General features: G+C 43.3%; 1 protein-coding gene across 1 annotated transcript; it reads right to left on the minus strand.

Annotated features, from left to right (window-relative positions):
- Positions 1-10,790: 10,790 nt before the first annotated feature.
- On the minus strand, positions 10,791-36,804 carry MCUR1 (mitochondrial calcium uniporter regulator 1). Its single transcript, XM_081087536.1, has 9 exons — positions 36,266-36,804; positions 26,484-26,603; positions 20,939-21,042; positions 19,742-19,843; positions 18,848-18,889; positions 17,969-18,040; positions 14,616-14,669; positions 12,882-12,996; positions 10,791-12,063 (listed from the first exon to the last, which is right to left on the minus strand). Exons 1-9 carry the CDS (start codon positions 36,684-36,686, stop codon positions 12,008-12,010), a joined length of 1,086 nt encoding a protein of 361 aa, XP_080943662.1. The 5' UTR covers positions 36,687-36,804; the 3' UTR covers positions 10,791-12,007.
- Positions 36,805-72,089: the final 35,285 nt, after the last annotated feature.

The raw sequence follows: 72,089 nt of genomic DNA on the forward strand, positions 1-72,089 counted from the left end.
TGTTTCTCTCTCTCTCTCCCTCTCCCTTCCTCTCTAAAATCAATAAAAATATATTTAAAAACGAAGAAAAAGAAATGTCACTCTTCTGAGACCACACCAGCCATCCCACACCAGGTTCCAGACATGCGAGTGAGGAAGCCATATTGGACGTCCAGCTCAATGTAGCTTTTGGGTGATTCCACCCTAACCAACCTCTTACCACAACTGCATAGGAGGCCCTAAGTGAAAATTGTCCAGCTGAGCCTAGTCAACCCACAGAACCATTAGAAATAGCAAAGAATTGCTGTTTTAAGCCACTAAGTCATGAAGTGTCCTGTTGCACAGCAATGACTACTGAAACAATCCCACATGGACTCTGCAAGGTTTTGAAGATAGCTGTTAACTCTCCAATATCCATTACACTTGCAATTTAGGGAACTGACCTTAGTCCAGAGGCACCCCCGATTAGTCTATGCCAGCAGTTTTCAAAGTGTGGTCCAGCAGCAGCAGTCTCCTCTCAGAACTTGTTAGGAAGGCAAATTCTCAGGCTCTTCCCTGGACTCAGAGGAACAGAAACTCTGGGGCTGAGGCCCAAGCATCTGTGGATTAATAAGTCCGTCAGGTCATTCTGATGCATGCCAACGTTTGAGAACCAAACTGTTCTATGTACCAATCACGTCCTCCTGTCCCTTCTTTGCTAGTAATTGGTTTAGGAACCCAGGCCTAGGCCAATCAGCACACAGCATCTCCTGATGTGTTATTAGTTTGTGGTGGAGGGAGTGGCTCTCTCTGTCCTGCTGGCAGCCACTCTGACTTTGGAAGGAGCCTGAAGATGCAGCTGACACTGAGGATGGGAGGCAGAGTTGCAGGAAGAGCCTGTGTTCCTGACACCAGGGTTCAATCAGTCTGTCCCACCTTTGAACTTCTGATCACGTGGGTCAATAAGTTTCCTTAATGGTTAAACCCCTTGCGTTGGCTTTTCGGTTACTTGCAGCTGACAGCACATTACCAGGTGGGGTTAGCGTTACTACCTGTATTTGACATAGGAGATGGGTGGTGATGCATAGTGGTTCAGAAAACTTGGCAGCAGCAGAGCTAGGATTGGAACCCAGGTCTCTGTTATCAAAGCCCGCCTTCAAAATACAGCCATAAAAGGGCGAGGTGCACCCCTGTCCTGAGAGCGGAGGGTTTTGTATGTATTTTTGGTGGGTTAGGGTACTGAGACTACAGGAAGGCAGTGGGCATTGGACAGAGGAGGTATACCATGGAATGAGGAAAAGGTTCAGAGAGAGGAGGGAGGATGCGTACAAGACAGATAATTCCTGCTGAATTCTATTCAGGGCTGGTCTATGCTCTGGTATTTCTCATGTCCTTAAATTCAATGATGTCCTTTCTCCTCTCTTTTCCCCCAGATGGACATATGATGTTGTTTTGCAAGAACAACACTGGACGAGTGTAAAGCTAGTGTTCCTTTGAGGAGCAGGATTCTTAGTCCAAGTAGTTCTATAAACAGCATCCACCCACACCAACTCCAAAGACACTCTGTAATTACAAAAGGAGTAGTCTGGAAGATTCCACTTGTCAAGCGCTAAAATGCAGCAGCAGCAGACCTTGCACAAGACACAGATGCACAGCGTGAATTCAGGATTTTTCTAACCCTGGGGATCCCTAGGCTCTAGAGCCCCTCGATGGATGCCAACATTTGAGGGGGCTCTTGTTTCTGTCTCTCCGCACCACTGTCACCATGGCAGGTCTGTTTCATCTTCTCCCACCACAATCCTGCCTCCTCTGTCCCCCCTCCCAGCGTGATGTGGCTAATTTTAACCTGTAGTCTGAAGCCCAGTGCAAGGCAGTCCCGAGGTGGCTCTGGCTAAAGGACACTCTCAGGGAAAACATGAAACAAGGCTTCAAACAAAGTGATAACTCTTCTCTCCAACACTCACCCAGAGTTTAAAGTAAGGGCAGGTTACCCCCTACCACAATTCTGACGAAGGACTTTCTCCTATTTGAAACAGACTGCTCTGGGAAACTGATAAGCATTTATCAAAGTCTTTGCTGTGTGCAGAGCACTATTTAAGCCCTGGGAAAGGACACCGGTTAGGGGACAATCCTCCCAAGAATGATTAGAAACAACTATAAAACAAGTCAATAAGTAGACAATGACACACAACAATAAGAGGAGCTAACACAAGATTGTTTCCGGGTACTGGGTGTTTACACTAACTTAATCCTCATATTGACTTAGGTATTGTTTTTGTCCCCAATTTACTGATGAGGAAACAGGCACTGAGAGGTTAAGTCATTTGCCCAAGGTCGCACAGGATTCAAGCCAAGGCAGCCTGGCTCTGGGGGTCATGCTCCTAACCATCCACAGCATGCTAACAGGGAGGGACACAGAGAAGAATGGGGTTGATAGCTTGCTGGGGGAGTTAAGTTTTAATTTTTAATCCTCACCCAAGGATGTGTGTGTGTGTGTGTTTGTGTGTGTGTGTGTGTGTGTGTGTGTGTGTTTAAATTGATTTTAGAGAGAGGAAAGGAGAGGGGAGAGAGAGAAAAACATCGATGTGAGAGAAACATCCTGCACGAGAGCTGACCAGGTTGAACCCATAACCTGGGTATGTGTCCTGACCGGGATTCTAACCTGCGACCTTTTGGGTTTACGGGAGGACGCTCCAAACAAGTGAGCCATACCAGCCAGGGCAGGAATACTTTTGATAAATTATGAGGAGTCAGGGCAATGTTGGAGGTGAATGAGAATGAGTTAGATTAACTAATTATATTATTTTTAATGACTGCAATAAGCATTCTTTAATGGGAGGCCTTTTCCATAAATGCTTAAATTTTATCATTCCACTAGAGCAGTGGTTCTCAACCTTCTGGCCCTTTAAATACAGTTCCTCATGTTGTGACCCAACCATAAAATTATTTTCGTTGCTACTTCATAACTGTAATGTTGCTACTGTTATGAATCGTAACGTAAATATCTGATATTGCAGGATGGTCTTAGGCAACCCCTGTGAAAGGGTCGTTCGACCACCAAAGGGGTTACGACCCACAGGTTGAGAACGGCTGCACTAGAGGCTCAGTGCATGAAATTCGGGTCCCTAGCAGCTGCCGGCTGCTGGCCACAGCCTCCCTTCCCTGAGTGCCGGCTGCTGGTTGGGGCCATCCTTTGTTCCACGCCTCCCCCTGGTGGTCAACACACATCATAGTGAGCTATCAAACTCCTGGTCAGTAGAACTCCCGAGGGGACACTTTGCATATTAGGCTTTATATATAGGTAAGTACTGGCTATTGGGGCCCTGTTTGCTCTGAATTCCAAGATTGAAGTGCTTTAGAATGAGAGTTGTGGGTCTGGAAAGAATGATAAAATCACCTGGCTCACCCCCTTATGCTATAGACAAGGAAACCTACACCCAAAGAGATTCTGTGGTGCACAGACCAGCACACCCCAGACTCCTGATTGTCAGTCTAGGGCCTTTCCTCCCCCACCACCCCTTATGTGACCTCCTGAATGCAGCAGCCTGAGTTGGACTGGGCCTGGGACGAGAGGAGCACAGTTGGACAAGCGTTTCTCAGATGCTATTGCAGGTCTAAGATGGTCACAGTTGGGGAATTCTGAGGCACACCTGGCTTACCTATGTTGGCTGGGTTAGCCCAGAGTTAGGGACATGGAGAGGGACTCAGCGAGGTCCTGTCAGAGGGCTTCTGTGGAGGGCACTGGTTGGGGCTAACCTCTGGGCCTTTCTGCCTGTTACAGCGCCCCCTACTGTTCCAACGCTAACTCACTCCCTAGAAGAGGTCCTGTGGTCAGGATGGGTGGCTCTGCCTGCCTTGGCTGCCATAAGCACAATACTGGCCACTGTGTTAGATTACAAAAAAGATAGGTTTCCTTTTTTTGCTAACCTATATTACTTTTAATGGCTGCAATGAGTCTTCTTTAATGGGAGGCCTTTTTCATAAGAGAGAAACATCAATGAGAGAGAAACATAATCGATCGGCTGCCTCCTGCACACACCCCCTCCACCCCGGGGATCAAATCCATAATCTGGACATGTGCCCTGACCGGGAATTGAACCAGTGACCTCTTGGTTCCTGGGTTAATGCTCAACTGCTGAGCCATACCGGCTGGGCTCAACATCAATCTTTTTATATAAATACTTCCAAATAAATATGAACATTCACAATCATCTGGAATTTATATGAGGGCTGGTGGGGTCCAGCACTTGAGAGCTCATGCTGATTTCCTGTAGGCTATCTTATTCCCCTAATACCTACTATTATCTATACCCTAGGAGTTCGAAGGGTTATGTACTTTTGCTAAGATCCTGCATCTTTCCCTGGAAATGTGTCTGTCTGGGTACTCTGGAGTGGTTGCTAAGGAGCATACTAAGGGAAATTTAGTTGTTTGGGTGGTAATATAAGCCATACTACTAGTAACCACTACGAAGGGAATTTAGTTATGGTGCATGGACTGCATTATGTTTGCTATGCATGTATGGTTTTACAGTTTACAAAACATTTTCAGGTATTGACCTCATTCAGTCCTTACCAAGTGCTATGAGTTGGGTAGGGTTTCTATTCCTTGGAGTCAGAATGCTTGGGTTTGAATCTGGAGTCACCACTTAGCAGTTGGGTGCCTTTGGGCAAGTTATTTCAACTCTCTCTGCCTTGATTTCCTCTAAAAACAGATGTCATTGTAGTACTTAATTCATAGGAATGTGGTGAAGATTCAATGAGTGTGTAAAAACTTTAGGACTGCCCTAGAATACAGCAAACAAATTCACTATACTATTCCCAGATACTATTATCGTTACTGTTGTTATGCTCTTAGAAATGGGAGAACTAAGGCTAGGCAAGGCTAAAAGGTTTAATATGGCAAGGCTGGGGAGCTGAATTCATCATATTAGTGGTTGTGAAATTATCTGCCCCTAAAAACAACCAGACTAAGATATTGTGCAGCTAAAACAAAATAATCATGGTCTTACTGACAGAAAGCTGTTAATAGACTTTTCTCAATCTTAAACTTTTGGGCTTGCTACTGTCTCTCTAACAGCACTTGCTGGTGCTCATGACCATGCCACAGCATTCACAGAAATATTAATGGAGAAAACTCAGGACTGACTGACCTAGCCTGGTTCAACAGCTTTTTGTTTTCATGAGCATCTGACCTTGTGACTGAATTGCACGCAGGCCCATAAGCATACTTTTCTGTCCTAGGCCACATGAAGAAATCCTTTATAATAAAAGGCTAATATGCAAATTGACCATAATGGTGGAACTGGGAACAACCGGTTGCTATGATGTGCACTGACCACCAGGGGGCAGACACTCAATGCAGGAGCTGCCCCCTGGTGGTCAGTACGCTCCCACAGGGGGAGCTTTGCTCAGCCACAAGCTGGGCTGATGGCTGCGAGTGCAGCAGCGGTGGCGGGAGCCTCTTCTGCCTCCTCAGCAGCACTAAGGATGTCCGACTAATGGCTGTTAGTCAGACATCCCCCGAGGGCTCCCGGGCTGCCAGAGGGATGTCTGACTGCCAGCTTAGACCTAATCCTCCAGGGAGTGGGCCTAAGCCAGCAGGTGGACATCCCCCAGGGGTCCTGGACTGCATAGGGCGCAGGCCGGGCTGAGGGACCCCCCTTCCCCCCTCCCACACTGAGTGCACAAATTTTCATGCACCGGGCCTCTAAGTTGGACATAATCTGTAATTTGCAACATCCCACAAAGAATATATTGCTCAGTAGAGACCACAGTACCATCTAGGTCCACCCCCAAAGAAGCCCAGTCATCCCCTCCAACCTCGAATCCTAACACATATAGACTTACTTTTTATACTTCCTGCAACCCTGTGAATTTCAGATCAAGAATATATGTTCTGGGTTATTTTTAGAGGAGATAGCAAAGAGGAAACCAGGAAGCTGGGAAGAGAAGAGAGATGGAGTGCAGGCGACATGCTTTCGCCATGCAGCTTAAAGTAACTGAAGCAACATAAGCCTGCAGGTGCTGAGGGATGCAGGGCCTGTGGGAAGGCCACCCTGCTGCTTTGAAGGGGAGAGAGTGGAGCCTGGGGTATGCTGTGGTTTGGCTCAAATAATATGGCAAAGCTAAGGATACATAACCCTGTATATTGAGCAGTTTTGAGAAATATTCAAGTGTGTACGTGAATTTGTTAATGAACAACCTTTCCCCCCCTTCAATCACGCAACTTTATTCAGAATAATGGTGGAACCCTGAAAACTGGTTTATAAAACAAAAAGAAGGGATTGAAGATTTGGTTGGAAAGCCAGTAAAAATATTACGCACCACAGACTAAAATTCCCACGTTATTAGTAATAAAGGGAAAGGATATTCTGGACTGTTTCTAGTCACCAAAGGGTGGTCACTCCAAGTTAGTTGTACGGCTCTCTTCAGAGTGCAGCCTGTTTTTTATTTTCATGAACATTGTAACCAACACTGTTGAATGCCAACCAACATCCATTTCTAGCCTCTTTCTTCCTTGACCATATCCTACCAGAGGGGCTGAAGAATTGAAATATTCCCCTTTGCTACCTGTCTTGCTCTAGTGACCTAGTCCTGGCCCGAGACATAAGGGGATTTCTGCGGGAGGGGAACAGCATTCTCCCTGATTAAAAGGAGACATCTGAAAAGAGCTCTTTCCCACCTCTTTTTCCTTTGGATGCTGCCATGCGAGGGCGTGCTGCCTGGAGTTGTGCTAGCAATATCGTGAGTAGGTTGGTGACCAAGGCTGAAGCTGAAAGCTAACAAATAGAGGAAGGTAAAAACGCCAAAGATGAAAAGAGATGGGTTCTTGAAAGCAACAGTGAGCTGCCAACCCAACCCTGAGGATCACCTATTTCTAGACTCAAGTAAGAATTGAAGTCATTAGGCACAAGCACTGTTTGTTTTGTTACTTGCAGTTGAAAGCAGCCAATTGACACAAATGCAATGAAAACATGCACAAGTGCTCGCATGGGTTCAGACTGTCTTGATCTCTGGCTTCCGTCTCTGCCCCACAGTCTTCCCACTGAGGTTTTCAGATAGCAATTCTTGAGGTCTGAGAGAGACAGTGCCTGTTACAGCATTGGCTTGGGTTGCTGTGAGGTTCATCCAAACCATAAATTACTGTAAAATTAAAGAGAAATGGTAAAGACAAAAAAAACCCCACTTCTATGTTAGGCAGACCCTGACTTTCATGTCGGAAGGCACAAGACACCCCCAAGCAGCTGTCTTTTCTCCTGGCGAATGGGTGTTGTCCAATCTAAATGGCTGAGGAGGGAAGTTTTGAAAAATTTCTCAAGACAGTAACTTCAGAAATGACACACTACCCGGAATGGAGTGCAGCTTCCTGGGCTTTAGTGTTACACTGACCTGAAACTTCAAAATCATAAGCCACTGATTGGGGTTTACTGAAACAGAGTATACACATGCACGCACGCACGCACACGCACACAGGTTAGTATAAACAGAAAAGTTAGGACCTTGTAAAATGCCCAAGTATTTCAACTTCTTATTACTCAGTATTGGTCTAAAAAACAGTTACCTGCGTATCTGTATGTACAAGACAAGCTTACTGTTCCCTCTTTAAGGGCACCAAACCTCAGACCCGTGAGGTTGACAGTGGCTCTATGACCCCTCTCCCGGTTCCCAGTCTGATCTTTGTGTGGAAACTGCAGTTAAGGTAGAGACACCACTGCGTGGTGAAGCTCTGCTGTGGAATGCCAGAGGTTGATTCCAGAGAGAATGCAGCTTCTAGAAATTTTATTTGGAAAGAAACCAAAGCCCCAAAGCAAAGGAAATGTTTTTGAGTTGGTCCACACACCACAGCTGAGTGGAATCCAGGTGAGAAATGTGGATAGATGACCTTCTAACCACGGCACACCATTTTAAACACAGACTGAGTTTGCAAATCATTTAGTGCCTTGGAGAAACTTAACAGCTCATCCTCAAATCTACTTAGTTTGACTGTAATTTTGGTAAAAGAGTTCTGATTAGAGAAAATGAAATGTATCTAAAATCAATTTCCAGGCTATTTGCCATGTATCTGTCTTGCCAAGGTGTTCCTTTGAGTTTCTCCTGAGGAGACGTTTATTGCTGCAAACATCAGCCAGGGCAGGCTGACTGCAGAGCTGATTCTCCAGGGGTGGGACATTTGCTCACAGGTCCTCAGGGAAGAAGCCTGCAAGGAACGGACCGTAGGGGTACTTCCTTCCAGGCTTTTGCAAAGTGGAACTCTAACCGTGAATTTGTAGCGCACCTGCTGGCTATTTCCGACTCGCCACACTTGAAGGTGGACTGAGAGAACTGGGCCCGCTTGGAGAAAAGGGAGTGGTAAGAGGTACGGAGAAGTGACGGTGTTTTGGTTTTTTTCTTCCTGAACTTTGATTACGTAAGTCAAAAAAGCATTGCCTCTTTGCTCAAGCTGGTTCGATTTAGGTTCTATCATTTGCAACCTGAATCTTCAGCTATTTTAAAAAACTTGTGTACTAGTATATACCCCACTTCCCCTCAAACAAGTCAAGTGTTTCCCACGAACATGCCAAAAGAATTGTTTTGAAAAATAAAAAATTATTTTGTAAATCAAATATTTACTTTCAAATGTCTTTCATGCAAATTCAAATTTTTAGATACTAGGTTTTCTTATAATATTTGTGTTATCATATACAATGGGAGGGAATAACAGTTGAAATACAGTGTAGGCGAAGTTCTAGTGTTCAGATTCAATTTGAACAAATAGAAAAGTGTGTTAGTAACACAGAGAGAATTAAATATTTTATTTTAGATGATAAAAATGTTATACCCACTCTAATATATCATAAAGGATAGCTGAATATTTGCATAAGTAATGAAAGGGTTAAGAAATTATTTGGGTTATAATCAGAGGAACATAATAAGCGTAAATCTGTAGAAGGGTATTTCCCAAATAAATTCCAATAAAAGGCTAAACATTCTCAAACATTTTATATACATAAAGAATTATTTCCGATTAACATGTTTTTGCTGTAGTGTCAGAAAAATCACAAATTTGGTAAATGTACGTTAAAGTCAGAGTTTTCTATGAGTGCTCTAGTACCACTGTGTCTCTGTTCAGAAATGAGGCCAGAATTCTCAGAACATAGCACATGAGGGTAGGGGAAGAGAAACACTAGGGTGAGGGAAGAGGAATGCCTGCTGATGCTGACACGGTTAACTAACAAGCGGCGAGGCTGGAGGCGACCAGAACGAAGTGGGACCATGTCACTGAGTGGGGCTGCGGAGGGAAAAGCAGAGCTGAGCCCAAGACAGTCCAGTCAGGATCACGTTCACAGTGGTGCAGGGTTTTGGTTTTTAATATGTTCAGAGACAAATCCCAGCAAGACTCGTGGTTTTGGTCATCAAGCCTTTCTTCATGAATTTGTGACTTCTCACCTGAGGCACTTAGCATACTTAAGGGGAAAAATGAATACATTCAGATTTAGTTTTGTCAGATATTTAGCTAGAAAACCAAAAATTCATGTCTCTTGTAAGAACTGCACACACAAACAGGGTTTGCTTATTAATGGGGCAGATAAGAAGAGGAAATGGAGTTCAGCTCTTTCAAAAAGATAAAGGGGGAGGAGACGGTAGGAATGCAGAGGAGCCCTTAGGAATGGAGCAATTAGTACAAGGAAACAGTTTCCATCTGTGAGGTTCTGCTTCAGGCATCTGTACCTTAGGCACCTGTGCTTGAGAGGTAAGCTTCAGGAGCTACCTGTGGTTAATTTCCCCAGGGCTAGACACAGATTTTCTGAAGCCTTGCCAGGCATCTGCCCCCTTCTGAGTGCGAATGCTTCATTTCCTAAAGTGATCTGAAGCCTGCCAAGCCGAGCGGGCTTAGGAAGTTGTCACACGGTGTCCCGTCTTCACGGCATGCTTACACTGTTCACAATATCTGGGCTAGCAGTGGGAAAGGGACACTTGTATTTTTGGCCCATATGCTTTTCAAGTAGAATATACTTGACTAAATAAAGGGAACATCATTCCGAACCCTCTGAACTTCCACATCAGCACGCAATCCCTCCATCAAAGGAGAGCTCTTGTTCCCAAGGCGGAGGGGTAAAAGAGGCTGCTCTGTACTGCAGAGGGCTGACTCCACAGCAAAATCAACGGCCCAAATACGTGAAGGGCTGATGCAGCCCACTATCAGCAGTAGGAATGTCATTGGGACCAGCAGTCGCCAACCGGTGGTCCGCAGATCACTGGTGGTCCACGAGGTCCGAGAGGTTGGCGACCGCTGACTTGGACTCCTTTTGGCCCATGAAAGAAAGTCACCCCACTGAATGTTACCTTAAAAATATTTTATCAGAATATAAGGCCACTTCACTGTTTTCAACCTGTACAAGTTGATGTCTGCTTTGAAACATAATCACATAGAACACTTTCTCCCTTGGGTGCTCTTTATTTTGGAGGAGTGTCTGTACTCCACGCCTTTTCTCTGAGCTCTGGCAACCAAAGTTATTAAGTAGTTGCAACTGTGGTCTTAATGGGATGTCATGTCCTTGAGTCTTTACTACTTAAGGCAATTGCTACATGTGCAGCATTTTCTGGGGATCCTTCTCTGAAAGAAGAATATATTGATAAAATATTTTATGAAGCAGTTAAGTCATTTTAAATCTAGTTGAAAAGATTAAGTTGTTATTCACTTAATGCAAAAGTACTCGACTGAATTTCAGACTTATTTGGAATTCAGAATCTTTGTGCTACACAAATGTTTTTTTAAAAAAGGCAACAGCTTACACTTTCCGAAGTTTAGAAATGACATCCACAGGACAACAGGTGACTTTTTTTTTTTTTTTAACCAGTGTGGTTGGAACAGTGATAGTGGGTATTCATTCTACCAGTCTGATCAGATGGTCTCAACGTGGTCTCTCCACTGTACCAGATTACGTACACGTCTGCATGTGGAGGACAGCAAAGGTCCTACCAATGTCATCCGGTCTAAAAAGCTCATTTTCTCCTACCTGCCAGCCATTCCAATAGGATGCTTTTGAGATGGTGCTTTCTCAAAATACCCTTTTATCTAGGAATTTATTTGTCTTAAATATAGAGGTAAGGTAGATATGAGAGTATCTTTAATAACCAAAGAAATCAACCTAAACTCAGATGATAGCTGGCATGAGTTTTCTAATTTTGAAAGCCTAGGATTTGAGCTTGTAATGGGCCATTTCTAAAAGTGCACACACTCTCTAAATATCCAGATGCTGCCACAGACTGCCTCCCTTGTATAAAAGGCAGAAGACGAGAGAAGGAAGCAGACCCCATCCCACAAACTGAAGTAGACGTCCACGCTGAGAATCAGCAAGTTTTCCAGGATGGTACAGTGGAGTGTGACCATAGCTCTCCAATCAGGAGGGAGGGGAAGAAGGAAGGGCCCAGTGAGAGAGAGGAAGGGAGAGAAACCCACAAGTACAAGAGTCCCCATTACAATTACAACACCTCACCAGGCAACGAGATTTTCTAGCCTGAAGGCACATAAAAATACCCATAACAGTAACTGACTAAAACAATGGCAATTGAAAGAAAAAACCCTCCTTTGGAAGTAAAGTACAGCGGTTTCATTAGGGACGCTGATGATAAGGTCGGACAGGTGAAGAGGATATGGTGCTCTTGGTTTACTTTCTGTGATTCTTCAGCGCTCAGTAAAGCCAATGTGCCTTTTAAACGGAGACCCCAAGTCCTCTGTGTGACAAAAGATTACAATGGTAGCTACACAAATATTTACTGTTGCTGTGTCCCACAGGTTAGGCCGAGTTCACCTATCCAGCTGAGTGGAGTCTTCCGTGTTTTGTCCACCGCCACTCAGCGTTATAAAGTCAACCAAACAGAAAGGAGAAAAGGAGCAACTGTGAAATTCCTGACTTCTTTGTGTTGGTTATAGTCCATCATTTGCATAAAATAAATAATAGGCTTTAAGTAAAAATCGGTGTTAAAAGTTGAAACGAGGGGTAGGGGAGCACAACAATCTGGTATTCTCAAGGCAAAACAATAGAGATCTCTTTAAATATACACTTTATTATATCCACAGGCGATAAAATCCCAGAGCTACTGTTAGGCATGTAAAAACAGACCCTGTAAAAAAGAATAATTAAGCACAGTATTAGTTATATTAATAGTTACCTGAGAGAACATCTCTTTATTAAGAAAACATATCCACCTATCTAACAAGGGGGAAACCACACATTAAGAAACTTCTTCACTGATGTGCCACATCCCACGAGACACCTGCCCATAAAAAACCCCCACACCTTGAAATCATCATTTTTCAAGGACAAATGTATCAAATAATCAAGAGAACTTTCAATAAGAGTTTAAAATCACAAAGTCTGTGGTCACAAAGCACATGTATATGTACTGGAAGGGACACAGCCTTCGTTTTATGAGCAAAATGTCACTTCTTAATACTATTGTACCTTTAAAATATTGATGAACCCAACATACTAAATTTGAGTTAAAATAATGGCTAATTTTTTTGTATATGAAGCTTTATTCCCCGTTTTGTCTCAAAAATTGCAAATACCTCCTTATGAGGAAGGTCACCAATAGAAGAAGAAAGAACACAACTTAAAAACTTTTCGTTCTATCCACCCAATATTCCGTCTTGAATTCCACTTTAAATTTTTTAAATAACTGTAATTCAATGATAGTATCTTATCAGATTTAAGATTCCATTGACTGTAAAGTACACCATTTTATTTACTTCTAAGAAAAAATTGCCAATATGATACTGTCTATCGGAAATGTAAGAAGCTTGCCAAATTCAAAGATATTAAAATATGAAAAAATATGTGTTAGAATCAATGAAATGCAATATCTATCCAAGTTATTTTATAAAATTTATTTATTTTATTGTCAGCTTGTTGCAATTACCTAGATATAAAACAGCTTACCTGCTAAATATTTAATATTATCAAGCTTGTGCGACTCGAGCATGGTTTTGAGGCCAGCAACCTCAGTATCTATCTTCCTGTCTGTCTGGGTGACGGCCCGATCTTGCTGGGCATGCTTTTAAAACAAAGAGATTCGCAGCATTACACCATTTGGGATATACCGTCCCCTCTGCTGTCAGTCCTGAGTTCCTGCCCACCAAGGTGCAGTCAAGGGGGACTGGGGTAAGATTAACGAGACTTAGGCTTTAGTCTTAGTTCTACTATCCTCATGCTATGTTGCGTTGGTCAGGGCCTTTAATATACTTAGGCCTGTTTCTTTCTGTTTGAAAAAAAAGGAAAAAAACAAACAAAAAACCATTAGTCCTGCCTCCACACAGGCTAGAGAATCCAGTGTGATAATCTACGTAAAATTGCTCTGCAAGTAATGTTAACATTATGAAGCCAGTCTGTTCTTAATGGCAATAAATATGCTCCACCCTTCTAAGTTCGCCTTAATGAAAAGCATACAAAAATGTTTTAAAAAATGAAAAGAATCTTGGATAATTTAAAAGGAACAGTGCTTGCCTTGACACTGTTTCTATTCACATTTTTTAAAGTTTTCTTCTTTTATAGTTCAAACACCAAGTGTTTTATTATTATTATGAGGCTTGGCTATACCAAAGGCCTATTTGTGTTTTTCTCAAATATAACAGTCAAACTAGATACATAATTACCCCAAAAGGATGGTGAGTTTGGCTGATGTTATAAAGGGGTTGTCATACTTCACTAATGCATCAAAGCACTAGAAATGCGTCACTAAAAATTCTAGGGCAGGTAAGTAGTTCCCTATGGCTAACAATTCAGGCAACAAATAAAAAAACAAGAGCCTGGATGAACAGAAAAGTATTCCAGAGGAATATTCCAATATTCTCTCATGGAAATCTCCTGTGAGTTTCAGAGGTTCCAAGTAATACAGAATGAAAAAGAAGTAAATGCATGCCATTAATTAAAAATATAATTTAAAAAGTCCATTCCTTATTATTCTTAAATCACTGAGGTTTAAACTTTATTATGATAATCAAGTAGTTGGTTAAATGCAAAAAAATCCTATGATACTCCACTTCCAGGTATATGCTAAAAAAAAAAAAAAATTGAAAACAGGGACCCCAACAGATATTTGTATCCCCATGTTCATAGTGGCATTATTCACAACAGCCACCAGATGAAGCAACCCAACTGTCCAGAGACAGAATAATCAAATGTGGTGTATCCATCTAATTATTATTCAACTATAAAAGGGACATTTTGACACATGCTACAATATGGATGAAGCTAGAGGACACTATGCTAAATGGAAATAAGCCAGTCACAAAAGGATAAATACTGTATAATCCCACTTGAATGAGGTACCTACATTAGTCAAATTCATAGACAGAAAGTAGATAGAGGTAGTCAGGGGTTGGGGCGGGGGGAAGTTACTGTTTAATGGGAGACCTTCAGTTTTTCAACATGAAAAGAGTTCTGTGTATGGATGGTAGTGAAGGTTGCATAATAACGTGAATGTACTTAATGACATATACTTAAAAATGATTAAAATGGTACTGTTTATGTGTATTTTACAACAATTTAAAAAATTCTATGACATTAAACCTGCACATATTTTCCTATAATACATCACTACAAATAGCAGTAACAATGCACAGGATGAAGCAGAGATGAATAAAATGACCAAGAAAAGTCGGTCTCAATTCTTACCAATGCCACCATTTCTGTCCTCATTTCCAGCAGCTTCCTTTCGTTTAATGAATACTGAAACAAACATGTCACATAGGTCAGATTCTGATTTCTTTCTCTCTCCTCTCCTCCTCCACTAGTATCTCAAATATTCTGGTCTCACTACTTCCAAGAATATGTAACACTAGAAACTGCCTCCAGGATAAAGGAGTCTACGTGACCCTTTCCTTCAGATCTATTTTTTTTGAGATTTCTTATTTATATTCACTCATCACTCCAGTATCTGGACTCCCTTTTGTCAGCCTTCACCTTTCTCTCTCTGTTTTTTTCTTTTCATTTCTTAGCTGTGATGTCTCTAGGTCCCTCCCACTCTCATACCGGCACTCTAGGGACCAATTTAGATGGATGCGGAGTCATACGTGTTTTGGCTTTGACAAGAGAGTTGAAAAGTGGGGAATAATTCTAAGAAAAATTTCCCCTGGGACTACAACAGCATTACTTGTAAATTAAAAAAAAAAGAAGAACAAGGAAGAAGGAAGAAGAAGATGAAGAAGAAAAAGCCCCAAACCCCAAACTAAGGACTAGTCATAGTACCAATGAATGCTCATCTCTGTCTTTAAATGCCAGGGCTTCAGACCAGGAGAGAGCTATGCATCTGATCCCCACCAGAGGCAGGGGGAACTGGATTTTCTTCACACCTTTAAATTCTGGCCTTCAGTAAGTCAATATTGATTCAGCCACAAGAGAAAAGAAAAGCCTACATATCTTGATATTGCCATGATTTTTAAAATAAGTCCCATCTTCTTGTATCCCAAAACAGTTCACTTGCCATAGTACGTTTGAAACTGGCTGTAAATATCACCCGAGTTAATGTAATTGGCACAATATTACAACTTTATTAAACAAGGGAATGAGAGAGTCAAATAACTCATTTTCATCAAAGCATGTTAAATGCATACTAGCTGCATAATATTATGCTACTGTCCTGCACTTCAGAATAATCTAAGTTTAGGATCGCCAAGAACAACTTCTCAGCTAGATCAGTAAATCATATAAACTCACAGGCTTTAATCCAGGCTCACATCCCATATTTCCCAATCTTCTAGGTATATTTCTTCCCAGCTTGGTTAACAACAGGCATCTTCTTAAATCAAGTGAATTCAGCCCTGGCCGGGTAGATCAGTTGGTTAGAGCACTGTCCCATATGCCAAGGTTGCGGTTTTGATCCCCAGTCAGGGCATTTACAAGAATGCATAAATAAGTGGAACAACAAATCTATGTTTCTCCCCCCCAACCCTTGCTCTCTAAAATAAACAAACAAAATTTTTAACAAAGTGAATTCAGAAAATTTGTTAAGTACACAAACTATAAGGACAAAGGTAACCAAAAGAGTCTCTCCTCTTCCAGATATAGTCATATGCTAGTGATCACTAAGTATTTTAGTGATACTAAATGATTTAATCTTCATGGTTATAAACGTTTTAAGACTAGAAAACGGGTAATATGAACAGAATAATAATTACTTGGTATGATAAAGTTTAGCTTAACTATTGAATCCATACCCAGTTCCAAAATATAGTGAAATACTTGTTTGTGTTGCAATGTTAGTTTCATTTATCAGCGTAGCATATTTTAGTTGAAAGCACATTGTGAAAAATGAGAATGAACAAATTTTGAGAACTCAGTTTCTGCATGTGTATCCAATTCTATGTTAGTGAAAAGTGCTTTATATGCCCTTACTCATTATGCTAAGAATAAAAAAGGTATCTCCTGAATGTTATTAAATCCAAATAAAGACTGAATAAGAAGATAGATGGGTTAAAAATCAGAGGCAAGCCAACACATAAAGATTAAAATATACAATTTATTGCCCCCATGTTCATAGCAGCATACAATACCAAGGTATGGAAGCAACCTAAGAGCCCATTGATGGGTGAATGGATAAAGAAAATGTGAGGTACATAGTATATATCTCAAATGAAATCTTATTCTGTCATAAAAAATAAGAACATATTGCCATTGCAACAACATGGATGAACCTTGGGAGCATTATGCTAAGTGAACTAAGTCAGACAGAGAGACAAATACTGTATAAACTCACTTACATGTGGAATCTGAAAAAAAAACAAGAAAACTCAGGAGCTCACAGATACTGAGAACAGATTAATGGTGGCCAGAGGCGAGGGATGGAGGGTGAGCAAAATGGGTGAAGTGAGTCAAAAGGTACAAATTTGCAGTTAAAAAATGAATCCTGGGGATGTAATGTACCACAGGGCAACTGGAGTTAATAATACTGTACTGTATATTAGAAAGTTGCTATGAGAGTAAATCTGAAAAGTTCTTATAACAAGAAAAAATTTTTTAACTACGTAATATGGTGATGGATATTAACTAGACTTACTGTGTTGATCATTTTGCAATATATACAAATATCAAATCATTATGTTGTACACCTGAAACTAATATATGTCAATTACACCTCAGTTAAAAAAAAAAGATTCTGCAAAAGCTCTGAGGGAAAAAATATTGTATTTATATGCATTATCTTTGAAAAAGCAAGGGCAACAGAGCTGTATTTCCAGTTTTCTTAGTTTATCTTTTTGGTAACAAATGTGCAGCACTAACTTTCCTAATTAAAAGTTTCAATTTAACATAACTTACTCATTTAGAATTTGCATTTCAAAATAATATAGTAAAGTCATTGCGATTTCTCTATTAAAGAAAAAGATAAAAGGGAAATATTTTTAAATCTTGAATTATGGTATAAAATTTAATATTATTTACTATCAAGTCAAGATTGAGTTTAATTTCTTTATTAATATCTAAGTGATACATAATTTAGTATCTCTGAAACAAAAAAGGATTCAAACTTATTTGACCAATATTTTAACTTTAAAGTTTTTGTTGTTGTTTTGTTTTTTAGAGGAAGGAAGAGAGTGAGAGCAAGAGCGAGAGAGAGCGAGGGGGGGGGGAGAGTGAGAGCGAGAGCGAGAGCGAGAGCGAGAGCGAGAGCGAGAGAGAGAGAGAGAGAGAGACATTGATTGGTTGCCTCCCATACGCTCCCTGACCAGGGATCAAACCTGCAACCTGGGTATGTGCCCTGACCAGGAGTCAAATCACCATTTCTTCTGTGTATGGGACGATACTCCAACCGAGTGAGCCACACTGGCCAGGGCAACATTTTAATTTTAATGTTACTTATGAAAGCATCAAATTTAAGCCCTACTCCAAAATATAATTAAAATAAAGAAAAAACTGTCTTAATAATGAAATATTTAATAGTACTTGTGAACTGTGTATAAACTTAGACTTGACCAAGCATTCCATCCTGCAAAAAATTTAATTCATACTCTATTTTTAATAAGGGAACATACCAATTCTTTTACTCTGCTCTTTTCTAGATTGAAGTCTAATTTGGAATCTGTGCGGACCTTGACCACTTCATCCTAGTAGGAGGGCAAACAACAAAGAAAGAAAGAAATCCAAAGTAAGAAATTAAAACCCACTGAGTGTGTGAAGCCTGTGGAAGCTGCCTCCACTCTTCTAAGTAAGGGGTCAGCCCAGGTGCTCACAGAGCTGGGGACCAGTGATTGGGGAGACTCTGGCCAATCCACATCTGGAGTCAGCCCTGCTTGGGACTTTCCAATATATACAGAAATAATTCCCTTTTATGCTTAAATGAGCCCAGCATGGGTCACTGTTGCTTTTTATTTCAAACTTCCCAAGATAATAGCCTGTGGAATTTATGATTAAAGTTGTTTCTTGGACAACTTTGGAAAGCAGAGATGGATTCAAAGAAGTAAAATATTACAGTCTTATTTAAATACAGCCCTCTTTCTGACACTCATCAAAATCTTTTCTTCTTTCACATCAATGTCCTTGCCATTTAAAAAAATCAAACTGGCACAGGGCTAATCATTTTAAAATCACATGTAATTCTCTAAAGACATGTGAGAACCCTTTAAAGAGAATATAAGGGTTCCACTTGGCTACTTTAGAGAATTTCTTATTTAAAAATGACTTAATTCCTTCTAGAACACAATTTTCTTAATGAATTTAGTGACACACATCAGTAATTTACTCATTGGCTGTGTTTTTAGCTAAATCTTTCAATGTGTACCTTTGAGGCATATCACACAAACATTTAACATAGAATTAAGTTTTTAAGAACATATAAAGTATTTGTAACATTATATTTATTATTAAGCTTAGGTAATTATAAACAAGCAAGCAAATAGGAATAAGGATCTTACCATTATTTGTTGTTTTAACTGATGTAGTTCAAGTTTTATTTTCTAAAAACACATTAAAAAGAAACAAGTCGAAAATACGTTTAGGAGGTTAGAAAAAAAAGAAAACTTGGTAACAAACTAATATTAGAACATGTACTTATGCACAAGGTCTTCCCTCATTCAATGCGAAGTTGCTACATTCAGAATACAACCTTAGCTGAATGGTCTCCATAGGAGAAGTGATTACTTGTCATGCCAGGATGGTGCAATTTTTTTTTTTAACATACACATTTGTCTTCAGAGACTTTGCTTTCTTGAATACCTCCTTTAAATTTTTTTTTTAACTAAATGCCCTCAAACAGCTGACTTGAAGGATAATTCTGAGAGTTTCAGACTTCATCTTTTTCTAGCAAAAGAAAGCATCTTTGCTAGAAGGTTTCTTTCAAGACTAAGACTAACAAACAGGTAATAAATGAGCTTCCTTTATGGGATTCTGATAGGACTAACAACACAAGGAAGATGCAAAGACAGCATTTATTTAAATGCTGATCCCATGTCACACTTTAAGAAACCAAGGGCTATTTTATAGCTGCATTTATTCACAATAACCAAACACTGGAAACAATTCTAATATGAATCATAGTAGAATAATGTGGCATATTCACATACCACAGACAATGAAAAAGAATGACCTACTGCTGCAAGACACACTGAAGATCCCATCACTTCCAGTTCTAGCATGGGCAAAACCAGTCAATGGTGACAGAATCCAAGACAGTGGCCACCTCTGGTACTGCATACTTTGTGATGATTCATCAAGATGTACTCTTACTTGTGCACTTACGTTTATGTACATTATATCTCAATGTCTAAATATGAAGCAATTTATAAGGATAAGTGGCTGTTTAGTTTTACCTCATTTTCTGCTCTGAGGGCTGAAAATTCACTCTTCTCCAAAATAATCATATCTTTTTTCACGTTAGAAATCTGAGACATTATTTGCTGAAGAGTGATCTCCTAGGAAAAGGAAAGCAAAACAGATAACCTAGTGTAGTCTAGGAAATCCACCTCCTATGGTCTCGACCTGGTATCATCTTAATGAGAAACAAGAAGAATGGGGACACAAGAAAAGAGGTTTTTCTCTTCCAAAATGAGAAAAGGAAAAGAATAAAAACTCAAGTCCAGTATCATCAAGTGGATGACAATTAAAAGGGTGGCAGTCTGAAGACTACTGGGTCAAAAACAATAATTCTGGCCACACCTCCATTTATTAAAGTACTAGAGGCCCGGTGCATGAAATTTGTGCACTCACGGGGAGGTCCCTCAGGTTGGCTTGTGCCCTCTTGCAGTCCGGGAGGCCTTGGGGGATGTCTGACTGATGGCTTAGGCCTGTTCCCTGCGTGAGCCTGGCTTCTGGCTAAGCGGTGCTCCCCCTGTGGGAGCACACTGACCACCAGGGGGCAGCTCCTGCATTGAGCATTTGCCCCCTGGTGCTCAGTGTGCATCATAGCGACCGGTCATTCTGCCGTTGGGCCGAAACCGGCTCTCCAACATCCCCCAAGGGGTCCTGGATTGCGAGAGGGCACAGGCCAGGCCAAGGGACCCCACCAGTGCATGATTGGGGCTGGGGAGGGACGCAGGAGTTTGGCCAGCCAGGGAGGGACTGCGGGAGGGCTCCAGGGCATGTCCAGCTGTCTTGCTGTCAATCGGCCGTACCCAAGCAGCAAGCTAACCTACCGGTCGGAGTGTCTGCCCCCTGGTGGTCAGTGCACGTCATAGCGAGTGGTTGAGCAGCCTTATTATGCTTTGATTGGATGAATGGAAGACCGGACATTTAGCATATTAGGTTTTTATTATATAGGATGGTGGATTGAAACAGTTTTCAAGCAGAGAGACTTTTCAAGTATAGTGAATTTCTAGCATAATAATTTGATTCTACAAGAGTTTACTAAATAGCTTTGAGCAAATACTTTTTATGCCACTGCAATAATTAGCCTCTCAACTATGATAAAAATTAACTGCATGCTTTTCAATATTATCCAAAAATATATATTACAAGTGACATCTTCCCTTTAGATTTCAAATTTGCAAAGGTGCCCTGACAAAGCTAACCTGTTGCATCTTGGTGACCATGTCTTTGTAGACGATATCCATGTTGGCCTCCGTGATCTTCACCAATGCAGATACAATGATTTCTGCTTGTTGAGTAGTAAACCCTAAGCAAACACACAAAGACAATCACACTCAGGAGACTCTAGCTGTCAAAGAAAAGCCTTCGTAGAAAGGGAGACAACACAAAGTTACACCTGGAGCAAATGTCTGAATTCGAGAAGCAGGTGGAAAGTGGATGAGGAGACTACAGCCACAGGCTATTATGTGTCTGTCATCTGGACAAGTATGCCACGTCTGAGTGTTTCCTCATGTGAAATGAGCAGTGGGCTAACTGCTCTCTAATGTCCTTCTGCACTGTCGAAAGCCATGTTCTCAGAAGATGTCTAATAACATAGGGGATGCCTGTCATGCAAGGTCAAGTGAAAAAAAGCAAGACTCAATATTATAGATACAATTTATCACTTTTGTGATTTAACAAAGATTCTAGATAATTTTTATTTTCTTCAATGGATGTGACTTCCTTAATTTTAAAATGTATATATATTTAGCAAAAATAATTTACTTACGTAGAAAAGCTCATTTGTTTTATATCGAGCATAAATCAAATTATTGACTATGGAAATTATAATTTTGCTGTTAATTTAATGTTCAAAGATAATGTTAAAATCAATCCTTTCGTTTTTCCTCCACAATTCTCTTCAGTCACTAGTGATAGGGGCCCACACTGGAAAAAATATATATACTTTTATACTCAAGAAATGATGCTAAATTGAATTATATAAAGATTCGACTCAGGAGTATTACTGTTTTTAATAACTTTAGATAGTAATTTATATTTCATATTGGAAAGGCTAATAAAATGTTTAAAACCAAGTCCCTGGAAAGTAATTCTTTCTATTAAATATGTCCATCTATAAGAATTTCAGAAGAATCTATTGATTCTTTTTTTTTTTTAATCCTCAACCAAGGATATTTTTCCATTGATTTTAGATAGAGTGGAAGAGAGAGAAAAAGGCAGAAATATCGATGAGAGAGAAATACATCGATTGGTTGCCACCTTCATGCACCCGACTAGGGCCTGGACCAGGGAAGAGCCTGCAAACAAGGTACATGCCCTTGCCAGGAATCGAACCTGGGACCCTTTGGTCTGCAGGATGACGCTCCATCCACTGAGCCAAATGGGCTAGGGCTCTGTTGATTCTTATAATTAATTAATGGCACATTTGTTTGAATAAAGTTATAGCTGATATAATATGGATGAGATTAAGCATGAGACTATTAATAAAAAAAAAAACAAGGCACAACCCAGCTGGTGTGTGCCTCAGTGGTTGAGCGTTAACCTATGAACCAAGAGGTCATGGTTTGATTCTGTCAGAGCACATGCCAGGGTTGAGTGCTCAATGCCCAGGAGGGGGCGTGCAGGAGGCAGCTGATCAATGATTGTCTGTCATCACTGATATTTCTATTTCTCTCTCCTTCTTCCTTCCTCTCTGAAAGTAAAAAAATCTATTTTATTTATTTATTTTTAATCCAATTAAAAAATGGGCAAAGAACCTAAATAGACACTTCTCCAAAGAAGGCATACATATGGTCAAGAGACATATGAAAAAAATGCTCAAAGTCACTGATGATCAGAGAGATGCAAATTAAAACAACAATGAGGTATCATCTCACACCTGTCAGAATGGCTACCATCAACAAATCAACAAATGAAAAGTGCTGGTGAGGATGTGGAGAAAAAGGAACCCTCATGCACTGCTGGTGGGAATGCAGACTGGTGCAGCCACTGTGGAAAACAGTATGGAGTTTCCTCAAAAAATTAAAAATGGAATTCCCACTTGGCCCAGTAATCCCGCTTCTAGGAATATATCCCAAGAAATCAGAAACACCAATCAGAAAGAATATATGCATCCCTATGTTCACAGGAGCACAATTTATAATAGCTAAGATTTGGAAACAGCCTAAGTACCCATCAGCAGATGAGTGGATTAAAAAACTATGGTACATTTATACCATGGACTACTATGCTGCTGTAAAAAAGAACTCTTACTATTTGCAACAGCATAAAGGGTCAGTATCATGCTAAGTGAAATAAGTCAGTCAGAAAAAGATAAGTATCACGTGATCGCACCCATATGTGGAATCTAAGTAACAAAATATACTGATGAACAGAGTGGATCCAGAGACATGGAAGCATGGAATAGAATGTGGAATCTCAGAGGGAAGGTGGGGAGGGTGGGTGGGTGGATGGGAGTAATCAACCAAAGACCTTGTATGCATATATGCATAACCCATGGCCACACTGACAATAGGGTGCTGAAGGCCTGGAGTGGGGTGTCGGGGTGTGGGCTGAAGGAGGTCAATGGGGGAAAGAGAGGGACATATGTAATATTTTCAACAATACAGATTTTTAAATATAATGTTGATAGGGAAAAAAATAAAAAGCAGACACACTTAAAATAAAATAAAAATATATTTTAAAAAAGAGAAAAAAAAAAAAAAGAACAAGGCACAGACTTAAAGGCGACAAAAAAGACCTTCAAAGACTTACTCCCAGCCCTGGCTGGTGTGGCTCAGTTAGGGCATCACCTCATACACTAAAAGGTGGCAAGTTCGATTCCCAGTCAGGGAACATACCCAGGTTACTGGTTGGGGCATGTGCGTGTGGGAGGCAAACAATAGGTGTTTCTCTCTCCCCCTTCCTCTAAAATCAATAAAGTTCTAAAAAACAAGTTAAGAAAAGAAGACCTACTTCCTTTATTTCATTCAAAATCCTTTAGTTTTCAACGTGTAGGTCATGCACATCTGGAAAAATAACCCAAAAGGTTGACCCACCAAAGTGTTAACATTGGGATTCAGAATAGTTTTTCATGTTTCTTTTCTGTCTTCCTAATTTTTTGAAAATAAACATGTCTTTTGCAATTTTTAAAACTTTAAGAAAAGTTCATAGGTAAACATAATGAAATCTGGCAATCATGAAGAAAATAAAAATAGAGACTGGAAAAGACTTCTGCTGATAATAAAAAGCAAACTCCAAAGCCTTAAAATTTAACAAGCACTCGTGGAAGGTGAAAGGGAATAAGGAAAAGCAGATGCCTGAAAACCTGCTGACTTACCAGATACAAATTATTTTTTGTAGGAATGAGAGAACAAGACACATCAGGGTTAGTGAGATTATAGACATAGCAAGTTTTGTTAATCAGGAGACATAGCTGAAGAAAAAAAGGGTAAAGGAGGGAATACTCCTTGAAGGATTCTTCCTGGCCTTACCCTAACCCAGACAACTTACACATCCATCACTGATCTCAGCACGGTCATACCCTACACACACTTTAGTGGGGTCTTCACATCGCTGTTCTTGAAATATGCAAATATTCATGGACCAAGGTTTGAACCCAAGAAAAGCAGAAAGTACATATACCAAAACATCATACTTTTGACATATGCAATTCCTGCCTAAATAAGCAAATCTGAAAGAGGGAGAGGGGCAATAAACTCCACCTCTCGTTGGAAGGATTGGTGGCCATCTAGAGTCCACTGCAGCTACCTTGCATTGTTCCACTTAACAAAATTACCTGTGCTCCCTCAACGCCATCATACACCTCGTGGATGTTGAAATGTCCCCATTGTCTCTAATATCTCCTTTTACAATTGGTTACTTTGAATACAAACACACAGTCCTCACCCCACCCTCCACCCCCCAAAAAAAAGAATAAGAAAAAAATTAGGAAGACTACTGTTCATCAAGATAATTTAGACGGCCCTCTTCTCACTTCCACTTTTCTTTTTGGCCAATGAAAGAAGTTTTTGGTGAAAAAGGCCTATTATTTCAAGTTTGAGAAGAAAATGGTTGCCAAAATTATTATATAGCATTTGACATTTTTTCCAGAGTACACTTACGTACATTATTTCATTTAATATTTAAAAGGCTCTTTGGGGAAAAAAATTAAATAGAGAAAAAAAAGTAAAAGGTTCTTTGGAGCCCAGCTGGCGTGGCTCAGTGGTTGAGCACATGCACCAAGAGGTCACGGGTTCAGGGCACATGCCCGGGTTTCAGGCTTGATCCCTGGTAGGGGGCACGCAGGAAGTAACTGATCGATGTTTCTCTCTCACAGATGTTTCTATCTCTCTCTAAAATCACTAAAAACATATATATACTTTTAAAAGGTTCTTTGGAATTCGTATTATGCCCATGCCATCAATGAGGTAATGGAAACTGAGGATGAGAAAAGGACTGCCGAGGCTAGAAACCAGCACAGCTTGAACCCAGAGCTTCTAATTGCCCCATAGGAACACAATTTATTCCGTCACCTTGCCCTGGACATACAGTACATCTACAGAGGGCAGCTTTTCTGATACAATCATGCACAGCTGGGTAAATAACTATACAATGAAGTAAAAGCACATATATTTATTTCCAAGGCATAATCTATGATATATGAGTTTCTGATTTTGAGAGCATATGTGTCTCAGTATTGGTGTATTTGTCTTGATAAGATTAAATAGAAGGATGTTATCTATATACTAGAGGCCTGGTGCACAAAATTCGTGCACGGGGAGGAGGGGGTCCCCTCAGCCCAGCCTGCACCCTCTCCAATCCAGGACCCCTTGGGGGATGTCTGACTGCCGGTTTAGGCCCAATCCTGGGGATGGGGCCTAAATCAGCAGTCGGATATTCCTCTCACAATCCGGGACCGCTGGCTCCTAACTGCTCACCTGCCTGATCGCCGCTAACTGCCCCCCCTGCCAGCCTGATCACCCCTAACTGCCTCTGCCTGCTGGCCTGATTGTCCCTAACTGCCCCCCCTGCCGGCCTGGTCGCCCCCAAATGCCCCCCCGCTGACCTGGTCACCCCCAACTGCCCCCCGTGCTGGCCTGGATGCCCCACACAGCCTGCTGTTCAGTCATTTGGTCATCCCTCACTAACTCCCCTGCTGGCCTGGTGGCCCCATGCAGCCTGCTTTTTGGTCGTTACTGTTATTATTACTGTGATGGCATCCCAGACAATTTGCATATACTCTATTATTATTATAGATTAAGTGCACTTTCAACAAAATTCAGAGCAATCTTTTACATTAATGAACACAAGAGCAGTGAGGGAAAATGTTAGTTTGAATGTTTTTTATAAAGAACACAATGAGTTGATATCAATAACTACTGCTCAGCAACATTTTAATTTCATAAAAATTGTAAAAGCACACAAGATGCAGTAATAAAACACCACTTTTGTGCTTCAGGTAGTCATCATAAGAACCACTCCTGAGTTTCACTGACTTGTGTCTTTGTATCTTTAGCGCTGTATTTCTGGAGTGATGTTAAAAGAATATGCTTCACCTGGACAGACTGTGAGAAAATCTCTACTGCACTGATGGAGCAAAAATGTCCTTCAACAGAAAATGAGGACTGAAGAAATGGAGACTGACCAAAAGATTACTTGTAGACTTAAAAGTCAAAGAGAAGTAAGAGAAATTAGATGAAACCATAAGAGAAGTCATAATTTATTGTGTTCTTCTATGGCACTGAGTGACCAAAGAGAGAGGATTACCATTTTCTTCAAATAAACACACTAAGGCATGGGTGTCAAAGTACAGCTTCCTACTCCCAGCGGAGGTGAAATCTCGGCGTTTGTGCTCCAACTGTAGGCACCCAGCAGAGAGGCTTAGCTCTAGAACAGAAAGGACAATGAAGTTCAAACAGACATAATGGTAAACAAAAGCAAATCAGCAACATGAAAAAATCAGTCATACCTCAAAAGCCTGTTTGTTTTTTCACGAGAGCTTTATTGAGCTATAATTCACATACTACTGTACAACTCACCCATTTCAAGTATATAATTTGATTGTTTTTGTTATATACTAGAGACCCAGTACACAAATTCGTGCATGGGTGGGGTCCCTCAGCCTGGCTGGCGATCAGAGCCATCTTGCCCAGTCCTGATCGGGGCCAGCTGGCTGGGGGAGGGACTGTGGGAGGTTGGCCAGCTGAAGGAGGTTGGCTGTGGGAATGCACTGACCACCAGGGGGCAGCTCCTGCATTGAGCATCTGCCCCTGGTGTCAGTGTGCATCATAGTCAACTGGTTATTCGGTCATCACAGTCACTTAGGCTTTTATATACATAGATACAGAGTTGTGCAAGCATCCCCACAATCAACTTTAAAACACTGTCATCATCCCCCAAAGAAGCCCTATACCTAAACTCCCAACACCCCTATTCCCAGGCAAACAGATTTACTTTCTGTCTCCATGGATTTGCCTACTCTGGATACTGCATATGAACAGAATCCTAAGATATGTGGTATTCTGTACTAGTTTCTTTCACCTAGCATGGTGTTTTCAAAGTTCATCCACCTTGTAGTACGTGTCAGTACCATATTTCTTTTTATTGTTAAATACTATTCCATTGTATAAATATACCAATTTTATTTAACCTATTCATTAATTGAATGTCACTTGAGTTGTTTCTTCTTGGCTATTATGAATGCTGCTGCTATGAACCTTTGTATATAAGTTCTTGTGTAAACATGTTTTCAGTTCTCTTGGGAACATACTTAGGAGAGGAGCTGCTACACCATACAGTAACTTTATGTTAAACCTTCTGAGGTTACGCCAGACTGTTTTCCAAAGTGGCTGTACCTTTTCACATTCCCAACAGCCATGTATGAGGGTTCCAATTTCTACACATTCTCAACACTTGGTATTAACTTTTTTATTATAATCATCTTAGCGGGTGTAAAGTGGTATCTCATTGTAGTTTTGATTTGCATTTCCCTAATGGCTAACGATGTTGAGCATCTTTCAATGTGATTATTGGACATTTGTATATCTCCTTTGAAGAAATTTCTATTAAGACCCTTTGCCTATTAAAAAAAATTGGATTATCTTTTTATTGCCGAGTTGTAAGAGTTCTTTATATATTTTAGATACATGTTCCGTATTATACATGATTTCATATATTCTCTCCCATTCTGTGAGTTGTCTTTCACTTTCTTTGTAGTGCTTTTTGAAGCACAAAAGTTTTTTATTTTAGTGAAGCCCAATTTATTTATTTTTTCCTTTTGTTCCTTGTGCTTTTGGTGTCATATCTAAGAAACTATTGGTTAATTCAAGTTCACAAAGATTTACATCTACGTTTCCTTCTAATTATTTTACAATTTTAGCTCTTACATTTAGGTCTTTGATCGATTTGAGTTAATATTTGTATACTAGAGGCCTGGTAAACAAAATTTGTGCATGGGGGAGGGGGTGTGTGTGTCCCTCAGCCCAGCCTGTACCCTCTCCAATCTGGGACCCCTCTCACAATTCAGGACTGCTGGCTCCCAACTGCTCACCTGCCTGATTGCTCCTAACCACTCCCCTACCAGCCTGATCACCCCTAACCACTCCCCTACCAGCCTGACCACCCCCTAACGACTCCCCTAACAGCCTGACCACCCCTAACCACTCCTCTACCAGCCCGATCACCCTCTAGCCACTCTCCTGCCAGCCTGATCGATGCCTAACTGCTCCCCTGCTGGCTTGATTGCCCCCAATTGCCCTCCCCTGCAGGCTATCTTGTGTCCACATGGGGGCGGCCATCGTGTGAGTTGGAGAAATTGTCAATTTGCATATTACTCTTTTATTAGATAGGATGTTGTGAGAAGGGGGTTCAACTTCATTCTTTTGAACAATGTGGGTGTCTAGTTGTCCCAGCACTATTTTCTCCCTTAAATTGTCCTGTGACTCTGGTAAAAAAAAAAAAAAATCAATGGATGATAATGTGAGGGCTTATCTCTGGGTCTTCCATTCTATCCCAGTGATCTATACTAGTATGTCTGTTCTTATGCCAGTGCCACATTTTCCTGATTACTGTGTAGAAAGTTTCGACATCAGGAAGTGAATCCTCTAACCCTGTTCTTTTTCAAGACTGCTTTTGGCTATTCTGAGTCCCTTGCATTTCCATATGAATTTTAGGGTCAGTTTTTCAATTTCTGCAAAGAAGGCACCTGGAACTTTGATAGAAATTGTATTAAATCTGTAGATAAATTTGGAGGAGTACTGCCATTTTAACAATATTAAAGTCTTCCAATTCACACACATGGAATGTTTTTCCATTTATTTATGTCTTTAATAATGTTATATAGGTTTCAGAGTACAAATTTTATGTTTTGTTAAATTTATCCCTATGTGTTTTATTCTCTTTGATGCTACTATAAAGGGAATTCTTTTTTAGATTTTTCAGATTTTTCCTTGCTAGTGTGTAGAAATAAAACTGATTTTTGTATATTTAAAAAAATAGATTGATCTTGTATCTTGCTGAACTTATTAGCTCCAATAGTTTTTTAGTGAATTCCTTAGAGTTTTCTATGTACAAGGTCGTCACCTGTGAACAGTGATGGTTTTACTTTTTCCTTTACAATCTGAATGCTTTTACATTTTCTTGCCTAACTTCCCTGGTTAGAAATTCTAGTACAATGTTAAATGGAATGATGAGAGAAGACAGCCTTGCTCCTGACCTTAGAGGGAAAGCAGTCTGTCTTTCCCCAACCTATATAATAAAAGGCTAATATGCAAATAGACTGAACGGCGGAACAACCGAACAACTGGTCGCTATGACGTGCACTGACTACCAGGGGGCATGAGCGGAACTTGGAGGGCGTTGGCCCCGGCGGGATGGTGGAGCAGGTGAGCAGGGCCTCCAGACCAAGGCGGGGCACCGGTCGCTGTCATTGGGTGAGCCTCTGGTGGTTACTGAAAATTCTTTGCTCCCACGCGCCGCAGTCCCGCCTGGCACTGACCCACTGCTGGCGCCTGGTGCCGGCCTTAATCACTTGGCACCATCAGCAGGTGCGAGTGACGGCTATCAGCCCCAATTGCCCCTCAGGGCTTCTCCACCTCCCCCTGCTCCTGAGGGGAGATCAGGGCCAGCAGCTGCCTGCTGCTTGCACCTGCTGCCAGCGACAGCCCCACTCTTACCTGCTGCCAGTGCCGGAGCCACCACTTGCACCCACTGCCAGCGCTGGCCCAGCTCGCACCCACTGCCGGTCCCAATCACTAGGCACCATCACTGGGTGTTAGCGGCAGCTGCCAGCCCTGACTGCCCCAGGGCTTCTCCACCTCCTCCTGCTCCTGAGGGGCGAACAGGGCAGCAGCTGCTGCTTGCACCCACAGCTGGCACCGGCCCCAAGCCCCAATCGCGCCTTTGACGGGTGCGAGCGGGGCCAGTGCTGTCAGCGTGTGGGAGTGGCGGTGGCAGAAGCAGGGCTGCCCATGGACAGGTGACCAGGGGTGCGGTGGGAGGAAGTGGGCGGGGGCGCAGAGGATGGGCCGAGACCTGCCCCCACGCCCACAGTTCCTTTCAAGGTGCACAAATTCGTGCACTGGGCCCCTAGTTAAGTATGTTAGCCATGGGTTTTTCACAGATGCCCTTTATCAGGTGAGGCAGTTCCCTCCTAGTCCTAATTTGTCAAGTGGTCTTTTTTTTAAATCATGAAGGGGTGCTAAATGTTTTCAAATTCCTTTTCTTTGTCTTTTGAAATGATCATGTGGTTTCTCTCCTTTATTTTGTTAATAAGGTGCAGTACATAAATTGATTTTCAGATACTAAATGAACTTGGTATTCTTGGGACAAAATCCCATCTGGTCATGGTGTATACTCCTGCTATGTATTGCAAGATTTGGTCAGCTATTATTTTTTTTTTAATCCTTATTTACAAGAGACATTGATCTGTCATTTTCTTTCCTTGTGATGTCTTTGCAAAAGCCCATTTTTGGAGAGATGAAGTCTACCGATTTGTATATTACCACTTTTATGAATTTCTGTGCACTTAACCACAGATCCAACCTGTTTTGTATGCTTATTTCAAGGTGCTCATTTAAAGGAGGTGGCATAGTAATGGCTTCCTGGCTTTTGTATTTCATGAACCACAATAATACTTTTATTTTTTTTTTAATGGAACAACTGCAGTGTCAATTTATAATTTTGCCAAAACAGGACATGTAAACGTAATATCTCCTTACTATTATAATCATACTAAAAATGACATTTTGATAGCAAAGGAAAAAAAAAAGAGATGGACAACATAAAATAAAAATCCTCCATTTAAATGTAATAAACACAGATATGTAAATCTTGCTACATATTTGTTCTTACTTTTCAAATGATGCCAGGTGTTGTAGAAGAGTGGTAGAAGAGAGAACAGTCATCTACTAACTCAAAGTTCAAAGGTTTTCTCAGTAGATCTCCTAAATGACCAGAAAGATACTTCAGCTAATCAACTCCTATTCTCAGCCTTACACACTCTAATAGCAACTGCAAAGTAAGCAAAAAGATGACATGGACAGAACCCCACGGATCTGATTCTTCTCTGTAAGCCTAGAGCAGAGGTTCCCAACTTACTGATGACTTGGAATGAGTATGGTTGCTGGTCATAGTCAGCATCAAGTAAGATCAAGAGATCTAATACTCACTCTGTAGCACACGGTTTGCAGACTGACATAATATAAAATGCAACAACTGTCTATCTGTGTTTAATGGTTAAAAGGGGCTCTTACATTCAAAAAAATCACTAGCCAGACTATACTATAAAGTCCTTAGCAAAGCACACAAAGCCTGTGCCAATTTGGCCTCCACTTACCTTTTTAGCTTTCTTCTAGCCACCTAAGCTATTCTGCCTCCTGAACTTTCTTTCATACTTTGGTATTCCATCCTGAAGCTTGTTTTGCTCCCTTTCTCAACTGGTAAATTTTAAGCACCTTCTTTACCCCCTTCATTTAATTTGACAACTTCCTAAGTCTTCATTATGTTCTGGTTATGATTATACAGTTTATAGTTCTCTCTGCCAACCCCACCCAGGTCAGGGAGCAGCCTTTATTGCTCCCTTATCTGTGTTCTCAGCCCGGTACAGATGGCTCTATCATAGCACTTGTTATATCATTTCCATATCTGTATCATGTGTTAGTCCACAACCCCAAGAGCAGCCAATCTTAGTCATTTTTGTATTGTTAGCATCTAGCAGAGGGCCTGCCATACTGCAGGCCAACAACATATTAAAAACAAAAATTCAATTGTATGATTTCTAAGATCTGGATCATGAGACTGTCTAGAACAGCGGTTCTCAATCTGTGGGTCGCGACCCCTTTGGGGGGGGTCGAACGACCCTTTCACAGGAGTTGCCCAAGACCATCGGAAAACAAATATATAATTACACATTGTTTTTGTGATTAATCACTACGCTTTAATTATGTTCAATTTGTAACAATGAAAATACATCCTGCATATCAGATATTTATATTACGATTCATAACAGCAGCAAAATTACAGTTATGAAGTAGCAACGAAAATAATTTTATGGTTGGGTCACAACATGAGGAACTGTATTAAAGGGTCACGGCATTAGGAAGATTGAGAACCACTGGTCTAGAAGGAAATTTTGAGATAAACTCCTTTCCCCTCTTAACCTACCATCTTCCCTTTTTACATAAAGGAGTACCTCTTTTTTGTTCCTTTTTTTTCTATTTTTAAAGGGGTGTGGAGAATCACACCGTGCCTCTGCAGGTCCACTCAGAAATGACACCTACCACTTCTATTCATATTTCATTGGCCAAATCAAATCACAAAGGTCGGGAAGGGGAACCCAAAACATTCAGAGAACAGCTTGATGTTACCCCTTTTCTTAATCATCTGTATCACAGACCCATCCTGCTTTAATGCTCTTCATTGCACTGCTCCCTACTGGATATTATTTACTTGTTTACTGTTTGCCTTCTCCTCCTAGATCTAAGTTCTGCAAGGTCAGGGTGTGCCTGGTTTTGTTCACTATGTACCTGCAGCACTAAGGACAGTGCTTGGTATACGATAGGCCAGTGATGGCGAACCTATGACACGCGTGTCAGAGGTGACATGCGAACTCATTTTTTTGGTTGATTTTTCTTTGTTAAATGGCATTTAAATATATAAAATAAATATCAAAAATATAAGTCTTGGTTTTACTATGGTTGCAAATAACAAAAAATTTCTATATGTTGACAGGGCACCAGAGTTAAGTTAGGGTTTTTCAAAATGCTGACACGCCAAGCTCAAAAGGTTCGCCATCACTGCAATAGGCACTCAAATAACTTGTAGTCACATGGGTCAGTAGTAACACGAATAGTTAATATCTAAAGGTGCTTACCATGTGCCTCACAACGTGCTAAATGCTGTTCATGCAGTAACTCATTTGAGCCTCAGCTCAAACCTATGGGGGATATAGGTCTATTATGGCCCTCATGTTCCAAACAAGAAATATAAGACTCAGGGAGGTTGAGACACTTGCCCAAAGTCACTGCCGGTTAGTGGCACAGCCAGCCTTTCGACCTCTGAGAGGCCCTGCTGGGCCCAGCCACTTCTGATTAGGGGGCAGAGTCATAATGTCTATGCACGCAGCTGAGTGCCCACCACATGTGGGGACAGGGCTTGGGAGCATGCTCAGAAGACAGAGTAACAATGGCAAAAATAATAAGGTTGTCACCAATTATTAGGTGACAGATACTGTGCTAAGGGAGGCACATCTGATTATATGCTCACAAAAATCACAGGAACAAGTGTTGCTCTTTGCCTATGGTCTTCCTTTTTCACATAAATGAGTATCTCTTTTTTCATTCTTTATCTACAGTTCTGGGACAAAAACTGGTCTCATGAGAAGAGAACCTGAATGTCTGCTGACACAAAACAGACCTAGCTCTAAAAACACTGGGTGGGTGAATAAATGAATTAATGAATGCACCTCTCAAGGGGTTCTCCACAGGCTACCCCATCCATCACAGAACTGTTCAGGACTGTGTAATGGGTTAGGGAGCTTGAAAACATTGGAGTCTAGAAGCTGGCTTATGAAGAATGACGGGATTAGTCTACTCCCAATTTCCTTGTTTCTAATAACAAAATAATCTGCCCCCCTTCCCCAACAAAACAAAGCATTATGACTATTTTCTAAGCAAGAGCCAACTCCAACTTAGATAATGCTGATTTTTTTTTTAAAGTATTGGAATTTATTTCAATTGCAAGCTTATTTCAAAGAAATACTGTCATCTGAGAAGTGGAGAAAAGGGCTGGCCACTTCCCAGTTGGCCCTCCAACCCCTGCTGACAGAAGGTGAATGCCAGTTTGCTTTCTGTCAAAGGGTAACAGCAATACTCAGACATCCAGAACACCTCTGACTCACTTTTCTTCTTTTATTGTGATAACAAAAAGGTTCCCACGAACTATAAATTCCTATTTATAACCAGGAAGCAAGTAAACCGAGCTATGTTAAAGTGTAATATGAAATTCTCCTTGGGGGACCTTCAGTATATCAAAAGGATATTAAAAAACACACAAAAGAAGCCCAAAGTTACCTTTGACCAGAGGAGGGAACCAAGTACAAATTTCCTATCCATAACATCCTTAAGTCTAAGTAGCCCTACTTAGAACCTTCGGCACCAAACAAACCATTAGGCTGAAGACAAAGGAACAAAACTCTCATTTACTGATGGTGAGTGGGCATACATGATCCTTAACTGTCTTGGCTGTGTTTCCCCATAGTATTTATTAATCCATCCACACTGAGAAGAATGACATAATCTGAGACTAAAACATTACTACTTTGCTCGTCAAAAAACTGATGAGAAAGAACACTCTCCCTTTTGTCCCATAATCTTGAGTTTTTAGAGGAAAATAAATCACAAGTTTCCAGCTTGTCAAAAAAGAGCACCAAAAGACAAAGTACAGAAATAAAGTTCTAAGCCATCTCTAACTCAAAATTACTGCAGGACACTGACAGAGTTCACTCACTACTCATTCGCCAACCTCTGTATGTCAAGCTTGGTTCACTCTGTTGCTCTACCAATCAGTATCTTCCCCAGCCAAACCTAGTAAATAGAACCTGTTTAGGTTTCCTTAATCTCATGTAGGACAGTGACGGCTCCCATCCCCTTCAAATATTTAGCCACCTTCTCAATGAAACCTATTCTGATGATGCTATCAAATTCATAACTGGAGGCCCATCTCACTTCCTAACCCTTACCACCTCTATTTTTTCCTGTAGTATTTATCCATTATGTACATATAAATATCATATGTGCATATGTAAATTGTATATGTATACAAAAATTATATCTATATCTATTTAAACATATTTGTGTATCATCTCCTCTGCTAGAATTAAGCTTCAAGAAGTGTGGACAAAAGGGGCCACATGCTAACCTGACAAGCTCAAGGGAGGCCTGCATGGCGGTCTTGCAAACTCAGAGACCTAAAGTAACCACAAAGGATGGTCTGAAATTAAACTTTAACTAAAAGCAATTATGGTGGGTAGTTATGTCCTAGGCTGGTATCTTCACTGACAAGGTCAACCTTTACCTTAACTGAGCCGATCTGTCTTTTTGCATCTATGAAACATACCCTTGAAATGTCTGGGTAACTTGTAACTTCCCTTTTTCTGGACCCCTTAGGGCACAGCCAAATGTGCCTGGGCTCCAGGACAGATACCACAAATTCCTTCATTGTTATGTTAATTGTTCCTGCACCCACCTAGGTATGTTTCTATTATTTTACTTTTTACCCTGCTTTGCTTTCTCCCTCCTCTCTAGTCTATCACCAATGGATTTCATGTAACCCACCTACGTCTGTCCTTTGATTGCAATGTATAAATACAGATGTAGCCCGCCATTCTCTGGAGCATTATCTCAATTCGTTGAGGTTCTGCTTCCTGGCATATGTCAACAGTTTGGCTCAAATAAACTAACAAAAATTCGTTACAGGTTTCAATGGTGTTTTTTTTTACGTTAACAGAAGGAAGGCATTTTGTTGACTGACAGATCCCAAGTATCTAGGAAAGTACCAGGCACAGAATAGGAGCTATTGCTTAATTGAAGGAAACAACGAACCCATTAGAGTTTAAACTTAAATTGTAAAACAGTCCCTTCATTCTCCAGAGCTCCACTTCTCAAACGTGCAAGCCTTCCGCACACCCTTCATCAGAGTTGCTGGCAAACCAGCAACCTGTGTGCTAGCGCCCACGTGGTAGCTCTGCACAGGGGCGTGCACAAACTCACCGCCCCGACACGCACCACCTCCCCGCATCCCATTTCAATTTTGCGCCCCAACCCTTGAGCCGGCATTCCGAGTAGCTGGCCAACTCCTGGATATCGAGGACCAGAAGGGCGGGGCCAGACAGACCTTCGTCCCCACGCCCTAGGAGCCTGGTGACCTCCAGTGACCCGACCTCTGGGTCTCCGGGCCTTCCCCCGGGAGGTCAAAGCCACAGCTCCTCCCCGCCCCACTGTCCCAGCCCCACGGGCGAGCCCCCTCTCCTCCGACCGCCGGACCCTACCTACCTCTCCGGGCGGAAGCGAGGGCGGGCACTCGGCCATGGCACAGGTGGAGGGGGCCTGCGGCACAGGCGACGCCTGGGACGAGGCCGGGCTGGCACCTCCACGCGCAGCAGCGCCCGGCTGGGGGGACCGAGGGCCCCAGGCGCGAGCGCTCCCGGTCTCCCCGGGGTCGGCGCGGGGCGGCGGCGGCCAGGCGCGGGGCGGGCACCTGCACCAGGAGGAATAGCGCCGAGGCACGTGACGCGACGCGGGCCGCGGGGGCGCGGGGGCCCAGCGCCTCCAGACCTTCCGCGAGCGCGGACAGGCAGCGGCGCGCCGGGACGCCGCCCTGACTTCCACAGCGGCCGGCGAGTAAGAAGAGCAGAAGCCGCCGGCGGTCCGGCGGGCGCTTCGGCCCCTCTCGAGAGACGGAGCCACCGTCCATCCCGGAGGCTGTCACTGGCCCGGGCGCGCGCGCATGGCGTCCGCGCGCGGCGCCGGTCACGGGCGGCTCCGGCCCGAATCCGACCGCAGGACGCTGTGCCGCAGCGCCGGCGGCCCTTCCAGCCGGATGGGCGGGGCTCCGGCGCGCGCCTGGGGCGGGGGGCGGGGCGGGGCGGGGCTGGCCTCCGTTTCCGCGCGGGAGGCGATCCCGCCCCGCTGAGTAAGGCAACCCCGGGAAGCGGGGTGGGGCTGCGGGCGCTCCCGGACCCGGAGCGAGCCTGTGCGGCATGATTTGCATATCTATTACACAGGCGTCCCTATGGAGACATTCACCACCCTGGTGCCCTTCAGACTTCGGTGAAAAGTCCCTGCATCGCCAGGCTGCCCTCGATTTTACGCTCCCGGTTCGAAGTCCCCCAGAGTATGGCGCTTGGGTGCGTTTTAAGGAATTATTAACAGGGCCAAGGGAAGACCTGTACATAATAAATACATTTAAAGGCTAAAGGTTGAGCGCTTTTATTTCCGGATTAGTGCACCATAGAAATGAGAAAGTCTCAATCTGGAAATTTAAAATGCCGGGCGTGTATGTGGAATGCGACCCACTGGTACTGTTATGCCCAGAGCTCGGGGTCCCCAATAATCCACCACCAGGGAGCCTCCTCCGATGCAAAAGCAATGAGTCTTTATTGATCAGTTCTAGAATTGGCTCCCAGCCTCTCTCCGGCACAGCGGTGAGGCGAGAGAGCGTGTCCCAGAACAAAGGTTATATAGGGCTAGCTATTTGGGGTGGGCTTTAGGGGTGGCGTGAGTTACAGAGATTGGTCAGGGTTTTACAGCATAAGGGTCAGGAAGTGACCATCACATTCTGAAGGTTGGAGCCGTCCTCCACTATAGCCTTGTTAGGACCTTAGCTACATTTCTGGAGCTTCATTGGTCCACTCAGGTGGGTGGTTGGGAGAGTTTAGGACAATACCAGCATTCTTGTGGTCACTCTGGGGGGGGGGGGCGGCTTGGGCTGAGGGCCCAGCCTTGCAAGACAAGATAGAGGAGAGGGAGAAGAGTATGTCCCTGCTTCGTCCTTGAAGAGGGAGGAGGGTGCATTTCTGCTTAGTTCTGCTTAGTTCTTTCAAGTTCCGTTCTGTCCCTTCAGTACAATAAAAGGATATCTGAAACTAGGGGTGCTCAGTTCGGTGAACGTCCTGAATGCCTGCCGCACCTATCTCAGTTACTGGTCCATTGTGCGAACTCAATAGATGTTCCTTGAGCGAATGAATGACATGCACAAAGCCCTAGGCTAGGAGATAAAGAAAAATTAGGTTGTTCTTGACCTTCAGAAGTTGTTTTATTATACACCCTTAAGAGTACATATACATGAGCCATAAGAGAGCTACAAAGTGCTCTCTTTGGTAAGATAGAAAGTGCTTATGCTTGTGGAAGAGATGTAAATGGATATCAAATTATAAAGAATTAAAAAAATATTAAGGTGCAAATAGACACGTTCTTGAAAGATTAGTAGGGCCCTAGCTGGTGTGGGAGGCAACCAATCCATGTGCCTCTCTCTGTCTCTCCCCTTCCCTTCCACTCTCTCTAAAAATCAATGGAAATTGGTCAACATGAACATACAGGTTTCAAGCGTGGATTTTTGTTACAATATCTGTATATTGCACCATGTGCCCATCACCCAGTCAAATCTCCTGTCACCATACATTAGGACAGTAGTTCTCAACCTTCCTAATGCCGCGAGCCTTTAATACAGTTCCTCATATTGTGGTGACCCCCAATTTCGTTGTTACAAATTGAACATAATTAAAGCATAGTGATTAATCACAAAAACAATATGTAATTATATATGTGTTTTCCGATGGTCTTAGGCCACCCCTGTGAAAGGATCATTTGACCCCCAAAGGGGCTGTGACCCACAGTTTAAGAACTCCTTCTCCCCCATCCCGTTCCCTCTGGCAACCACCACATTGCAGTTTGTGTACACAAGTTTTAGTTTTACATACCGCATCTATACTAATAAAAGGGTAATGTGCTAATTAGACCGGACATCTTCCAGATGTCCTTCCGGACAAAGCCATGATGACGGGGGCCGAGGCAGAGGTGGTTAGGGGCTATCAGGCCGGCAAGGGGGGAAGGCAGTTAGGGGGCAATCAGGCTGGCAGGAGGGAGCAATTAGGGGGCGATCAGGCCGGCAGGCAGGCGAGTGATTAGGAACCAACAGTCCCAGATTGAGAGAGGGATGTCCCAATCCCCTGTGAGATCAGGCCTAAATTGGCAGTTGGACATCCCCCAAAGTGTTCTGGATTGGAGAATGTGCAGGCTGGGCTGAGGGACACCCTCCCTCCCTGTCCCACCCTGTGCATGAATTTCATGCACCAGGCCTCTAGTATGAGAGAAATTATATGGTTCTTCTGATCCATATACTTTTTCTGACTGACTTATTTCAGTGAGCATAATATTCTCACGGTCCATCCATGTTGTTGCAAATGGCAGTATTTCATCTTTTCCTGTTGCTGAGCAGTATGCATTATGTATATACACCACATCTTCTTTATCCAGTCCTCTGTCACAGGACACTTTGGTTGTTTCCATGTCTTGGCCACTGTGAGTAATGCTGCAATGAGCATAGGGGTACACATACTTTTGTGAATACATGATTTCAAGTTTTTTGGGTATATACCCAGGAGAGAGATTGCTGGGTCTATATGGTAGCTCTAGTCTCAATTTTTTGAGGAATTGCCTGACTTCTTTCCATAGTGGTTGAACCAGTCTACATTCCCACCAGTGGTGAATGAGGGTTCCCTTTTTCCCACAACCTCTCCAACACTTAATATTGCTTGTCTTGTTGATAGTGGCCACTCTAACAGGGGTGAGGTGGTACCTCCTTGTAGTTTTGATTTGCATTTCCCTAATTGCTAGTGAGGTTGAACACCTTTTCATATATCTATTGGCTGTTCATCTGTCTTCTTGGGAGAGGTGTATTTTCAGGCCCTCTGCCCATTTTTGGTTGGATTGTTTGTTTGGTGTTGACTTTTATGAGTTCTTTATATATTTTGGAAATAAACCTTTGTCAGAGCTACTGTTTGCAAATATCATCTCCCATCTGATTGGCTGCCTCTTTGCTTTGTTGTCAGTTTCTTTTTCTGTGCAGAAGCTTTTTAGTTTTATATAGTCCCACTTATTCATTTTTGCCTTTACTCCCCTTGCCTTTGGGGTGAAGTTCATAAAATGTTCTCTACGACCAAGGTCCATAAGTTTGTTACCTATCTTTTATTCTATGTAACTTATTGTTTCAGGTCTAATGTTTAGGTCTTTGATGCATTTTGAATTAAGTTTTGTACATGGGGACAAACTATAATCCAGTTTCATTTGTTTGCATGTGGCTTTCTAGTTTTCTCTGCAGCATTTATTGGAGAGATTATCTTTATTCCATTGTGTGTTTCTGGTTCCTTTGTTGAAAATTATCTGTCCATATACATGTGGTTTTTTAGCTGGGCTATCTATACCAATGTCACCCCAATAAATTTAATAAATAAAAATAAATAAATAAATAAATGAATTAGCCTGCTAAAAATTAATGAAAAAATATCTTTAGGTGAGAATTAACAACAACAAAAAAGGTTAGTAGGACTTATACATTTGTAGAACTAATAGGAAAACAATTAAGCAATATGTATCAACAGTTTTTCGTGTTCATAAATTTTGCTTAAGCCCCCCAACTCTGAAAGTTTAATCTAAGGGAATAATCCAAAATATTAACATATGGACTTGTCATTTTTATACATGGAAATATTGAATATTAATAATTTTATATGAATCAACCTAATATCCTAAGATATTTATTGTATTCCTAGAGGCCCGGTGCACAAAAATTTGTGCACTCCTGGCCTGTGCCCTCTCGCAGTCTGGGACCCCTTGGGAGATAACGACCTGCTGGCTTAGGCCTGCTCCCGGGTGGCAGAGGGCAGGCCTAATCCCTAGGTGCAGCCCCTGGTCAGGCTCAGAGCCCGGCTGATTCGGGAGTTGGGGCGCCGCCCCCTGTCATGCACAGAGCAGGGTGGATCGGGAGGTTGCGATGCCACCCTCAGTCACGCTCAGGGTAGGGCTGATTGGGGGGTTGGGGCACCGCCCCTGTCACACTCAAGGCAGAGTTGATGGAGGGGTTGCGGCGCCACCCCCTGTCATGCACAGAGCAGGGCCAATGAGGGGGTTGGGGCTCCATGCCCTGTCACGCACAGAGCAAGGTTGATCAGGGGGTTGGGGAGTTCCCCCCTGTCATGCACAGAGCAGGGCTGATCAGGGGGTTGAGGAGCTCCCCCTGTCACTCACAGAGTAGGGCCGATAGGGGAGTTGGGGCACCGCCCCCTGTCACACACAGAGCAGGGCGGATCAGGGGGTTGGGGCGCCGCACCCTGTCACACTCAGGGCAGGGCCGATGGGGAGGTTATGGCTCTACCCCATCACATACAGAGCAGGGCCTGTGGGGAGGGGTTGGGGAGCCGCCCTCTTTCACCCACAGAGCAGGGCCGATCAGGGGGTTGGGGCACCGCCACTGTCACACTCAGGGCAGGGTCGATGGGGAGGTTATGGCTCTACCCCGTCACACACAGAGCAGGGCCCGTGGGTGGGAGAAGGTTGGGGCGTTGCACCCTGTCACACACAGAGCAGGCCGATTAGGGGGTTGGGGCGCCGCACCCTATCACACACAGAGCCGCAGGACGATCAGGGGGTTGGGGAGCTCCCCACAATCAGGCACAGAGCAGGGCTGATCAGGGGGTTGGGGCGCCTTCCCCTGTCACAAACAGAGCAGGGCGGATAGGGAGGTTTTGGCCCTGCCCCCTGTCACACAGAGCCAGAGGGCGATCAGGGGGTTTGGGTACTGCCCCCTGTCACGCTGATCCCGGTGCTGGGAGGCATATTACCCTTTTACTATATAGGATAGAGGCCTGGTGCACGGGTGGGGGCCGGCTGGTTTGCCCTGAAGGGTGTCCTGGATCAGGGTGGGGGTCCTCATTGGGGTGCCTGGTCAGTCTGGGTGAGGGGCTGAGGGCTGTTTTCAGGCCGGCGGGTGACTGAAGCTCCCAACCGCTCCTTTTTTTCTTTTTTCTTCTGGGCCAGCTTTAGCTCTGAGGCTTGGCTCCAGCTCTGAGGCCTCGGCTGCTGAAAGCAGGTATCTGGGGTTTTGTTTAGCTTCTATATTTGTAACAATGTTTCAAACTGCAAGCTCAGAGGCCGGCAGCAGCAGGCGGGGAACGTTGGAGTCCTCCGTCACTGAAGTAAGCAAGCCTCATGTTCGCTTCAAGCTGCCTGGCTGCCGGCCGCCATCTTGGCTGGCAGTTAATTTGCATGTCACCCTGATTAGCCAATGGGAAGGTAGCGGACGTATGGCTAATTACCATGTTTCTCTTTTATTAGATAGGATAAGGCTGCTATGAAGATTCTTGTATAAGTCTTGGTGTGGACACATATTATCTATTCCTTGTATTGGAGTATTGTGATAATAAATAAAAATTTTCAGTATTATTGCTAATCCAAAAAATCCAAGAACTTTTTAAAAAAATATATTTTATTGATTTTTTTACAGAGATGAAGGGAGAGGGACAGAGCGTTAGAAACATCCATGAGAGAGAAACATCGATCAGCTGCCTCCTTCACACCTCCTACTGGGGATGTGCCCACAACCAAGGTACATGCCCTTGACTGGAATTGAACCTGGGACCTTTCAGTCTGCAGGCCGACGCTCTAGCCACTGAGCCAAACCAGTTAGGGTCCCAAGAACTTTTATTACCTTTCATTAATTCAAAGATTTTTCATCATGTGTGAATATTCACTTTTTCCATGATAGGAAATACTAAGTTTTATATTATAAAATACTTACATATTATATATATTAAAATGCACATTTATGGATATGTATAATAATCCTATATAATAAAAGGCTAATATGCAAATTGTCCCCTTGACCAGGAGTTTGACAGGGAATTCAACCAGGGGTTGGGGCTGGCTGGCTCCACCCCCAATTAGGCCCTGATCTGGGTGGGCTGTGCATGAATTCATGCACTGGGCCTCTAGTATACACATATTTATACATAAATATTTATATACTAGCTATAATAATCCTATCTAATAAAAGACAAAAAGGGTAATTGACCGTACCTTCGCTACGTTTCCCATTGGCTAATCAGCATGATATGCAAATTAACTGCAAAGAAAGATGGCGGTTAACCGCCAACAAAGATGGCAGTTAATTTGCATATGTAGGCACAATGATGGGAGGCGAAAGGGGAAGATGGTGATTGGAAACCCAGGTGGCAGGCAAGAGCTAGGGCGCAGGGCAAAGGCAGCCCTGGGAGCCGCTTTTGCCCTGCCCCCTGGCCCTGGATCAGAGAACCGGGGCCGCCTTTGCCCGCACCCCAGCTGGTGATCAGAGAAGCCGGAGGGGGGCAGGGAAGAGGCAGGCACTGGGGCGTGCCTCTTCCCTGGCTCCCCCTGCCCGGGGATCGGCGACCAGGCAGGCAAGGCCCACCCCAACCTGTGAAGTTTCACACAAAGGTGGGGAGGCCAGGTCTGGGTGGGTTTGTCAGGCCCAGGGAAGGCGCCTTCACTCTCTGCGCCAAGACAGTGGCCAAGGGGCCCTCTGGAGACATGTGGTGACTGAACCCAAGCCAGGCCGGAGTCCTGCTCGCACTGAGAGGCAAGTAACTGGGCACTGCGCCCTAAATGCATGGGGAGCACCAGCAGCCTCCTCTCTCCTGCCCTGGAAGGTGGGAGGCCTGGCGGGATCCACAGGTAAAATGCAGACACTGATGGGTCCCAGACCCCTTTTCTTTGCACACACACACAACCTTCTCCCCCCCCCCCCAGCCCATCATTCTGTGAGGCTAAGGTTCCTGAGCCCAGATCCAAGGACTGCAAAGGGAACAATTCTCTCAGTGAGAACATGTGGGCAGGCGCCTCCTGCCAAGGCGGCCAAGTTTGACAAACAGCTCCTCCTGGGGTGGGGAAAGCAGAGTGCTGCGGAGCAGCGCCAGCTCCCAGCTACCTTGGGGGCAGGTGACCACCGCGGCTCCCTGCTGGCCCCAACAGCTGGGCGGCGGCCCCTGCGTGTCTGGTGCACCTAGGCCTCACTGACCTCGTGACCCCCAGAGCACGCACCCGCCTCCTGGTCCTAATTGACTCTCCCCTCTCCACACACACACATGCATCTGCAAAGGCGGGAACAAGGCCCAGGAGGCCGCGTCCATGCCCTTGCTGGCGAAAGTCACACTCCAAGTGGCCGGCTGTGTGAGGGGCAGTGGACACACATGCAACTTGCTCACTCTCTCCCTGGAAAATCCAGGGTGCACCTCGGCTCCTGCAACGTGCAGAATTAGAAATCCAACCGTTTATTGTCTCCTAACTTTTCTCTGGTTTCTTTGGTCACTCACTGTGGCTGCCCCCACTGTTCTGAGTGGGCCCTGGGGGCTCCTCAGCCAGACCACAAATCCCCAAATCAAACACTCGCTTTCAGAAAGCCGGGCTTCTCTCAACACACCCCACAACCTAACAGGTTGCCTCTCCGTGAAAAGCTTGGAGGAGCACCGAGCTGGGAAAGGACAGCTGGTGCATGGTGGGGTCCCTGGGACCCAAAAAGGTGCAGAAAAAACATTATATATATATTTAACACCTTTCGTACCACATAGAAATCTCTAAGACATACACCAGGGACCGCACGTTTTTGGGCAAACTGCACGTTATTTAAATCATAACTACAGATCATAATGCACTTTAGGTGTTGTTTTTCAATAATTATAACATTTTTATTTACAAAAACAATTAAACAATTAAAGTTCCTAGTACTTTTTTAACGTATGGTACTGCATAAAACATTTTCTAAAAGCGCCAGGAACTTGAAGACGAAGACCATTTGAATGACCAAAATACAATGTAACTGCAATGCTTTATGGGTTCGTGCAATTAGTTTTTCGTAGATTGACCTGCATGGTTTCCACCAATGAGATCGCTTCATTCGATGTGGACAAGGCAGTGTGTTGACATCTAAGGTCCATAACAGATGGCGCGTGAAAAACGAGAAAACTCGTGAGCGGTCCTTAACAGATGGCGGGCGAAACACAAGAAAGCTCGTGAGCGGTACGAAAGGTGTTAACACGTTTCAATTTCAAGAAGTAAAAACAAAACCAAGAAAGAAAAACTACACTTTCAGAGCCTGAACATCCACAGGGATCTCAGCGCTATCCCGAGCTGCTGCCTGCCCCAGCGTGGGATCCTGGCCTGCCATCTGCAACCGGGGGAGACGGGGCAGACACTGCAGGATTGGGCGTGCCCTCTGCCACCAGGGGTGCGGGCCTAAGCCAGCAGGTGGTTATCTCCCGAGGGGTCCCAGACTGTGAGAGGGCACAGGTTGGGCTGAGGCCCCCCCCCCCGCCCCCCCCGCCCCCCCCCCCCCCCCGCCAGTGCACAAACTTTTGTGCACCGGGCTACTAGTAAAAGCATAATAAGCTAATTAGACCAGGCGTCCTTCTGGATGACCTCTGGATGAAGCTGGGGCTGTGAGGGAAGCCCGGGTCCCGGGTGCCTGCCAGCGGCCAGAGGGAAGCCAGTGCTGGCAGCTGGGGGAAGGAAGGCCTACTCTTGCATGAATTTTGTGCATTGGGCCTCTAGTGTATTATATAAAGGGATTATCAATGTGTTCAGAATTAAATTTCTTTAATATAGTATCTCATTTGCTTGGAATGGAATTTGAAGCAAATCTCAAGATTGAAGCCATAGGTAAAACATGTATTTTAAACACTGTAAAACATAATTAGATACTTCTTTCACTCACTAACTGTGCTGTTGCTAAAGAAATTGAGATTCTGGACTAGGTAGTGTGTGCTGTCATTCTCTTAAGCCTGCTTCTATGCTTCTGTTGTATTTAGTCTACCATAGACCTATCTATGACACTTAGAAAGCTCCAGATCACTCAAATTAATAGAGTTCCCATATTAATATAATTCCAGCAATTGGACCATATTTCCGAGGAACAAAATCAAGAAATGGTTCCTTGATAATCTGCTTATGTCCTTCTTAAAAAAAAATAGATCTTTTGCAGTTTAGATGTATCTATACACTAAACTCACTTGAACTATTTGAAAATATTTTGAGTTGCATAAGCAATGAAAGAAAAAATATGGAGGTTCTTTACTTTATCTAATTCATAATTTTTCTAAGTTTGGCTCAAGCATTTGATAATTTAATTTTGCATTTTAAGACTTAGCTATTTTAAATCCAAAAGCTGCTCTTGTGGAAGAGATATAAATGGCTATCACATTATAAAGCCTACATTATACTCCATTAAAAGCTTTGTGCCCACTTTCCCACATCAACAGTTTAAAAAACCTTATTGTATAAATAATGTTATGAAAATAATAATTACTTCAATAAGGTAAGCAATATAGGGGTTTATAATTGAGGTTTGAGACTTCCTACTTTAATTCTACCCTTTTGAAGTTATTTTTTCCATGATCAAAAAACCATATATTTATATAATATAGTAATTGAAACTTAAAAAAAATGGAATGATGCTAATTTTATTACTTTGAAGGGTTTTTTTTTGTCATTTAACATTACTTTGTGGACAAATCTTCAGGTCACTGTATATTGTTCTAATTGATTATTGGTTTTTTTTTGGTGTTTTTTTTAAATATATTTTATTGATTTTTTACAGAGAGGAAGGGAGAGAGATAGACAGTTAGAAACATCGATGAGAGAGAAACATCGATCAGCCGCCTCCTGCACATCTCCTACTGGGGATGTGCCTGCAACCCAGGTACATGCCCTTGACCGGAATCGAACCTAGGACCTTTCAGTCCGCAGGCCGACACTCTATCCACTGAGCCAAACCGGTTTCGGCTGATTATTGTTTTTTATTGCTGTGTGTTTTATTGTACCATTCTTATAACTAATGAATTTCTGTACAACTTTAGAAAGACTTTAATTAGTTTCTCAAAAATTTTTCTACAAAAATTGTATTTTATCAATCATGTTATACTTCCCTAATGGTGCACATTTGTATTGGTGTAGAACAATTTTTGTTGTTCCTCTATGTTATTAGGAAAACAATAAGAAAAATGTTCCATTCATCCATTCATTTGCCTATTCTTCCAAGAACTAGTTAATGATTAGTTAGGACTTGTTCTTAAATAGGGGACTAGCCCAGAGCAGGTCTGCCTAGGGCCAGCTGGCAGTGTGTGGGTTCTTGACTTTGTGCAGGAAAAGTTTCACAACATGAGTCCAGGTGATTGAGAGTATGTTTATTAAAGATGGGGAGGGTGAAACTAGAAAGGGTTGGGATGGAAGAAGCAATTGGAGAGAGTCTATGCAGGGTTGCTTTTGTTCTCTAAAAATGTTATAGGAAAGAAGTGAGCTGAGGTGGGGCTGCTTTGGCTCATTGAGAAGTCAGAGAAAAGGGGGCCTTGGAAACAGGTTCGGGGGGTTATCTTGGCAGGAGCTGCTGCTGTCCACTGCTCCCCTTGTTGCAAGCTCTTGGGGACCCTTAGAGTTTAAGAGATGCACGCCTGAGAGGGAAAAAGAGGGAGAAGAGAAAGGCACAAGCATGCTCCTGGGAGGGAGAATGAGCTCTGCAACCTTTGTTTTGAGGGTTTTTAAAGGTTGAGAGTTTAGGGGAAGTCTTAGGGAAGGATCTCAATAGACTAATCATCTTTTCCTTTCAGGGTCTGGTCTCCACTTGTTGGTCGATGCCAGGGTCATTAGTCATTGCAGTTGGTTCTGGCATCACCCACCTGGTTTTACTACTTTCCTGGGCTCTTTTACAGAAAGCAATCAGGGAAGGCCACAATTGATCGGGTAGCTTTTGAACAGGGCCCTGAATTTAGTGTTGGAAAGGATCTAGTGAAAATCGGGAGAAAATTCCAAGTTGAGAGAACAGTAAATACAAAAGCCCTGAGACAGGAGTGTGCTTGGTTTGTGTAAGGAGCAGTGAAGAGGCCAGTGTGAATTGAGAAAAGGGGAAGAGTTGGGAGAAGATGAGATTAGAGCAGCCCTTGTGAATCTCTACAAAGAGTAAGGCTTTCATGTGAGTGAGAGGGGAAGTCACTGGATGGTTTTGAGCAGAAGAATGACATGATCTGCCTCACCTTAAAAGGTAGCTCCCCGCCCAGCTGGCGTGGCTCAGTGATTGTCGACCTATGAACCAGGAGGTCAGGGTTCAATTTCCGGCCAGAGCACATGCCCGGGTTGCGGGCTTGGTCCACAGTGTGGGGCATGCAGGAGGCAGCTGATCAATGATTCTCTCTTATCATTGATGTGTTTATCTCTCTCTCCCTTTCCCTTCCTCTCTGAAATCAATACATACACACACACACACACACACACACACACACACACACACACTCCCTGTTGGCTGTGTGGTGAATAAATTGTTGTGGGAAGCAGGGAGACTAGCTTGGAGGATAATGCAGTAATCCATGGGAGAGATGATGGTGTCTAGAACTAGTCAGGTAACAGCAGATGTAATGAGAAATGGTCAGACGTTGGATGTATTTTGATGGTAGAAGCAACAAAATTTGCTGCTGGCTTTGTTTGGGTGAGCGCTGTGAGAGAAAGAAGGAAGTCAAAGTTGACTCTAAGGTTAGAAAAACTAGGATGCAGTTGCTTCTTTTTTTTCTTCAATCCTCACACAAGGATATTTTTTTCCATTGATCGTTAGAGAGAGAGTAGAAGGAAGGGAGGAAGTGGAGAGAGAAACATTGATGTGAGAGAGATACATTGACTGGTTGCCTCCGGCACGTTCCCCAACCAGGACCAGGGATGGAACCTGCAACTGAGGCTCGTACCCTTTATCAGGAATCCAGCCCTTGACCCTTCAGTCTGCGGGCTGACACTAACCACTGAGAAAACCCACCAGAGCTGGATGGAATTGTTTTTTATTGAGATGGGGTTGATGGTGAGAGTGTTATTGTTGTAATTAGCTAGTTTGTTAATATTAATAATAGGAAGAGAGCAAAGCGGAGGTCAGACATTATAAGCATGGTCATTTGGATAGCTTAATCAGGAAGCTACAGGTTCATGCTCCCCAGGGAACCACCGGTCCATTCCCTGCAAATCACTGGGGAAAGAAGTCGAACAAAGGGGGAGATGGGCACATGCCAGCGAAGTCAGGGTGATATAGGGAGGGTGCTTGTCTGTCAGTTTAGCCTGCGAACAATGGGTTAGCTAGGGGGTGGACTGCAGTGCAAGCCTGGGAAATCTTGGAAGGTTAAAATCCCCAGCCAAAGAGTTCCCTCCTTCCTTATTCCCTCTTACTCTCTTGATCACTTGGTCCCTCTTGCTCTTGCTACTCCACGACCTGCATTCACCTGTGCATTTATGTGTTTTCTCTCTATAGCCATGTGGCATTAAGCAGCTGCATGACCTATGGTCATGGACTCCACACGCAGGATGCTGGACTGGACATGGAACAGAAATTCTGGGTAGTGGCCTTAATCCTGGCCCTGCTGAAGACAATATTGGACTTTTTCCATGATGAGACAGACAGAGATGGGACCTTGGAAGGGAACCCCCTTAATTTTACATCATCAATAAAGCTTTCCATGAAACCCCAACCACCTGTGAGGTCCTCAGAAAATTTTTTCCTCATGGCAACCCAAGAACTCCGCTTCTACCCATAACAGGAGGAGCAGGTTTGGAGGAGGGCAGGGATAGCAGTGTGTTTCTGGATATGCTGAGTTTATGATGAATTCAAATGGAGATGGTGTGCAAGCAGGTGGATTTGAATTTGCTGTTCAAGGGAGAGGTCTGGATTGGCAGCATGCCTTTTAACATTACAAGCCTGGGTGAGATGGCCAAGGGATTGAATGCAGACAGAGCAGAGAGGAGGTCTGAGCTCTGGGGCATGCCAGCTAGTGAAGAAACCTTAGCAAAAGCAGCTACTGAGGGGAACAGAGAACAAGAAGGGAGTGGTTAGAAATGTCAAGGAGGGAGAGAGCAAATGGGTCAAAAAATCCCCATAGATCAAGTATGATGAGTACTGAGAATTAACCATTGATCAGCATGAAAGTCATTAGTAAGATCAACAAGAACCGTTTTTAATGGAAGAACAAAGGAAAGCCAAATTGGAGTGGGTTTCAAAAGAATGGGAGGAGAAAAGTTGGAGAAAAATTGTAGTAAAACTTTCCAAGAGTTCTACTGTAAAGAACACAGAGAAATGAGGTGAAAGTTGGAGGGGTAAGTAGTATAGAAATGAGATTATATATTTTTTAAAAATATATTTTTATTGATTTCAGAGAGGAAGGGAGAGGGTGAGAGAGAGAGAGAGAGAGAGAGAGAGAGAGAGAGAGAGAGAGAAACATCAGTGATGAGAGAGAATCCTTGATTGGTTGCCTCCTGCACTCCCCCTACTGGGGATCCCACAACCCGGGCATGTGCCCCGACTGGGAATCGAACCCTGACCTCCTGGTTCATAGATTGGCGCTCAACCACTAAGTCATACAGGCTGGGCCAAACTTGTTTTTATGATTAGTGTTACCATTTCTATTATCAGTAGCATAATTGCCTTCTTTTAGTGGCTTGTAATATGTTTAGAAAAAGAATAGACTTTACTTTGCTTGTGCATTTTCCCCCCTTAATCAACATTATGCTTACAATAGACACCAGTAATATTTAACTTTTCTATAATTTAAAGAACTATATGGAATCTGACATAATTATTGTGCTTTAAGAATATAATTTGTATGGACATAAAGTAGTTACGTAACTATAATTATTTGATACTGGTGAACCTGGAAAACATGTTTCCTTTCAAATTTGATTATGTTTTGTCTTGATAAAATGCCATTTTTGTCAGTTGCTCATGAAAGGAGCTCTCTGTGAAATATCCTCTGTAGGCATTAGGCACTAAGTCTGTATTAAATGAAGCATCCCATCTAATGAACTTCAGGACTTTTGGAGTCGTTGGGAAGAAGAGGGAAGAAGAACACTAGCCCTTTCCCAGATGGAGGGTCCGACTGTGGCCAGAATTGCTGGCACTGCACTGCCAGGCAGAGAGGTGCCATCTGTGGAGGCAGCTCAGCTCTGGCCTGTTCCCAAGACACCAACACCAGTGCCATAGCTCCCCGTGACACTAGAAAGCTACTTTAAAACCTTTTTCTGTTCTTTCAAAGACAATGACTTTGATTATACATGGGAAAATATCCTATATAATAAAGAGATAATATGCAAATTAACCCTCATGCCCTCACAAAGATGGCTGCATACGATCAGGCTAGCAGGGGGGTTAGTGAGGGATGACCAAATGACTGAACAGCAGGCTGCATGAGGCGACCAGGCCAGCAGGGGGGTTAGTGAGGGACAACCAAACTACTGAACAGCAGGCTGCGTGGGGTGACCAGGCCGGCGGGGGTAGAGGGCCATGAGGGGCAACCAGGCTGGTAGGGGGGCAGTTGGGGGTGATTAGGCTGGTGGGGGGCAGTGAAGGGCAACTAGGCTGGCAGAGGGGGGACAGTTAGGGGTGACCAGGTAGGCAGGCAGGTGAGCGATTAGAAGCTAGAGGACCAGGATTGTGAGAGGGATGTCCAGCTGCTGGACATCCCCTGGCAGTCAGATATCCCCTGAGAGGTCCCAGATTGGAGAGGGTGCAGGCTGGGCTGAGGGGCCCCCTGTGCATGAATTTTGTGCACTGGGCCTCTAGTACATTTATAAAACCGAGATATTATGTGATAAATTTTCACTTAAGCATAAGGGTTAAAAGTCTAAGTTCACCTGGCTGGCATAGCTCATTGGTTGAGCGTCAGCCTATGAACCTGGAGGTCATGGTTTGACTCCTGGTCAAGGCACATGCCAGGGTTATGAGCTCAATCCCAGTACAGGGCATGCAAGAGGTGACAGATCAACGATTCTCTCTCATCATTGATGTTTCTATCCCTCTCTCCCTGTCCCTTCTTTCTGAAATCATTAAAAAAAAAAAAATATATATATATATATATTTAAAAAACCCTCTAAGTTCTACAGCCAAACTGCCTGAGTTTAAGGCCTGGTTCTATTACTTACTAGTCCTGTGACTCTGGGTAGATTACCCTATGCTTCTGTGCCTCAGTTTCCCCATCTGCAAAAATGAGGATGATAACAGTATTTATCTCAAGGCTGTGTAAACTAAATGAAATTGAGTAGGTAAAGCACTTAGAGCACATAGTGAGTATCCAGTAAATGCTATTTTTATTTTGTCATCATCATTTAAATATTGGGCTCCTTTATGTTTGAAATATTTCATTATGTGGTATAAATGAAGGATCACCGAGCTTGGATTCAGAATAAATGGGTTTTCGTCTCACTTTTACCATTACCCCTATGAGATGCCTTGAGCACATTGTTAACCTCTCTGGGCCTGAGCTTCCCCACCTATAAAATAGGATATGATGATGTCTAAATACTTTTTCAACACAAATATCATTTGCCTCTTTTTATGATTTCTGCTAAAACATAAAGATGCCTTAAAAAAACGATCCTAGGACTGAACCTACACTAGTAATCCTATCTAATAAAGAGGTAATATTCAAATTAACCATTACTCCAACACACAAGATGGCTGCCCCATGTGGTCAAAGATGGCTGGCAGAGGAGGGCAGTTGTGGGTGATCAGGCCAGCAGGGGAGGGCAACTGGGGGGACCAGGCCTGCAGGGGAGAGCAGTTAGGGGAACCAGGCCAGCAGGGGAGTGCAGTTGGAGGTGACCAGGCTTGCAGGGAAGGGCAGTTGGGGGGGACCAGGCCTGCAGGGAAGGGCCGTTGGGAGGACCAGGCCTGGAGGGGAGGGCAGTTGAGGGGCAATTGGGCCAGCAGGGGAAGGCATTAGGGGCGTCCAAGCTGGCAAGGGAGGGAAGTTAGGGCTGACTGGGCCAGCAGGGGAGGGCAGCTGGGAGCAACCACGCCTGCAGGGGAGGACAGTTAGGGGTGACCAGGCTGGCAGGGGAAGGCAGTTAGGGGCAATTGGGCCAGCAGGTGAGCAGTTAGGCATTGATCAGGCTGGTAGGGTAGTGTTTAGGGCAGCCGTGGGCAAACTACGGCCCATGGGCAGGATCCGGCCCATTTGAAATGAATAAAACTATTGAAAAAAAGACCGTACCCTTTTATGTAATGATGTTTACTTTGAATTTATATTAGTTCACACAAACACTCCATCCATGCTTTTGTTCCGGCCCTCTGGTCCAGTTTAAGAACCCATTGTGGCACTCGAGTCAAAAAGTTTGCCCACCCTTGGTTTAGGGGGTGATCAGGCTGGCAGGGAGAAGCAGGCAGGGAGTCATCAGGCAAGCAGGCAGGCAGGTGAGCAGTTTGGAGCCAGCAGTCCTGGATTGTGAGAGGGAAGTCTGACTGCCTGTTTAGGCCCGATCCCAGTGGGAGAACCAGACCTGCAGCGGAGGGCAGTTGACATCCCCAGTGGGATGGGGTGTAAATGGGCAGTTGGACATCCCTTGAGGGGTCCTAGATTGGAGAGAGTGCAGGCCGGCCTGAGGGACACTCCCCTGTGAATGAATTTTGTGCACTGGGCCTCTAGTCTTATAAATAAAAGCCTAATATGCTAAGTGTCCAGTCGTCTGGTCGGCCATTCAACCAATCAAAGCATAATATGCCAATGATATGCTAAGGCTGCTCAACAGCTCGCTTGCTATGACGTGTACTGATCACCAGGGGGCAGACAGTCGACTGGTTGACCAGTCGCTATGACATGCACTGACCACTAGGGGGCAGATGCTCCAACCAGTACTGAGCGAGATGGGCAAGACATGCCCTGGAGCCCTCCCACAATCCCTCCCTGGCTGGCCAACCTCCTGCGTCCCTCCCTGGACCCAATTGTGCACCAGTGGGGCCCCTTGGCCAGGCCTGTGCCCTCTCGTAATCTGTAAGCCCTTGGGGGATGTTAGAGAGCAGGTTTTGGCCAGAAGAGGGAACGACCAGTTGCTATTATGTGCACTGACCACCAGGGGGCAGACACTCAATGCAGGAGCTGCCCCCTGGTGGTCATGATGCTCCCACAGCGGGAGTGCCACTCAGCCAGAAGCTGGGCTCACAGCTGGTGAGTGCAGCAGTGGTGGCCGGAACTTCTCCCGCCTCCAAGGCAGTCGGACATCCCCTGAGGGCTCACGGACTGTGAGAGGGCCGAATTTTGTGCACCAGGCCTCTAGTGTATACCTATTCCCTCACAAACACACACATTCACACATGCCTTCTTGTGGGATTTACTTTACACATTCCTAGGCTGATGCAGAACCAATGAGCAAAATAGAAATTGTATGAACTCTTTTTCAGGTCACAGAGATACCACACTGAAGAAAATAACTAGTTTTTTGTTTGTTTGTTTTTCCTAGCCCACCATTTAAAAAATTTAACAACATTAAAAAAAAACAAAAACAATATGAAACATACAGGTTTTGAAAAAAATTACCATCATAGTATGGGTCCTTCTGAAAGTTGAGCCTGAATCAAACACTAGAGAGAGGGGTAACTCTAAGAAACAAGAAAATAGTAGAGAGAGGTAGACCAGGAAAGAGGTGAGTTGTTTAGGTGATGGGGGTTCAATTCCACCTGGATGAGCAAGGTTCAGGCAGCCTCCAAATCTGTCTGTAAGATGAGACTGTGGGGCATTATCCACCACCAGCTCTTTCATCCTCTGCTGACTGAGGGTCATCTTAAAAGTGCTAGTTGCCCTGTGTGTTCAGGCCATATTTTTATGAGGGCCGAGTGTGCTCGTGAGAGCTCAGAGAAGGGCTTGAGGCAGGACATGGAGACTGAAGGTGAATGCTTGGGGTGGGTGCCATAGGTCTGAGTCTACTCCAGCAGGAACTGTCTACTGCAGTTGTGACTAAATCAGAGCTGAGTTAAGGGGATGGGACACGGGGCACCAAAAGAGGCTGCTGCAATTTCCCATTAATATGGGTACCTGATGTCTCATCCTGTTTGGATACACACTTTTTCTTGAGCTTCTTTCCATCATTACGGGGGAAGTGCCTGCAAGGAATGGGACCAGATGAGCAATGTGTGAAGCTCAGGGATGTCTGTATGTCTGTGGCGAAAACTGATAATGAAAAGAAACAGTTTTAACAATTTGGATGCAGTTATTTCAATATGGAGGTAAGGAAATGGGATGGCTTAGTGATGGGGTGAGGCTCAGGGTGAGAGGTGTCAGTGATGTTTATTTGAAATATTAATAAGAAATAAAAATAGGATTTCTTCATTTTGATGCATTGCTTTGACACAATTGACAAACAGCTGGTGAAAATGTCTTCCTCTCATCCTCCACGTTAAAATGGCCCATTCGGATCAGCAGTATAAGCTCACCCCATCTAGTTGGATGTAAAAGAATGAAAATGTAAGTGGGTTTGGAGCAGGTAATATTTATGATAATGTCTGTACTTAAAAGGCAGATTCCAGGAGAGACATATTTAGGTGATATATCATTCTTGCTCTGTAACTACGAAGGGGGCAATCCAGATTTTGACACAACCATTTGACAATGATAATTTGTTGCATGATAAAAATGTCATTCAGCTTTTAAAAATTACCAAATGGCATGCTTAACCAATACAGCCGCCTCTCCTGGACCCCATCCCATCTTTGACTCTCATCCTTCATTCCTTCTCTTTAAAAATGTATTTAAAAATGTATATCTTCATTTATGGCTTTTCAAAAATTTAAAACTTGTGATAAAAATACATAAAATTTACTACCTTAATGATTTTTAAGTGTATGAGTCAGTAACTTCAAGTACATTCACATTGTTGTGCAACCAGCACCACCCTCCACTCCAGAACTCTTTTCTAACTTGAAAAACTGAAACTCTATATTCATTAAACAATAACTCCCCATTCTTCCCTCCCTTTAGCCCATGGCAACCACCATTCTACTTTCTGTCTATGAATTTGACTACTCTAGTTACTCATTTAAGTAGAATCACGTATATGTCCTTTTGTGACTGGCTTATATCACTCAGGATAACATCCTTGAGGTTTATCCAGGTATTAGGATGTATCAGAATTTCCTTCTATTTCAGGGCTAATAATCTTATATAACAAAGAGGTAATATGCAAATTGACCATTACTCCAACACACAAGATGGCCGCCCCCATGTGGCCACAAGATGGCTGGCAAGGGAGGGCAGTTGTGGGGGACTGGGCCTGCAGGGGAGGGCAATTGGGGGCAACTGGGCCTGCAGGGGAGGGCAGTTGGGGTGATCGGGCTGGCAGGGGAGCAGTTAGGCCTCTATCAGGCCAGCAGGGGAATGGTTAGGGGGTGATCAGGCTGGCAGGCAGGCGAGCAGTTGGGATCCAGCAGTCCCGGATTGTGAGAGGCAGTCAGACATCCCCTGAGGGGTCCCAGATTGGAGAGGGTGCAGTCTGGACTGAGGGATGCCCCTCTCCCCTCTGAGTGCATGAATTTTGTGCACCAGGCCTCTAGTATTTCATTATATGCATATGTCCTATTTGTTTATGAATTCATCTGTTGCTGGACACTTGTGTTGCTTTCCCCTCTGGCTGTTGTGAATAATGCTGCTAGGAACATGGGTGTACAAATATCTCTTTGAGATCCCGCTTTAAACTCTTCTGGGTATATGCCCAGTAGTGGAATTTCTGGATCTCACGATAACTCTATTTTTAATGTTTTTGAGGAACTGACATATAATTTTCCACAGTGGCTGCACCATTTTACAGTCCCACCAACAATGTACAAAGATTCCAATTTCTCACATCCTCACCAACACTTACTTTGCATGTTGTTGATAGTAGTCATGCTGTTGAGTGTGAGGTGTTCCTTCCCTTTTAACTGGTACAAGGTTTTGAGGCCTCCAGTTCCTGGGGATTAGTTGCCTGGGAGAGTTTCTGGGTAAAGGAAGCTCTTGGCAGTGGTTAAAGAAACAGAGCCCAAGATATACTGAGCTAGAAAAAGCATCACCCTGAAGGAGTTAATTGGGATCACAGAAAATGGTTTCATCACAGCCGTTTATTGTGCTTTACTAGACTCACTTAGGATAAAGGGAAACAAACCCTATGAAGTGATGGTGCTGTGGTAGCTACGAGGGGAAGCGCGTACTTCTGTTTTGCTCCAGAAGTCCAGCAAGCAGTAACAAGTAGTGAAGAGAGACCCGGGAGGACCAGCCGTGGGGCAGTTAAAGTTGCAGAGTTTTACTTTAGTGAAATGCTTCTTGGAACAAGCCCACCTCTAATTCTCATGACTGCTCACCAGGGAGCCTTGAGGCAGCAGAAGAAAAATGTCCCAGGCGGTGTTATCCGGGCTGAGGTCTTGGGGCTCAGCCAGCACCGTCGGCTTCTGCTTTCATTGTTTTCCTTTGCTTCTGAGGGTGATTCCAGGCACTTTTTAACCTCCTGTCTGTGCTCCCAAGGTTCGTTTCCCCTCAAGTTCCCACATTTGTTTTACCAACAATCACTGGACACAGGTTCATGGCACCCATTTGGAGTGGTTAGGACGGAGCTTCACACCAATGTTTGTGAATGAGGGGCTTGAACAGAGGCAACAGGGATGTGACGTGTTTGCTGTGGCAACAACCTAAGGGGGCACTTTTGCACAAAGGAAAGACCTTGAGAGGACACAGCAAGAAGGCAGCTATCCGCAGGCCAAGGGAGAGGCCTCAGAAGAAACCAGCCCTACTGACAGCTTGCTCAGGGACTTCAGCCTCCAGCACTGTGGGAACATAGGGTTTCCCCCCAAAATGTATACTCACACTTTGAATAATGGTAAAGGCAGTGTTTATTAAAACGCATTCCATTTTCAAAACTGAGCCATTAGCTGCTAAAGTGTATATACCTTTTTTGGGGGGACACCCTGCATTTCTGTAAGTCCCCCAGCCTGTGGTACTTTGTTGTGGCAGTCAGAGAAGACTAACACAGTCACTTTGTCTTGATGAGGCAGAGATGGAGGAAAAACCGGTTTGTCGTGTGTGTGTGTGTGTGTGTGTGTGTGTGTGTGTGTGAGAGAGAGAGAGAGAGAGAGAGAGAGAGAGAGAGAGAGAGAGAGAGAGAGAATGGTGGAGGTGAGAGCAGGATTTTCTTTTCTTTGGATAACAGAATTAATGAGCCCTTCCTGTGAAGACGGGAGTGTTCATATGCCTGTCCCATCTCATGCAAGGAGTTAATAACCACTCCTTTTAGAAGTTGGGTTCTCCAAGAGAATTAAGGTGGGGGAGAGCTTAGCATGCTGCGTGGGTGGGGAGGGACTTGGCCATGGGCAAGGGCTCATGGAGGGCAGGGCAGGGTGAGTATTCTCCCCCTCTGGTTGTCACAGAGAAGCGGCCATCCCAGTGGAAATTCTGGCATTTCTTGTGGAACAGGATCTCTGCTAGACTCGGGGTGCTAGCAGGGACTCCCAGGTCCCCAAACTGCTCCTACCCCTTTGCAGTCCCTGAAGAAATGCCACTGGCACAAGAAGCTCCCTTGGCTCATTAGGCAAAAACACCTGCCAGTCACCAGCGTCTGGGACCCGCAGGAAGGGATGTGGGCCCAGGTGAGTTGTAGAGCAGGTGAGGCACAGGCAAGGGCAGTCCCACCTGCTGTGGGAGAGGAGCTCCACCTGGGTAGTGACCTCAAATGACACATGGATGAAGCTAGTTTACTGACCTAGACTGAAATTACCTGAAGTTCTGAAATGCTGTTAATTATTAGCTTTCAAATTCTTCCTCTCTGGCTCCTAGGACACGGAAGGGGAGAGTGGGCGCAGTTCCACAAAGCAAAGTCATTATTATTGAGAAAGCTAAAATCTCCCCACATTTGTTCTGAGTGAGCTGGGAATTCGGTATCCTGAGAATCCTTAAAAGAGTTGGTTCAAAGACCGCTATTGGATAATAGCGATTGTGTAAGCAATACTTCTAGAGTCTGGATTCCAGGACTAACACAAAATAAAGCTGTTGTAACTATGTTAACACCAGAAAACTGGACCTTATGGCAAAAAGCATTCCTAGACATAAAAAGGATCACTTCATTATGATAAATATTAAACTTACCAGAAAGAAATAACAACACTTGTGTGCACTTTATTATAAAGCCTTTAATACACAAAGAAAATAAAAACATTAGGAGAAATAGACAAATCTACCTTCCTAGTGAGATAGTTTAACACACTCTTTACTGAAGATCAAAAGATGGTAAATCAATAAGGACATGGAAGATTTCAAAAATACTACTAACAATATTATAGTATAACATTATAAACCCTTGCATCCAAAAATTAGAGAATATATATTTTTTATGGGAACGCATGGAGCATGTACAAAAATCAACCATGAGTGGGCCACAAAGTCAATCTTGACAAATTTCAAGATCATATTTTTTTTTTTACCACAGTGAAATTAAGTTAGAAATCAATAGGAAAACTAAAAATTCTAATTAGTTTAGAGTTTAAAAAAAATACATTTCCAAATACCTCATGGATCAAAGATAATATTACACATTAAAATATAATGGATGGCCCTAGCTGTTTTGGCTCAGTGGATAGAGCATCTGCTTGTGGACTGAAGGGTCCCAGGTTCAGTTCCGATCAAGGGCACATGCCCTGGTTGCAGGCTCGGTCCCCAGTAGGGGAGTGCAGGAGGCAGCTGATCAGTGATTCTCCTTCATCATTGATGTTTCTCTCTCTCTCCCTTCCTCTCTGAAAGCAATTAAAAAGAAAAAGTAATGGATGACAAATTTCTGGGAATGATAAATAAAATGAAATGTGCAATTAGACATATGGTAAAAAAAAATTGCAAAACATCAAAGACAATAATGGAGGTACCAAGAGCAAAACAGAAACCAGAAAAAAGGGAAACTATATTTAGTGCTGAAGGAGAATAGTTATCAACCTATCTATACTAATAAAAGGGTAATATGCTAATTAGACTGGGAGACCTGCCAGGAGACTGGACATCCTTCCGGACAAAGCCATGGTGGTGGGGCTCAGGCAGAGGCAGTTAGGGGCGAGCAGGCTGGTGGGGGGGGGGGGCAGTTGGAGGTGATCTGGCCAGCAGGGGGGTAAGTTGGGGGCGAGCAGGTCGGTAGGGGGGGCAGTTAGGGGTGATCAGACCAGAAGGGAGGGCAGTTGGGGGTGATCAGGCTGGTAGGCAGAGTGGTTAGGAGCAATCAGGCAGGCAGGCAGGTGAGTGGTTAGGAGCCAGAGGTCCCTGATTGCCAGAGGGATGTCTGACTGAGGGATCGGGCCTAAACCGGCAGTCAGACATCCCCCGAGGGATTCCAGATTGGAGAGGGTGCAGGCTGGGTTGAGGGACACCCCCCTCCCCATGCACAAATTTTGTGCACCAGGCCACTAGTAATTATATACTGAGCAAAATTGTTCTCCAGGAAGAAGGCTGACGTATAGACAATTCTGATAAATAAACAGAGTTTATCACCAACAGATCTTCATTAAGGGAATTTCTAAAAGATACACCTCAAGAATATGGAGAACCAACTCAGAAGGAAGAGCTGAGGTGCTTATCTGGATCCTTTTAACATGTTATCACAGAACTTAAAACAACTCTCTGAAATGCTGTATATTTTTTTTGTCCATTTGGTTTTTGTCTCCCTCCTCCTCCTTTTATCTCCCACCCCATCACATAGAATAAAACTCCAGAAGGGCAGAGATTCCCAGGGGATAACACATAGAATCCCTCAATAAATCTTTCTGGGGATGACAGTGTATTCACATCATAAGGAGGCTTTTACCCTCCTAGAAAGATTTAAGTGATAAAATAAAAACATTTCTTCTTACTCAAAGTTATTACAGGATTAGCTCCCTAACCTGCTGACTGTGTCTGATTCACAGGGCAAGTCTGGCCCTGGCAACACTGCTCCTTTATTTTTAAAAAAATTTTTTAAAAATTGTTCTTAATCCTCATCTGACGATATTTCCCATTGATTTTTAGAAAGAGTGGGAGGGAGACGTAGAAACAGAGAGAAACAGCAGTATGAGAGAGACACATGGACTGATTGCTCCCTGCACACACCCGGACCAGGGCTGGGAACCTGCAATCAAAGTACGAGCCCTTGACCGGGATCAGTCCGCGGGCTCACACTCTATCCAGAGTCAAACCGGCTCTGGCAGCCCTGCTCCTTTAGTCACAGTCACAGAAGGACCCACAGGACAAATAGCACTACCATTTATTCTCTGTTAGAGAGAGGCTGTGGTTTGGTTTGTTGTGGGAGAGGCTTTTAAAGACAAAGGTTCAGGATCCTTGCTGGTTGGGGATTAATTAAAATTGAGATAATGCATTTCTGATTGGGTCACTATTTTCCCTCCTCAAAGTATAGTTTATACAGTAACAGGTGTTTCCCTGGCTTCCCACTTGAATATTCATGGTACTAGTGGAAAACAGTAACAAGCAATGATTTGGAGACTCTAAGCAGTCCAGCTACGTCTGGCTTAACAATGCCTTAAAATTCCGCCTTCTGGTTAAATGTGAGTGTATGTGCCCGGCACGTGTGGCTCAGTGGGTGAGCGTCGACCTATGAACAAGAAGGTCAGGGCACATGCCCAGTAGGGGACCTGTAGGAGACAGCCAATCAGTGATTCTCTCCCATCATTGATGCTTCTGTCTCTCCCTCTTACTTCCTCTCTGAAATCAATAAAAATGTATTCTAAAAAAATAAATAAATGTTTTTGTGTGTGTATGTGTGAGTGTGAACATGTAGGTCATGTGTGTGAATGGGTGGGTGGATGTACCTGTGGGGTATGTGTATGAGTATGTATGAGTGTGGTGTGTGGATGTGTATCTGCGTGTGTGTGTGTGTGTGTGTGTGTGTGTGTGAGAGAGAGAGAGAGAGAGAGAGAGAGAGAGAGAGAGAGAGAGAGAGAGAGAGCACGCATGTGACTCTTTGGGACACTTTATGACTGCCTCTCCTTCCTGGCACCATATGGCCCTGGTGATCAGGTCACTGTGGAGATTGTACCCTGTCTCCCTGTCCTTCTGTAGCCACTGCTAACAAGTGCCACATGACACAGCTCTGGAAGAGTTCTTCGGCTCACTCCATGTGACCCTGCACTGCTGCTGCCGCCCCTGCCCCTCACTTTTAATCTCACTGCTGCCGCTGACTTCATTTCTCAGGGAGCTGCCAGTAAGAATCCCTCTAGTCCAACCCAGCTGCCTGCTGATGGGCATTGTGCTTCCCCGAGGGCTGCCTCCTCCTCCTCCCTCGCCTCTCCCTTCTGTTCTGGCCTCTTTAGGAAGCTGCTCGACTCCCTCGCTGCTGGTCTTTTCCTCTCCGTGCTGGAGTGATCTAATCACCTCTTTTCAAAAAACACAGCGATTCCACACAACAATGTACGAGTGGTCTCAACACAATAGTTGTTTCCGTTTTATAAATTACATTTTTATGACTGATATAAATATTTCCCTCATTTGTAACTTCGAAACTGAGCTTCTTAAAACAAGAAGCTTATACTTGGTAAATGAAACACTTTTCTCCTCTGGAGCATTACTGTTTGTCATTTATAAATCCCCGTGGACACATTTTCCTCCCTATCATTAGGAAGCAGAGGATGTTCAGCTTTTCGAAACAATACTCACCAGTTTCATAATTTTGCTTGTTCTTTTCTCTTCTTAATTGCTATTTGGATTTTCTCCAAAATGTTAATGTTCATCTCCAATTAAAATGTGCCAAAAGCATGGCCACATGTCTTCCCCTAGCTTGGAGCAAAGTTAACTCATTTCATAATTGAATAAGTCCTCATCTAACTCCGAATTTGGCTGGGAGAGCTGTGAAGGGAAGAGTCAACCATCAAACTCTAAGAAGGACATTTCCAGGTAAAGGAAATAGCAAGTGCAAAGGCAGGCCCTGGGGTTCATGCTCATTAATTATTAGTCTCCTTCTTTCTTTCCTTGCCTTATTGCAGTGAATAAAATAACTCTATTTGCTACCAATTCAATCTCAAGATCACCACTCTACAGCAATAGGCCCTTTGTTTCCATGAGGAATACAGTAGTACATTTTAAAATTGGGGCTCACCGTTCTATGTGTAACACAGTGCATCTCAAGCTTTGAATCAGATGGAAGCTTTTTAATAAGGTACAAATCTAGGCCCACCTCATGCGAAATTAGAATCTTCAGGGAGTAGGGTCCATACAAGTCTAAGAATTGCTGCTACAAAGTGTAAATAGCTGAAAAAAGAGAAAAAATCACCCACTTGCCCTAAACTCACATGGTCAATAGTTTGTGGTATTGAAATTTGAAGTCAGGTCTGCTTGACGTCAGAGCTCATGCTTTTTCTCGTAGCATTAGCTATTGTTCCAAGTGAACAGAGATGTAAATTATTTCCTCATAGTCAAGACGATGATGTCTCAGTGGGGTGACGTATTTGTGAACACATATAAATGGGCTGGATTTGCCCTAACCGGTTTGGCTCAGTGGGTAGAGCATCAGCCTGCGGACTGAAGGGTCCCAGGTTCGATTCCCGTCAAGGGCATGTACCTTGGTTGCGGGCACATCCCCAGTAGGGGGTGTGCAGGAGGCAGTTGATCCATGTTTCTCTCTCATTGATGTTTCTAACTCTCTGTCTCTCTCCTTTACTCTCCATAAAAAAAATCAGTAAAATATATTTTTTTAAAAAAATGGTTTGGGTTTGCATGTGATGATGGCAGTTAATGGGGTAACGGTTAACCCTGTGCTTTACTCCTTTCCCTGAGATGGGTGCCACCATCCACCCAGTTTTCCAAAGGACTCTCCCCTTTGCTTTACCACTGACGGTCAATAAATCACGTCTTCTTATTTCTACCTCTTCGTTGTGGCTCAGATTGGAAGGGTTCTCTATGTCCTCACAGCAATTTCCCAGCTCAACTGATTTACTGCAAGAGCTTCATCACTCATCCTCTCCAATCCATCCTCCTCCTCCCTAATCCATTTCAGATGTTTCTCTGAAGAACAGATTTTATTTCATCCCTTTGCTTTAAACCCTTCAATACCCGTCCGCAGCTCTTCATGTAAGGTCCATATCCTGGGATGGCCCCTCACGGTGTACTCCCTCAGCCTCCTCTCTTACGGCTCCATCCCCTCTCACCCTACCCTCCACCCTTCTGTCAGTTAATATGCCATCAATTCTCACTTCCTTACTTTTGCACATGCTGGGCTTTATTCCTATATTATTCCTCCCCTCTCTCAGCCTAATATCTCCTACTCATCCAGAAGCCCTCCGTGACCACCCAAGTCTAATTAGGTGCCCCCATCTGTGCTTTCATGATGCCCTCCATGTTCATCCTGTATTATTGCCCTTTACCACATTATCGTAATTACTTTTTTGTTTATATTCTGTAAGAGGGCATTATGCCTGACAGGGAGAAGGTGATTATTATTATTAGTTTGGTGGATGAAACAAGTACATTGCTAGTTATGATAACAGAATTACAGGCAGGAATGGAAGACCTATTTGACAGACACAGGCCTGGCTGTCTGCGTTAATCTGCTCAGGCTTCCATAACAAAATACCACAGACTGGGTGACTTAAACAACAGGGATTTATTTGCTCACAGTTCTGGAGGCTGAAAGTCCAACATCAAGTTTTAGCATTTTGGGTTCTTTTGCAGCATCTCTTCTGGGCTTGCAGATGGTGGCCTTCTCTGCTGTGTTCTCACATGGCCTTTGTTCTCTGTGTGTGATTCTCTGGTGTCTCTTCTTACACGGACACAGTCCTATTGAACTAGGACTCACTCGCATGACCTCTTTTAACATTAATCACCTCTTTAAAGGTCCCAACTTCAAATAGAGTTGCATTCTAAGGTACTAAGGGTTAGGACTTCAACGTAGAAAAAAAAAATTGTGTTGTTTGTTTTTTTTTGGGGGGGGGGTGTGCATTTCAGTCTGTAATATTCTTTTATCTCAATTTGGGACAATCTAAGGGGCTGTTCCAGTTCCAGAGCTCTTTGAAGGATTTGCTGAGGTGTCTGTCACAACTGCATTGCAAAGCAGCTTTTCCTTTTGCCTATTTCCTGCCTTCCTCATTTTTTTTTCTGGGTGCATCTCCTGAGAGCACTTGCAGATGAACCAACTTCATGCCCCTCTGTGTTAGACTCTGTTTCCAGTGAGTCTTTCTGGAGGACATGTAGCTATTTATTTTATCTGTGTATACTCATCTCTGCTTCAGCATTACTTACACTAAGTGTGACTGAAAATCTTATCCTCTGAGAATAAGCACCATTTATATATATAAAAAAAGGTGTGCTAATATTACTAGTCTAAAGAATGATCCTATGTAATAAGAGGGGGATATGCTAATTAGCCCCAGTAGACTAATTAGTCATGTCCAGTATGCAAATTGACCATCACTCCAACACACAAGATGCCCCCCCAATGTGGTCAAAGATGGCCGCCACAAGATGGCCTGCAGGGGAGGGCAGTTAGGGGTGACTGGGCTGGCAAGGGAGAGCAGTTAGGGGTGACTGGACCTGCAGGGGAGGGCAGTTAGGGGTGACTGGGTGGACAGGGGAGGGCTGTTGGGGATGACCAGGCTGGCAGGGGAAGACAGTTGGAGATGATTAGGTCAGCAGGGGAACAGTTAGGCATCAATCAGGCTGGCAGGGGAGTGGTTAGGGGGCGATCAGGCAGCCAGGCAGGCGAGCGGTTGGGAGCCAGCAGTCCTGAATTGTGAGAGGGGATCAGGCCTAAATGGACAGTCAGACATCCCTCGAGGGGTCCCAGATTGGCGAGGGTGCAGGCTAGGCTGAGGGACACCCCTTTCCCCCAGTGCACGAATTTTTTGCACCGGGCCACTAGTGTTTATATAATCCTTAATAGTTAAAAAGCCATAGAACAAAGAATATCAGGTGAAGTTTCAACCACTGTGACCCATTTTATAAACCCATTTTCTATTTCTTTCCATTTATTTTGGACTTGTCACGTTGCTAATAATGTGTGGAGCCTATTTTTAACTTTAGAGCTTCCTTCCAGCAGGCTGCCTATTTTGTTGACTTTAACTACAGACCCAGTAACCAACACTTTCAAGATAAGAAGGATTATGCCTGACTGCTGCTTGCATTGTAGCTGGCAGAGTAGCTTGGGGTACTTAGGAAATTGTTTAATTAATTCAAGACATATATTTATTCCTCCCCTTCCCCTTTAGGATTTTCCTAAAGAGTACAGAAAGAAGGTAACATCTGAAAAAAATAAAAATTCTTACCATGTTCCCAGGTGGACCATAGATCTGTGTTTGTTTGGATAGTCATGGAAACCTCTCGCTTCTCTAGCACTTGCCCTTCCTTGCTTTCCCTCCAGGTAGAAATTTGGTTCTTAGAGGGATGTCAGCTATTTGTGGTGAGGCATTAGCTAATCACAGCCAGGAATTTGTATAGTTTTAAGGTCATTGAAATTATAAATTCAATTTTGGATTGACAAACTGCTAAATGTGGCTTCAGCCAAAGGATACTTATTAAAGATAAAAACTTATGAAAACTCAGCAATTACTAAAGTACTCTAAGTCACACAATTAACTAAAAAATAGAGCTGTCCTCCTCCCAACAACGAAATTCCTAGGACCAGATGCTTTTACTGGTGAATTCTTCCAAATATTTAAAGAATTAACATCAATCCTTCTCAAATTCTTCCAAAAAAAAAAAAAAATCAAAGAAGAGCAAACATTCCCAAACTCATTTTATGGGGCCAGTGTTACCTGATACCAAGTTAGATAAGGACACTACAAGAAAATTAAAAGCCAGTATATCTGATGAGTACAGATGCAAAAATTCTCAACAATATACCAGCAAACCAAATTTAGTAGCACATTAAAAGGGTCATACACCATTATCAAATGGGACTTATTCCTGGGATTCAAGGATCGTTCAATACATGCAAATAAGTAAATATAATAAAAAACATTGGTAGAATATAAGATGAAAATTATATAATTATTTCAATGATACAGAAAAAACATTTGACAAATTTAGCATCCTTTCATAATAAAAGCTCTCAACAAATTAAGTATAGAAGGAACATACCTCAACATAATAAAGGTCACATATGACAAACTCACAGTTAACATCATACTTAATGGTGGAAGGTTGAAAGTTTTTCCTTTAAGATGAAAAACAAGACAAGGATGCCCACTCTTACCACTCCTATTCAACACAGTACTGGGAATCCTACCCAGGGCAATCAGGCAAGGAAATGAAATAAAAGTCATCCAAATCAGAAAGGAAGGAGTAAAATTGTCTCTTTCTGGTGATGACATGATCTTATAAAGTCATCTGTCTATACCCAATGCATTCTATATCCATGGACTCAACCAATCACAGATTGAAATATTTGAAAAAAAAAGTTATGTTGTTGCTGATGTGTATACTATGTAGTTAGGTAAACAATGGTTGCCTCTGTATTGAACATGTATAGACTTTTTCCCCTTGTCATTATTCCCTAAACAATACATAATGACAACTATTTACATAGCATTTACTTTGCATTAGGTATTATAAGTAATCTAAAAATGATTTAAAGTATATGAGAGGGTGTACATAGATTATATGCAAATACTACATCATTTTATGTAAGGGTCTTGGATTTTGGTATAAAAGGGATAGCTGCATATACAATACCTTAAATAGTCTGCAAAAAACCCCACAACCTCTTAAAACTAATAAATTCAGTCAAGTTGCAGAATACAAAATCGACATACAAAATTAATAGCACATCTATAACCAACAGCAGACTATTTGAAACATAAATAGAACATAAATAAAACACAGATTCAATGCAACCCTTATCAAAGTTCCAAAAGAATTTTCACAGGCATAGAAAAAAAACCTGTGTAGAACCCCAAAAGATCTCAAATAGCCAAAGAAATGTTGAGAAAGGACAAAGCTGGAAGAATCACATTCCTAGGTTTCAAACTACACTACAAAGTTATAGCACTCAAAACAGTATGATTCCAGAATAAAAACAGACACAGACCAATGGAACAGAATCAAGATCCCAGAAATAAACTCCTGCATGTAACTCAGTCAACTAATATTTGACAAGGGAGCTAAGAATACTCAGTGGGGAAAGGATAGTCTCTTCAATAAATGGTGTTGGTAACACTTGATATTTACATGCAAAAGGATGAAACTGGGCCACTATTACACTCTTCACAAAATATAACTCAAACTGGATTAAGGTCTTAAATGTAAGACCTGAAACAATAAAACTCCTAGAAGAAAACATCAGGTAAAAGCTCCTTTACATCAGTTTTGCCAATACTTTTTTTGGAAATGACACTAAAAGCACAAGCAATGAAAACAAACATAAACAAGCAGAACTACAACAAGCTAAAAAGCTTCTGCTCAGCAAAGGGAACTATAAACAAAATAAAAAAACATCCTGTGGAATGGAAGAAAATATTTATAAAACTATATATCTGGCAAGAGGTTAATATTTATAATATATAGGGAATGCATAAACTCAATAGCAAAAACTGTGGCAATCCAATAAAAACGAGCCAAAGACCTGACTAGACATTTGTCCAAAGAAGATATACTAATTTTTTAGGAATACTTTTGATTGCAAGTATTATACTAACAAGCAGTTGCTGAAGCTATAAAGCCTTAATTATCCTAACAGGAAATTTGGGGACAGACACTTTCAAGTTTGCTGCAGCAGCTCAACACTGTCTTCAAGGACACCTAAGAACTCCTTACTATCATTTTATTCTGTTATCTTAATTGTGTTGTTCTCTCATGCTAAGCTTGCTGCTTCATGGTTCCAGATAATACAATAGCTCCAGATAACGTGACTACCTTTGAAGGTAGGAAGCAGTGGAAAAAGGGGGAAGGGCAGGGTGGCAAATGTCTTCCTTCTTAGGAGTGATCCATTATCAGGTTGATATTCTCTGTTCTCCCAAGGAGATTTCTCTTACAAACCTTTGACCTTCAGAACTGGATTGTTTACCTACCCTGGCTGTAAGGTAGGTTGGCAAAGCAAGTTTCTGAGGTTTTCATGCTCTGTAGTTTGAGGTAGGTAAGGCACAAATAGGCAGGGGATGATTTTGAAGTAAGCAACCAACGGCAGCTGATATGGTGGGGATGTTGGGCAAAGATAAACAAGTAAGTTTACCTTTCCCCTTTTCTGATTATATATAACTAGAAGCCCGTTGCATGAAGATTCGCGCAATAGTCCTTCCTTCCCCTGGCTGCTGGCACTGGTTTTCCTCCGGCACCCTGGATCCAGCCCTTTGGTCCAGCCTCTTCAGTCTTCAGTCTTCAGTCTTCACTCTGCACCTGCGTATGCAAATTAACCACCATCTTTGTTGGGTTAATTTGCATATCACCCTGATTAGCCAATGGGAAGCGTATTGGAGGTACAGTTAATTACCATGTTTGTCTATTATTAGCTAGGATGCTTCAATTAAGGGGTTGTGAGGTAGGCAGTTAGATATGAGCAGAGCGAGGACGATGGGCCAGGTACAGAAGATCACCAGGCTGGAAAGCCCCAGGTGCCTAGCAACGGGCAATTGTAGGGTGGGACCTCCCCCTCAGAGTGACCTTTCCTCGCCTAGTATATTTCTGGTCATGCAGTTAGGACTCCCTGATCTTTCCTCCTTAGAGATAGCATTTAGGCTGCAGTTGTATTTCAGTTCCAGTCCTAGAAAAGCAGCAAAACCAGAGCAGTGACCCAAAGGCTGACCTCAGGACCAACTGCATTGACTTAATAACTCCCTGCCCTGGTGCCCACCAATCAATCAGTGGAGACCTGGACCCTGAAAGGACACACCTGGAAAGCTGTTGAATATTGTATTAGGATCTTCCCCTAGGACCTCCCCTAAATCTCCATCTTTAAAACCCTTAGGACGGAGGACCCAACATGTTCTTGCTCCCAGGAGCACCTCTGTCCCTTCCCCTCAAACTCCCTCCTCCCTCACCTCCCACCCATGCACGTGCATTACCATTATCTTCCTCACTCTTGAGCTCCTAGGGCCCTTCCTTTAACTCTATAACTTGTTTTCTAAGCCCATTTCTTCTAGGAATTACTTTTTCTACCTCTGTGATTTTATAAATAAACTAGCGTCCTGGTGCATGGATTTGTGCACATTGAATGGAAATTAATTAGAAGAAATATTCAAATATCACTACTCGCCCTTTCTCTATAATAGAAGTGTTAACCAAATTCATGATCAACAATGACAGACTGAAACACACACTTGCGATTGGTGCCAGCGAGAGCTGTATATGTGTTGTGCATGCGTGAGTCAATTTAGCCTTTAATATATATAGATACACTTGCTTAATTAGACCTGATTTCTGACTTAGCTAAACTTTTTCCAGCCCAGTGAAGCATCCCAACTTCTCTTTCAGGTAATTGTTAGCAACACAGCAGTAAATATCAACACAAAGCAGATTATTATTGAAGATCACACAGGGAGAACAAAAGGTAAAATATTTAACTGTAGCAGTGTTTGACTATATTTTGCTCAGTGAGAAAACCTGAAGTCATTTTCAAGTTTCACCATTTCTTACTTCTTTTCAGTTGGGTCAAGTTTCTAAACTTTTCTAAGTCACCACTGTCTTGCTAATGAAAAGAAAATAGGATTCTACTGAGTCTCCTATCTACCTACTCCAGAACCTCTGTGAGGATCAAATGAGATGTGGCATGGGAAAATGCTTCACAAACATTTGGTTGAACTGTAAAATGTTTGCACCTGGCTATAAAGCAAGTTGGGTTCCTGGGCTGAAGAAACTCCAAGGAGGCTAGTTGATAGGGAGAGGAAGCTGGGTGTTGCTACGAGATGCCATTACCTGGTGCCCACAGCGACCATTTCCAAGTTGGGCTGGACTGTGGGCCGCATTTTGCACCATGGGGTCTTGGCAGCATTAGCTGCAATTTGGTGGGGCGTCGCTCCAGGGTGGTGGTGGGGCCTGTGTTGGTTTGCGGAAAGCCGAGTGTTGGTTTGTCAGTGCCAGGTCCATGGTGCCATTTATTTTCAAATGGCCAGTGTGCGTCATGGCAGCTTCTGCATTGAGCGTCTGCCCCCTGGTGGTCATTGCACATCGTAGCTACCGGTCGGAGGGAAGGACTGACACTTAGCCTTTTATATATATAAATGTTCTCTTACAGTTTGGGTCTTGGCCCTGAATTCTTTCCTAGTGTGGAAGAAAGGGTCCACATGCTAACCTGACAAGCTCAGGGGAGGCCTGCATGGCAGCCTTGCAAACTCAGAGACCTAAAGTAACCACAAAGGATGGTCTGAAATTAAACTTTAACTAAAAGCAGTTATGGTGGGTAGTTATGTCCTAGGCTGGTATCTTCACTGACAAGGTCAACCTTTACCTTAACTGAGCCTATCTGTCTTTTTGCATCTATGATAACATATCCTTGAAATGTCTGGGTAACTTGTAACTTCCCTTTTTCCGGACCCTTTGGGGCACAACCTAATGTGCCTGGGTGCCAGGACAGATACCACAAATTACTTCATTGTTTTTGTTATCATGTTAATTGTTGACTATTAACTATCCTGCACCCACCTAAGTATGTGTCTATCATTTTACTTTTTATTCAATCCCAGGAGTTTTCCGCTTTGCTTTCTCCTGCTTTTCTAGTCTATCACCAATGGATTTCATGTAACCCACTTACATCCCCTCCTTTGATTGCAATGTATAAAAATAGATGGAAGACAGTCACTCTCTGGAGCATTATCTCAATCCGTTGAGGTTCTGCTTCCCAGCAATTGTCGACAGTTTGGCTCAAATAAACTCACAAAAATTCTTTACAGGTTTGAATGTTTTTACGTTAACACTAGCCAGAACCCAAGTACCGAGGTTGCTGAACCCAGGTCCAGTCTGACCTCATGGTCTAACATCTTGTGCTGTCCCCGCCACCTACAACAGTTGGTGAAATAAGGATTTATTTTAAACTTCAGTTTAGGTTATACCTTTAGGATTAAAATGTTTACATTTATTATATTTTAGGCATAGGCCACAAGCAAATCATACATACTTTCCCCTGATAACAAAAAATGCTGAAAGCAATATCTCATTTCTTCACTTCCTGGTATTTAATTATGCTCATAAAAGTCAACTTCCAGGCAGGGTGCAAATGAGAAAATATAGCCACCTCATGTTCTTCACGTCTGACCTCCTATCCCATTCTTCTAAATGCTGTCCAGATATGAACAACAACTTGAGAAAAGAGGGTGCTAGGTTCAGGCTTCTTGGAAGAAAGATAACACACACTTTGGGGTGGCCACACTGAGTAGGGCTGCATATTTTGGGAGAAGTGGTTTCCTCTTCATATGACGGGAGATGGGATATTCAAGTCAAGCCAAGTGAAGTTGAATCAAGTCAACATATTTTGAGCCCCTGCTATGTGCCAGTACCAGGTACCCTCATTCCAAGATGGAAAAAAAGTTCAGTGTTCTCTGGAAAAGCTCACTATCTTAGGGCTCTTATCCATTTCCAAGGAGGCAGTAGCAATGCTGCAG

Source organism: Myotis nattereri (genome assembly GCF_964212035.1).
Source record: "Myotis nattereri genome assembly, chromosome: 3".
In the NCBI taxonomy this organism is placed as follows: domain Eukaryota; kingdom Metazoa; phylum Chordata; class Mammalia; order Chiroptera; family Vespertilionidae; genus Myotis; species Myotis nattereri.

Bases quoted from the DNA above. Each gene is read 5' to 3' on its own strand.
- MCUR1 (XM_081087536.1), bottom strand. From the start codon at position 36,686: ATGGACGGTGGCTCCGTCTCTCGAGAGGGGCCGAAGCGCCCGCCGGAC. The intron at 19,844-20,938 runs GTTAGCTTTGTC...TCCTTTTCCTAG, and splicing joins TGGTCACCAAGATGCAACAG to GAGATCACTCTTCAGCAAAT. The intron at 18,890-19,741 runs GTAAAACTAAAC...ATGTGTTTTTAG, and splicing joins CCCTCAGAGCAGAAAATGAG to AAAATAAAACTTGAACTACA.